General features: G+C 35.8%; 3 protein-coding genes and 3 pseudogenes across 3 annotated transcripts; 1 reads left to right on the top strand and 5 right to left on the bottom strand.

Annotated features, from left to right (window-relative positions):
• Window positions 1–12,612: 12,612 nt before the first annotated feature.
• Window positions 12,613–14,933, top strand: LOC110801808 (uncharacterized protein At4g22758). Its single transcript, XM_022007222.2, has 2 exons — window positions 12,613–13,343; window positions 14,559–14,933. The coding sequence occupies exons 1-2, from the start codon at window positions 13,007–13,009 to the stop codon at window positions 14,726–14,728; spliced, it is 507 nt and encodes a 168-aa protein (XP_021862914.1). The 5' UTR covers window positions 12,613–13,006; the 3' UTR covers window positions 14,729–14,933.
• A 15,834-nt stretch (window positions 14,934–30,767) lies between these two features.
• Window positions 30,768–37,165, bottom strand: LOC110780945 (uncharacterized; annotated as a pseudogene).
• A 1,161-nt stretch (window positions 37,166–38,326) lies between these two features.
• LOC110780760 (uncharacterized) lies at window positions 38,327–41,007 on the bottom strand. The gene is made up of 9 exons (XM_056832279.1): window positions 40,864–41,007; window positions 40,510–40,777; window positions 40,297–40,393; window positions 39,634–39,766; window positions 39,357–39,517; window positions 39,138–39,258; window positions 38,811–38,990; window positions 38,639–38,701; window positions 38,327–38,512 (listed from the first exon to the last, which is right to left on the bottom strand). Exons 1-9 carry the CDS (start codon window positions 41,005–41,007, stop codon window positions 38,327–38,329), a joined length of 1,353 nt encoding a protein of 450 aa, XP_056688257.1.
• A 652-nt stretch (window positions 41,008–41,659) lies between these two features.
• Window positions 41,660–46,089, bottom strand: LOC110801811 (G-type lectin S-receptor-like serine/threonine-protein kinase At1g11300). The gene is made up of 7 exons (XM_022007224.2): window positions 44,561–46,089; window positions 44,330–44,440; window positions 44,065–44,240; window positions 43,758–43,968; window positions 43,421–43,658; window positions 42,886–43,033; window positions 41,660–42,268 (listed from the first exon to the last, which is right to left on the bottom strand). Exons 1-7 carry the CDS (start codon window positions 45,849–45,851, stop codon window positions 41,963–41,965), a joined length of 2,481 nt encoding a protein of 826 aa, XP_021862916.1. The 5' UTR covers window positions 45,852–46,089; the 3' UTR covers window positions 41,660–41,962.
• Window positions 46,090–48,118: 2,029 nt separating this feature from the next.
• LOC110801813 (G-type lectin S-receptor-like serine/threonine-protein kinase SD1-13) lies at window positions 48,119–51,496 on the bottom strand (annotated as a pseudogene).
• Window positions 51,497–52,844: 1,348 nt separating this feature from the next.
• Window positions 52,845–55,408, bottom strand: LOC110801812 (pentatricopeptide repeat-containing protein At5g12100, mitochondrial-like; annotated as a pseudogene).
• Window positions 55,409–72,089: the final 16,681 nt, after the last annotated feature.

The following is a 72,089-nucleotide window of genomic DNA, read 5'->3' as shown; positions in this document are numbered from 1 at the left end:
CGGATCCGGACGTGCTGTGGACTATCTACGGAGGGACGACACTTGAAGTCCTAAAGACTTGTTCTTGTTCGGTTCGGGCGCAGCTAGGGAGGGCACGCAACAAAGAGTATGCATCTAAATTATGCTATATGATTATGTGTAAATAATATGTTGTCCTGGGTTAATGGTTGTTTCCGCATGATCTATGTAATGTCATATGTATCATAACCTAACACTTTTTACTATTGAACTTCCCAAATCTTCTTAACTATATATAAATATACACTCAAGACTTGACCAAATACATAACATCTATACTAATATATTAAAAGGCATTGCGAAAAAAGTTTATGTACCACGTAGAACTCTCATGTTACGCCACGTCATCCACTCACCAAGGCTCTATGATATTATTGACAACCAAAAATCAATGCAACAAGGTTTGAACACAAGACCTAAAGTTTGGAGAATAACTCTCATTACCATCTTAGCCAACCACTAATTGTTATTTATCCATGCACATTAATTTATAAATACATGTTAACATGAAGTCTAAAACATTTAAATCTTTATGTTACCTTTTATTTTTTATAGACTATATTGGAATAAAAATAACAATTATAGCTTTTTATGAAAACCGTGAATTAAACATGATATCATAAGTCTAATAAAAATTCCCTTCATGTATCATATTAATTTTAAGCACTTAGTTCCATTAGAAAATTAATTGGCATGATAAATGACACAATGTACATGTTTAGTTGGTAAAGTTAATGAATCTTTTCACTTTTATAGACTACACGTAGTTAGTCAAATATTAAGCTACATTGAGAAGAATCTCCAAATTTAATTATTCAAAGTAGCAACCGGGGCATCCGCCCGGGCCACACACTAGTTCTTCATGAAATGCAAACACATTCATTTTCCCTCTTATATATCTTTTTATTTTTGGACAAGTAATAATTTTCCCTCCAATCGAGTCTTTTGAGTGCACACGTGAGATTTCCATTAGGAATTCTCTCAAGATACATTTGTCATTTTTAATAACTTATCAACCCCACCATCTTATTAAATAATCTATCTACTGTTAGGTTATGATACATATGACAATTCATAAATCATGCGGAAAAACCATAAACCCAGGAAAACATATTATTTACACATAATCATTTAGCATAGATTAGATGCATACTCTTTGTTGCGTGCCTTCCCTAGCTGCGCCCAAACCGAACAAGAACAAGTCTTTAGGACTCCAAGTGTCGTCCCTCCGTAGATAGTCCACAGCACGTCCGGATCCGCCTTAAGATTGACCAACTAGAATCGCCCTTAAGGTACTATTATTTTCGGCACTTTATAGGCAAATGTGTGACTGAATTTTTCTCTCAAAAACTCACTTTGAATACTTTGAAACTTGTGTTATAAATTGTGAGCCCTAGCCTCATATTTATAGCGGTATGGAAAGGGAATCGAAATCCTATTCAGATACAAATTAATTAAACCTAGAATCCTACAAGAACTCTAATTTAATTAATTTATCAAATAGAATTAGGAATTTAATCATTAACCGAACTCTGCATGTTTTAGGAAACGTGCACGAACACAAACACTTGCACACACACGCACGGCAGCCACGATGGGCCCCATGCGTGCGCGCGAGCAGCAGCCCACTCAGCGCCCGCGCGCGCTGCGCGCTGCGCGTGCTGTGCGCGCTGTGCGCGCTGCGCGCAGCCTGCTGGGCCTGGCCTTGCGCTGGGCCTGGCGTGGCTGTTTGTGCGGCGCGCTTGGCTTGCTGGGCGATGGCCTGGCTTCGTGCTGGGCCTCGTCCGGCAGGCCTCGTCCGATGCTTATTCGTACGATGCGCTTCCGATTAAATTTTCCGATTCCGGAATTCATTTCCGATACGAACAATATTTAATATTTCCGATTCCGGAATTAATTTCCGTTTCGAACAAATATTTAATATTTCCGTTTCCGGAATTATTTTCCGATTCCGGTAATATTTCCGATTCTGACAATATTTCCGTTTCCGGCAATATTTCCGATTCTGGCAATATTTCCATTTCCGATAATATTTTCCGACACGTACCATGTTTCCGTTTCTGGCAACATCTACGACTTGGATAATATTTATATTTCCGATACGATCCATATTTCCGTTTCCGGCAATATCATCGTTTCCGGAGTATTCATTCCTTGCCTGTGACGATCTTAGCTCCCACTGAAACCAAGATCCGTCGGTTCCGAATATTCATAGATGGAGTATTTAATGCTATTAAATACTTGATCCGTTTACGTACTATTTGTGTGACCCTACGGGTTCAGTCAAGAGTAAGCTGTGGATTAATATCATTAATTCCACTTGAACTGAAGCGGCCTCTAGCTAGGCATTCAGCTCACTTGATCTCACTGAATTATTAACTTGTTAATTAATACTGAACCGCATTTATTAGACTTAACATAGAATGCATACTTGGACCAAGGGCATTATTTCCTTCAGTCTCCCACTTGTCCTTAGGGACAAGTGTGCATTTCCTAATTCCTTTGTCGCTCGATGCTTGCTCTTGAACATAAGGTAAGAGTTGTCATCCTTATTATGTCTAGAGGTGTTCCTCGGTTTCAGAGTTCAACCGATCAAATAAACAGATAATCATAGCCTATGATTCATCCGAGCACGGCCATGCATTTCACAGTTTCTAGCTCTCCGAGTGGCCTTGTACAACTTTTAAGCATCTCATCCCGATTTATGGGAGGACAATCCCAATCTTGCGATCTTGAGATTAGACTTCGTTTGATAGGTGATTACCTGAGCGTTGCCTTTATAGCCTCCTTTTACGGTGCGACGGTTGGTCAACGTCAAAGCAACCAGTTCTCAAACAAGTAATCTCAAATCACTCAGGTATTGAGGATTTAGTGTCTAATAATTTAATGAAATTTACTTATGACAGATTTTCATCTCTTACAGTAAAGTTTCATAGGTCTTGTCCGATACTAGTCTTCCCAAAGTAAGTATCTATGCAAATGATTATGACATTGCCATGTCCACATAGTTCAAGAAACAGAACTACTAGTCATCTTGCATTCTAGTCGTCTAACGTTTTCTATGCGTCCAATTTTATAGAAAACTCCGACTAGGGACCATTTTCAACCTTTGACATTCAAGTTCACTTGATAGACATTTCTTAGTCACAGGACTGGTCCTGACAGTCTATCTTGAATATTTCGTCAAATTTGAAGGGACTCATCATTTAATACTAAACCAAGATTAAATGGAATATGAAAATACATTTCATATATGATAAATGTTCAACCCCAATGTTTTACAACCATGGGCCTCAAACCCATTTTCTAAAACAATTCATGGAATTCAAAGCTATGCTTGATTTCCAGTGCGACAATGTGAGTGTTGCTTCTCACTTGTTGCATAGGTTTAGTTATCATGCTTTGCCAATCTTAACATCCTTTTCATCGAATGTTCTTTGAGATATGATGATAAGATCTTTTCGAGTTTGTTTATTATGTGATCTAGTCTTTCTTACTACATTAGTGGTTCTACGCATTTTGCAATGAAGAACCATTAAGTTAGCAGACGTTTTTCTTGCTTCAAGAGTGGTTCCACGCATTTTTCAATGAAGAACCATCAAGCCAGCAGATAGGTGATCTACCCAAGTTCAGTGAAGAACTTTAAACAACCCTGTTTTATTGCTTCTTAGGCAATAATTACTTTTACTTCAACTGTTTAGGTTGCTAGTGATGCTTTGTTTGGATTTATTATCCAAGCAGTTCACAGACACGTGGAAGACTTTCCAGCTGTATCTTAGAACATAGAAATTAATATTTTAATTTCCCACGCAACAACTCATGGTCTCCAATCCATGTTGCCATTTCGAAACACGATGCTCTATAGCTCGTCCTTATTAATGATTAACTCCAAAGGGTCTTGCTTGATCCTTTGCCAGTGTTTATCCGTGTAGCATCAATATTTAGCATATCTTTATTTCCTTGAATCAAGAACTATTCCTATGTACCTTTTCAAGTACCATAAGTATTCTTGATCTCAATCTAGTTGATCTTCACTTAGATCAATAGAGATTGGTATATGTTCGTCATGCCTAAAGTCATACGATACATTTTTGGCGATCCTCATATTATATCATACATGATAAATTCTTTTGCAGAATAATTCCCAATTGAATTCTATTCATGTAACTTTAGCTTATCTAGTTTCAGTAGATACTAAATTCAGCTAAATTCTTTGACATATAATATAGGTTAAGAATCTTATTTAGATCCTTTGATGTTTAACTTAGTAAATGCTTATACATAGTTCAAACATCCTTTACTTAGATTTATTCACATGGGTCGAATATCTCCAATGGAGACTTTCGTGTTTGATTTAGTAAATGCCATTACTTAATCCAAAACAATATCATAAGATCTTTGTAAATAGATCTTAATACCCAGTATGTACTAAGTTTCGCCATGGTCCATCATTGATGAATAATTTCAAATCTAAGTCATTAGCATTTGAATGTTATTTTACAATAGAGAGATATGTGTGTGATACACATAGGACCAATTAAGTTTTATGTACTCCCACTAAACTTCTTATATATCTATAAGAATCATGTACATTTTTATGAAACTAAAATACTTATTAGCTTCATTAAAATACATTTCTAATTCCCAATTGCTTGCTTAAATCTGTACTTAGATTTCATAAGCTAGCTTTCCTTTTCAAGCATTTATTTGGATCCACAAATCCTATGACATATCATGTACATAGTTTATTCCTAACATTTTATTGAGGAATTGTTTTGTCATCCAATTGCTATATGTACCGATATGCAATCATTGCTTGAATTATAGACTTGAAGCATTACGATTTTGCATGAGGTTTCAACAGAATCCACATCGTGAATTTGCTTGTAACTTTTAGCAACTAATCTAGCTTTGTGTGTGAACACAATTCATGTTTGATGGTTTTTATCCTTAAAACAAACTTGCAACCAATAGGTGTGAAACTATTCTTGCAAATCAACAAAATTTCAATTTTGTCATCAAAACATTGAGTATGTTTTATGGCCTTTAACCATTTAAAACATTTGAGTCTATATATGGCCTCTAACCATTTTAGGGAATCTGGGTTTCGTCATAGCTTTCTTACAAGTCACAAACTCATTAATCTACATGATAATAGTTTGACTGCAAGTTGTAGGTTTCTTCACTATTTAATAGAAGAATCTCATAGTTTCATTGACCTGATCTCTATGTTTCTTCACTATCTAATAGAAGAATCTCATAGTTTCAGTGACTTGAATTCTATGCCTACTTGGGTATAGAACATCAAACAATAGAATATCAATAGCCACTTGAAAGTCCTTTGAATATTCTGTTCTCCTTGAAGCACTTGTAAAGTCTTCTAAGAGATGTCTATTCTTTAAAGCCACTTCTAAAGTCCTTAAAGAATAAGTTCGGATTTTCTGAAGCACTTCGAAAAGCCTCCGGAATGTCCGTTTATGTTTGTTGTTCGCCTCGAAGACTTTCGAGGTCTATTTTCTCCCACTTGTCATTTTGGAAACGAATCTCCAAAAGGACATTATTCCGAGCAAACAAACATTATGTTCTCAAAAATTCGTGGTAGAAATAATACCCTTGTGTCTCATTTGAATAAATCATAATGAAACATATATCTATACTTGAGCCTTAGTTTGTCGAATGACAAACATTAAGCTCCCACTGAGTTTTGCAACTCTCTAGATATATTTTATGAAAAGTTATTCTGAAATTACTTTTCAATAGCTTTGACGAATTTGGTTTAGTTTGGTGGTAGTTGAGCATTTTGTTTTAGAAATTATAGGAAAAGTCTTTATGATCCATCATTGATCGAATCAAGTACTAATCGACTTCGATCATTCCAACTTAGATATGCCATATCTTATGGAGCTAGATTGTGAATTTTACTACACAATCATTGATGATCATTCTTGATTTAAGTAATCATCAACATGATCTAACCTAGACCTTTATGATTTCTTACCAAGTGGATTTTATACTTCTGAATCTTTGAACTAGCCAAACAGATTCAACTTATATCACATTTGAGTAAATAAACCTATATTCACTCAAATCCATGTGAAATAATAAAGTCATAAAATCTTTCTTTAGCTTTGAACTCTATTGTCTAGGCGTTCTAACAATAGTTCATATCTTTTGTTACTTTCAACAAGTAAGACAAGCTTGTCTTGAATTGATCTAGAAATCAATCAACTTTCAAAAGTCCATCAAAATAGAGCTTTTGAATGTTAACTTATTGATATGGTCTAAGCAACAATGCCAAAGATTAGTGGAACTCAAATTAAGGGGTTGATTTGAACCTAGTAAAGTTCTTTAAAGAGTTGTTTGTTTTAATCAAGCATATTGACTCAACCTGTAATTGACCATTTCATTCAAATAAACAAACAAACATTGTTTTTGTTTTTCTTGAATGTGAGTCTTTCTGTGTTTGAAACAGAAATTTAGGTATGCTGATTATGGAACAAAATAGCCATTAAGTTCCAGCCTTTGAAAGGACTTAAAACAAACTTAGATGACCCTACAATTAATGTAGCATTGCCATGCTTCATTTCCCACTTGTAGGTCATTAGTGTATCCTAGCTTCCATTGTTTGAGTTATTACCAAAGTAAGAACCTCAAGCGGTATATGATACCAAGGAAGTTTGATTGCTAGGTCACTTCTCTTTAAACATAAACTTATAGGTAGAAACGGAATCGTAAATTCCTTTCATTGTTCCTCGTTTTCCTATTTCTTGTACCCTTTCTTATAGTCTTATTGAATTCTTTAGTGTTGACTTTTATACTTTGTTAGACATGTCCAATGTCACCAACAAGGTTCTTTACCATTTTAATTTATGTTGAATATTCTGTTTCAACTAGATGATCTTACAAGAAGCTTCTAAAGTTCTCTAAGCATCGATATATTCGAATGTCTAGGGACTAGACTCATTCGAGAATTAAATGGACAAAGATATTAGGTTGTTAACCATTGGTAAAGCTGAGCGTTTAAGCTCAATGCTTTATGATCTCAAAACTACAGTGTATTTTGAATTCACAAGCACCAATTGGTTTGCTATTCAATTTTGATATTCGAAAACAACCATAAAAGTCGATATAAGAAACGTACATTTTAAATTGCTCACTTTCTCTCTTTTCCGTGAATCTTTCTTGGATTCACTACCAATCGAGGAAATTTACTGTTACCTTTCTAAAAGGATTTATTGCAGTGCAAGATATTTAATTATAAACAATAATTAAAACATACATTGAAGCATGCAAAGTCTAAACATTTATCATGAATAATAACTTGAAAATTAAAGCAATCATGCAATTTCAACAAGTTATTAGCATTTTATTCGATTTTATTGTTCCGGCAGGTGTGAATAAAATGATTCCAAGATCCTAAAGTCATTGAAGAACTAAGCACAGTTTGTCGACTTAATCCTAAAACATTTTAGGTAAGCAAAAGCCTTTTGCTAATAGTCTAGAAACTACTCTTGGTTGATAGGTACGTCTAAGAACTTATTAGGTAAACCTATCGATTTTGCCACGACATAAAAGGACTCCTTACTTATATCGTTGAGTTTCACCAAAACTAACATGTACTCACAATTATTTGTGTACCTTGCCCCTTTAGGACCAATAAGTAACACCTCGCTGAGCGAAAACTATTACTAGATTGATGTAAAGGATATCCAAGCAAGTGTATATTTTGGCATGGCACCTTATAACTCAATTTTTAAGTTTGGAACTTAAGGCTCTTACTATGTTGGTTAGATTTTAAGTGAACTAAAATCCTTAATCATGCAACATAATCAAGCTTTTGATCTCATGCATTTTAAGACATATTTAAAAGCAATAAATAACTTAAAACATGCATAAGATAAATGTGATCTAGTATGGCCCGACTTCATCTTGAAGCTTTAACTTCAAAGTCCGTCTTGAAAATCTCCGTGGGAGGCACCATTTTCTTCAAATAGGATAAGCTATAACTAATTACAACTATTTGATGGTACGCAGACCATATTTGAATTGAAAAATAACTTTGGTACTTTAGACCAATTACATTCAAATTAATGGTACGCAGACCATATTTTCTATCCTATTTGGGCCATACTAGTCACTTCATAACCTGCAAAACAGTACATATACAATATATACCATTCACCCATTCATTATCATGAATGGCCCACATAGCTGGTTAGTAAAACACATTATGCATCACGTAAATATTTGCAGCAATTAATCAAGGGCACCAATAATCTACCAATTATTCAGTCCTTATTAATTCTAATCAAGTTGTTTTAACCTTAAGGATTTGTAGACCTAATCAAGAGTTTATGACTAAAAAGCGCTCCCACTTAAACCAATAAATTTATATGCTTTACTAATTTTAAACATAAAAATGTATTTCTAGTCCAACCGGAAACATACAAATTTAATTAAAATTTAAAGCTCATATAAATTTATAATTGAATCCAAAAAGTTTAATTTAATTTCAGTCGTATTTAAATTAATTCATGATTTTAATTTTAGTAAAATAATTAGAATAAATAAAATTTATTATAATTACAATATTCAAAATTAAAATCCAAGAAAATAATTTAAATTATTAATTTTAAAATTAATTAAAATTACGTGAACTGAAATTTTCAAATTAAACATTCAAAACGATCTTTAATCGTAACGCAAACACCCTACGCGTTGCACGCCCAAGGGCCGCACGCACACAGCCATTGCTGGCCATGTGCGCGCAGCCCATGCGCTCGTCGCATAGCTGCTGCATCCCCATCGCAAGCCTCCGCACGCATTGGTGCTCGCTGCGCGCGCCAGCGCTCATCGCACGCGAGCTATCGCTCGCAGTGCGCGCGCGACATCGCTCGCTGGGCGCGCGACATCGCTCGCTGGGCGGGCGACATCGCTCGCTGTGCGCGCGAGCAATGCTAGGCGCAGCGCTCGTGGCACGCGAGCTTGCGCTCGCTGCGCGCGAGGCTGCGCGCTCTTGTGCGAGGCAGCGCGCGTTGTGGCGCAGCTCGCTTGCTGCCCACACGCGACTGCCTTGGCTCGCCCTACGCCCATGCCCATTCGTCCATTGGTCGTGGCACACGACACAAGGCAGGGCTGCTGCCTTGTGCTCGTGCACTACGCCCTTGCTCATTGCATTCGTGCCGCACGGGCGGCGAGCTCCCTTGCTCGTCGTCGCATGCCCGCATTATACAACACCCCTTAAGGGTAACACGAAGCGTCCATTGCTTCGTGCGTGCAAGTTATATGAACGAATCGCATAAAAATTTAAAATTTATATTTAAAATTAATGACAAATTAATAAATAATATTAATTTCATAATTTTAGGGCGAAAAAATCGAAAATTTATTATCCAATTGATTTCCGATTGTTATGGATTCAAGTCTAGGTCATAAAAATTTAAAATTTATCGTAAATTTACATTTTTTATGGTGGTTTTTAATCATAGGTTTCTAATTAAATTACAATTAATTATGAAAATCAAATTAATTCTAAATTATTCTAATTTTCAACAAATTAATCATAATTACAAATTAGATTGCATAATTAACAAGACTAGGCATTCAAACTTGTTAAACATATGCAGTAGGTCAATCAAAAATTCAAGATTTATCAACAAGAATCGCAAATATTTAATTTAACATCTTAAATTTACGAAATTTTGCATTCGAAAAACTAAAACCTTCGAAAAGTCATAGTTAGGCTTCGAATTTGAGAATTCTGGGTTCGGCAGAAAAATATCATTTTTGTCAAAATTTTAGAATGCTTTTTACATGCGGAATTGACACAAAAATCACTCAATTCGGATGAGTAACGAAGAAACTGCCGAAAAACTGCGTACGTATAATTAAATAAACGCAATTTGCAATTAATTAACAATTACGAAAATTAATCACCCCTTTTAATTCTTGCAAATTTGTAATATTTAACCATGTTCATGCAATTTAGATTATGAAAATAATAAGGGGCTCGTGATACCACTGTTAGGTTATGATACATATGACAATTCATAAATCATGCGGAAAAACCATAAACCCAGGAAAACATATTATTTACACATAATCATTTAGCATAGATTAGATGCATACTCTTTGTTGCGTGCCTTCCCTAGCTGCGTCCGAACCGAACAAGAACAAGTCTTTAGGACTCCAAGTGTCGTCCCTCCGTAGATAGTCCACAGCACGTCCGGATCCGCCTTAAGATTGACCAACTAGAATCGCCCTTAAGGTACTATTATTTTCGGCACTTTATAGGCAAATGTGTGACTGAATTTTTCTCTCAAAAACTCACTTTGAATACTTTGAAACTTGTGTTATAAATTGTGAGCCCTAGCCTCATATTTATAGCGGTATGGAAAGGGAATCGAAATCCTATTCAGATACAAATTAATTAAACCTAGAATCCTACAAGAACTCTAATTTAATTAATTTATCAAATAGAATTAGGAATTTAATCATTAACCGAACTCTGCATGTTTTAGGAAACGTGCACGAACACAAACACTTGCACACACACGCACGACAGCCACGATGGGCCCCATGCGTGCGCGCGAGCAGCAGCCCACTCAGCGCCCGCGCGCACTGCGCGCTGCGCGTGCTGTGCGCGCTGCGCGTGCTGTGCGCGCTGTGCGCGCTGCGCGCTGCGCGCAGCCTGCTGGGCCTGGCCTTGCGCTGGGCCTGGCGTGGCTGTTTGTGCGGCGCGCTTGGCTTGCTGGGCGATGGCCTGGCTTCGTGCTGGGCCTCGTCCGGCAGGTCTCGTCCGATGCTTATTCGTACGATGCGCTTCCGATTAAATTTTCCGATTCCGGAATTCATTTCCGATACGAACAATATTTAATATTTCCGATTCCGGAATTAATTTCCGTTTCGAACAAATATTTAATATTTCCGTTTCCGGAATTATTTTCCGATTCCGGTAATATTTCCGATTCTGACAATATTTCCGTTTCCGGCAATATTTCCGATTCTGGCAATATTTCCATTTCCGATAATATTTTCCGACACGTACCATGTTTCCGTTTCCGGCAACATCTACGACTTGGATAATATTTATATTTCCGATACGATCCATATTTCCGTTTCCGGCAATATCATCGTTTCCGGAGTATTCATTCCTTGCCTGTGACGATCTTAGCTCCCACTGAAACCAAGATCCGTCGGTTCCGAATATTCATAGATGGAGTATTTAATGCTATTAAATACTTGATCCGTTTACGTACTATTTGTGTGACCCTACGGGTTCAGTCAAGAGTAAGCTGTGGATTAATATCATTAATTCCACTTGAACTGAAGCGGCCTCTAGCTAGGCATTCAGCTCACTTGATCTCACTGAATTATTAACTTGTTAATTAATACTGAACCGCATTTATTAGACTTAACATTGAATGCATACTTGGACCAAGGGCATTATTTCCTTCATCTACACCCCACCCTCATCCCCCATCCCCCATCCCCTAAAATGACATGGTCCCCAATTTTTTTACTTATTAAAATATCTACTCAACCCCACTTGTTTTATTATTTTTATTTCATTCAATTCTTCTTCTTAATACCCGTGCCCGGCCAAGTGTATCACTTCAATGAATACGGAGGGAGTGGTATTTGTGTTGACGTGCAATTAATCGTCGGTCTTCCACACGAGTTCTCACCAATTTAATTAAGTTGCGTTTAATTCCAAGCATTTTAAGTGTACACCCAAGTACACAATAGACGAGCGCAATCTCCCAAAATAAATAAAACAGCGCGTCTCCTGTGAGACCAGTCACACCATCAACTTGATGGTGTGACGAGCGCGAAACCAATAGCGTACCTCCCCTAAAACTATATAAAAAAAAATAACATATCTAAACTATAGAAGTAACATACCTAAACTAAAAAAGTACCTCCTCTAAAATTATATATAAAAAAAAGTAACATGTCTAAACTGTAGAAGTAACATACCTAAACTAAAAATGTACCTCCCCTAAAACTATTCCGTATAAAAAAAGTAACATGTCTAAACTATAGAAGTAAAATACCTAAACTAAAAAAGTACCTCATCTAAAATTATATAAAAAAAAGTAACATGTCTAAACTATAGAAGTAACATACCTAAACTAAAAAAAATACCTCCCCTAAAATTATTAAAAAAAAAAGTAATATGTCTAAACGATAGAAGTAACATACCCAAACTAATAAGGTATCTCCCCTAGAACTACTCCGTATAAAAAAGTAACATGTATAAACTATAGAAGTAACACACCTAAACTAAAAAAAAGTACTTCCTCTAAAATTATAAAAAAAAAAAAAAATAACATGTCTAAACTATAGAAGTAACATACCTAAACTAAGAAGGTATGTCTAAATTATAGAAGTAACATACCTAAATTCGCAAGTGTGAACTGGTCTCACCATCAGTAAAGGGTGAAGACAGTCTCATATAAGATTTGGGTAAATAAAATAATCCTTAGCGCGTCACACCGTCACTATGTCCACACCAAGCTATCTGCCACAATCTAATCAGCAATATTAAATTTAGAGAAGAAATTGTTTGTTTAAAAGCATATACCCTTAATTGTACAGTTACACCAGCCCCAGAAACACCTGTGTTGTTTGTCGACATACATACGACTTAATTAGCTCGATCGTACGGAGTTCCTTTTATTTATATCCTTCCATGAATTGTCCCATTTTTCACACCACTTCCTTCAAAATTTCCATGTTCAGAAACAATATCGAAACATTTATCGTCACCCTAATCTGAAACACAGGTTGAATGGTACACACATTTAGGAGCAACTCCGCTTCTTCTTTCATGCCGTCTCCATATTATTTAAAATCAGCTCCTTCCATTGAACCTCTTATCTCACAGGCGGTCAGGACGACTTCTTTCATCTCCTGTAAACAAGCTTGGTACTACCGCTGCCACGGCCTTGACCCTTAAACTTACCTACACTCTTCTGTTACAAAAATGAGGAGGAACTTTTCAGATAATAAGATGATCATGAGCTCCTACTCGCACTCTTACTCGGGGGAGATGAAGAAGAGCGGTTCTAGTAACAAGAAGGGAAACTGTTTTGAGTGTCGAAAGGGAGGTTTCGACAACAGTAGTAGCAACAAACGGTTGTTGGTAATTGTGAATGTGTTAGGAAGTGCAGGGCCTTTGAGGTTTCTAGTAAATGAGGAAGATGTTGTTTGTGGAGTTATTGACAGTGCTTTGAAGTTGTATGCTAAGGAAGGTCGTCTTCCTGTTATGGGTTCTGATTCTAACAAGTTTCTTCTTTACTGTTCCCATGCTGCTTCTGATGGTAAATTTCCCACACACTCTTCTCTCTGTCTTTTCCTAATTTCCACCCACTTTTACTTTATTTTCTTCATTCATATTTGTTAAATTATGGAGAATATATTTGATTTGTTATATTATTTGTGGCATACGCCTCTATTTATATTACAAACTAGATGTCCTACATTTTGTAGGGTTCCTAAGTCCTATAAACTTCTATTTCATGTCATATCACATAACTCTATCTCATATGATATTCTATCCTCTAAGATAACTACGTTATCCTTAACACCCTCCCGCAATCGTAACGGCAGTTTCACGAACGTTGCGATTAGAAACGTAATATTTTCTACGTTAGTACCAGATCAATCGGATGAACTGAAACTTCTTCGGGTTTTTTTTATCCTTAACAATATTGCTCCTCGTTATAGAATTCTCGCAACACTTTAACTTTTGCACTATTCATACATTAAATTTGAATTACATAACATGAATTATTACAAAATGATATGGGATATAGTTACTTAGGTGATGATAAAAGTTGCAAGTTACGACAATATTTAGTTGTCGCAATTTTATGTGTAGGAGTTTAATTAGTACAAATAGGCGTCACGTATGCTATGAGTCATCAGGATATTTTATTATCTATGCAATATTTTTTACTATAAAAATAAGTAAGTAAGGTAGTCGATATAAAGAAGGAAACAAATTAGAAAATTAAGATTGTCCTACCTTTTTTGGAAACATGTATAATAAGTTATACTTTCTCTGTTCCGGAAAATATCGCACCATTTGTTTTTTTGACGTTGGCCATTTTTTGTGATTCGTGCGTAATTAAATTTTAGTAATGTAGGGTCATGTTAGATTCGCATCGATATATATTTCTACATATTAATTTTTTATAATTTTACTGGCAACGATTTGGGATATTAAGAGTCAAAGTAATGATTGAAAGAGTAAAAGTCAACCATGGTGCGATATTTCCAGAACTGAGGAAATATAAGTTAATATTTTAGTTTCCAATTCAAATCATAACAGATAAGCATGTTATGTCATCATTGTGACACGATTTAAAGGTCGCATGTTGCGACCTTTATCAATTATCATTTTCGTACTTGTTTATTACACCTGCAACTAGTTCAAAATTAACAATTTCTTTTGCATGACATTTTGTTAATTTTATTTTAATGCACATACATACGTCTTCGTAATTTAATGAAGATAATGATTAAATATACAGCGTTGAGCCCATGGGACGAGATAGGATCATGTGGAGGGAGGAACTTTGTGTTGTGCAAGAAGCCGGAGCAGGAATCAAACATGACTGAAGCAAGATCACACATGATTTCACAAAAACGGGGTGGGAGTTGGAGAACCTGGCTCAACAAATCCTTAAGTTTAAAAATATAAATTTAATTGTATTCGGTTATTGTAATAGTGTGAAAAGTGGCATGAATATCAATTAGAGATTGAATATGTACCCTTATATTTGTCGTCATTGTAAAAAGTCTATGAGTATGATGTATTATATGTGTATTTTAGTATTTGAAATACTATATTATATGATTGAGAATAAATAAAATAACTTGCTACCTGAGTGTGATTGATTCAAATATTGATAATGTGTTTAATAATGTTACGGAGTAGTTCAGTAGATCAAGTTACGCGTCTACTAATATATTATTACTGAGTATTTATCATAGTACGGAACAATCCAGATTTAAATGGACAATTCCTCTTGAATATGTCGACCATTGTTGTACAAATGTAGTTCAAGAACTACAAGTCTACAACAACATATTGTACTAAAAATCAGAAAAATAAAAATAAAATAAAAAGAGTCTACATTAAACATAGAACTTAACACATACTTGCCAATGAAGTCACCGTCTAATAATAAGATGTTGAGCCTTATTATATTTAGTTTGCTAACCTAATTATCCATTGGGCCTAGTAAGTCTAAGGCATTATATTAGTTTGTATATAAACTGCAATTACATAAATACAAACCAAGGAAACACAATTCCTAACATGGTATCAGAGCTCTCAAACACTAAACCCTGAAATACCTTTTTTTTTTCACCGGGTGTTAGTATGTACTCATGGAAGACGGGAAACTTGTTTCTTCTCCGTTCTACGTACCTAAGCTCAGGCGATAGATTAGCCCGGAAACTTGATTACTCACGTGGTCCTCAAGGGCAAGGAAAATTATTTAGTGTGGTCTAGGGCGATCACTTTGTCCTTGAAATCGTTCGGAAAATTTGGTTTCATTGATGGAACCATTACTAAGCCGAAGAAGAATCCAAGATGCTTGACTGGGAGACAAATAACTCCACTCTTGTCACATGGACTCTTCGTACTATGGCTATGAAAGTTCCAATTTCAATCCCGTACATGGTGGAAGCAAAGCCGCTCCAGGAAGAGGAATCGCGCAGCATAGCTGCTGGGAAGGCTGTGAAGATTCAACTGAGGCACATGCCTTTATTATCTTTGTTTATAGATGGAAGCGCACCACCGAACGTTGGAAAGACAAGTCTAGATTTTCTTGCTCGCATTGTCACAAACGGGGAAGGATAACTCTACTTGTTTCAAGCTGCACGGGTATCCAGAATGACGGCTAGATCAACACTGTAATAGCAAAGGGGGTGGCTCGAGGTCGCGGGCATCTTCTACCACCACGACTTCTGATAAGGCCAAACAACCTGCCAACATCACGACACGAGCCAATGCCGTAGGCAGTAGCTACATTCTGAGCAGCAGTAGCACTCCACAATGCCATAGCAGCGGTCTGCAGGGTCTGGGAAACCGCAGCAGTGCATAGGGTCCTCCCAAAGCAGGGGCGTCGCTTGACTATCTCAAACCTGAACATATTACTCTTAAACATGGTAAACCAAAAGCAACAGGATAAAATGATTGGTGAGTATTTCTCTTTGTCCTGGATTATTGATACCGGTGTGTCTCGACATGTCATCGCATATGAGGCTTGCTTGATTGATATCACACCAATTACACCGTGTCATGTTGGACTTCCTAAGGGCAGACAAACCACTACTATGACGGCAGAGCGTGTTATATTGACTGATGAATTATCTCTTGAAAATGTGTTATTTGTGCCTGATTTACGTTGCAATTTAATATCGGTGTCTCAAATGATTGATAATCCACATTCTTGTGTTTGCTTCACTAATGAATTGTGTGCTATACAAGACCATTCGGGGAGCCTGATTAGAGCGAGTGAACGTTCTGATGGACTCTACTACTTCCGGTTAATTCCTACAGTATGTGCGGTAACAACTCCAACAATCTCTGAATTTGAACTATGGCGTAGGAGAATGGGGCATCCGTCGGATAGGGTCTTCAAGTTAGTTCCTACTAGCAATTCTAGCTCTAGTAGTAAATCATTGAATAAAGTGTGTGAAGTGGTACTCGATCAAAACAACAAGGGCTAGTTTTCCGAGTAGTGACAGTAGAGCTAGTCGGATTTTTGAATTAATACATTGTGATTTGTGCGGAGAATATCAAACTCCTTCTACTTGTGGTGCACATTATTTTTTGACTTTGTTTGATGATATTTCAAGAGGTGTTTGGGTTTATTTATTGAATTCCAAAACAGAAGTTTATTCCGCATTCTGCTCATTCTTTGCTATGATTCAATGTCAATTTGAGGTTTCTGTAAAATTGGTGATCGAGAAGCGATAATGGGACTGGATTTAAATGCATGCTACCTTACTTTGCTGAAAATTGCATCATTTTCCAAACTTCTTGTGTTAGAACACCGCAATAAAATGGTCGTGTTGAACGTAAGCATCAACATATATTAAATGTGGGGTGTGCATTGATGTTTCAAGGTAATTTTCTACTTGGTTTTTGGGGTATTTAGTGTTCTTTGTGTGGTCTATTTGATTAATCGCACTCCATCTCGCTTGTTGCAAAACAAGACACCAAATGAAATTCTCTTTTGTACGACCCAATAGTTGATGAATTGAAAGTTTTTGGCTCTTTGTGCTTTGCTCATAATCAAAAGGCTAAGGGGGATAAGTTTGCACCTCGTAGTCGAAAATGTGTGTTCGTGGGATATCCACATGGCAAGAATGGTTGGAAGCTATATGATAAATCTTTGTGTCACGTGAATAATGTGGCCTCCGAGGACAATGTAGGGGTCAATGTAGCGCCTAATGATAATGTGGGAGTTGATTTGGATTTTTTGGATGATTTAGAGCATGTGTTTGGAGCTGGATTATGATAATGACAATGTGGTCGTCGATCATGCATCTAGCAATTCTGATACGCCTAGCACCGCACTGCTCACGCCCTTGCCTACGCCTTCATGCCATCGCTGCAAACTGAGCCCCTGGCCAACACTCCAGCTTGCGCGCAGTAGCAGGTTTGTCATGCAGGGCTTGACTTTGTTGCAAGCCAACACTACAACGTTGGACCAACAGCCAAGTATCGACCTGCAGCTCTCGGCCATAGACAATCCTGCTTCGAGCCCTATTGCACCCACCCCTACGCCTCTGGGTTTACGATGTGGTTTATGGGACAGTCATCCGTCGGGTTGGATGAAAGACTTCGTTGCAATACTATACATGATCCGAGTCAATCGCAATGTTCATCGTCGCCTCCTAGCTCCTCAAGTACTCCCTATCCAATAGAACACTTTGTGAATTGTGGCAAATTTTGTAGGCCATGAAGGATCCCGGATGGAGAGAGACGAAGCAGGAAGAAATTGGTGCGTTGGAAGACAATGAAACATGGGTAATGGAAGAGTTTGTTAGGTTATGATTCATATGACAAAACATAAATCATGCGGAAAAACCATAAAGCCAGGAAAGCATATTATTTACACATAATCATTTAGCATAGTTTAGATGCATACACTTTGTTGCGTGCCCTCCCTAGCTACGCCCGAACCGAACAATAACAAGTCTTTAGGACTCCAAGTGTCGTCCCTCCGTAGATAGTCCACAGTACGTCCGGATCCGCCTCAAGATTGACCAACTAGAATCGCACTTAAGGTGCTAGGATTTTCGGCTAGGTTAGTGCAAGTGTATGGCTGAATTTTTCTTTCAAAAACTTACCCTTTGAATACTTCAATTGTGTCTATAAATTATGACCCTAGGCTCCTATTTATGGAGGTATGGAAAAGGAATTATAATCCTACTAGGATTTTGATTTATTAATTAGAATCCAACTTGAACTCTAAATAATAAATATAATCTTATTAGGATTAGGATTTAATCAATATGTAGAATCCCGATAGCTTTAGGATTCGTACAGGAACACAAACACTTACGCACGCACGAGCCGCACGCCCATGCGCAAGCCTCGCGGCCCACGCACGGCGCACAGCCCCTTTGCCCGCAGCCCATTATGCGCGCGCGCCAAGGCTTGGCTGGGCCTGGCCTTGCGCTGGGCCTGGTCGAGCTTGGCGTGTGTTCGTCGCGTGTGGTTTGCTGGGCGACGGCCTGGCTTCGTGCTGGGCCTTCGTCTAGCAAGCCTCGTCCGATGCTAATTCGTACGATACGCTCTCGATTAAATTCCCGATTCCGGAATTCATTTCCGATACGAACAATATTTAATATTTCCGATTCCGGAATTAATTTCCGTTTCGAACAAATATTTAACATTTCCGTTTCCGGAATTATTTTCCGATTTCGATAATATTTCCGATTCTAACAATATTTCCGTTTCCGGCAATATTTCCGATTCCGGTAATATTTCCATTTCCAATAATATTTTCCGATACGTACCATGTTTCCGTTTCCGGCAACATCTACGACTTGGATAATATTTATATTTCCGATACGATCCATATTTCCGTTTCCGGCAATATCATCGTTTCCGGAGTATTCATTTCTTGCTTGTGACGATCTCAGCTCCCACTGAAACCAAGATCCTCCGATTCCGAATATCCATAGATGGAGTATTTAATGCCATTAAATACTTGATCCGTTTACGTACTATTTGTGTGACCCTACGGGTTCAGTCAAGAGTAAGCTGTGGATTAATATCATTAATTCCACTTGAACTGAAGCCGCCTCTAGCTAGGCATTCAGCTCACTTGATCTCACTGAATTATTAACTTGTTAATTAATACTGAACCGCATTTATTAGACTTAACATTGAATGCATACTTGGACCAGGGGCACTATTTCCTTCAGTCTCCCACTTGTCCTTAGGGACAAGTGTGCATTTACCTAATTCCTTTGTCTCTCGATGCTTGCTCTTGAACATAAGGTAAGAGTTGTCATCCTTATTATGTCCAGAGGTGTTTCTCGGTTTCAGAGTTCAACTGATCAAATAAACAGATAATCATAGCCTATGATTCATCCGAGCACGGCCATGCATTTTACAGTTTCTAGCTCTCCGAGTGGCCTTGTACAACTTTTAAGCATCTCATCCCGATTTATGGGAGGACAATCCCAATCTTGCGATCTTGAGATTAGACTTCGTTTGATAGGTGATTACCTGAGCGTTGCCTTTATAGCCTCCTTTTACGGTGCGACGGTTGGTCAACGTCAAAGTAACCAGTTCTCAAACAAGTAATCTCAAATCACTCAGGTATTGAGGATTTAGTGTCTAATAATTTTAATGAAATTTACTTATGACAGATTTTCATCTCTTACAGTAAAGTTTCATAGGCCTGTCCGATACTAGTCTTCCCAAAGTAAGTATCTATGCAAATGATTATGACATTGCCATGTCCACATAGTTCAAGAAACAAAACTACTAGTCATCTTGCATTCTAGTCGTCTAACGTTTTCTATGCGTCCATCTTTATAGAAAACTCCGACCAGGGACCATTTTCATCTTTTGACATTCAAGTTCACTTGATAGACATTTCTTAGTGACAGGACTGGTCCTGACAGTCTATCTTGAATATATCGTCAAATTTGAAGGGACTCATCATTTAATGCTAAACCAAGATTAAATGGAATATGAAAATACATTTCATATATGATAAATGTTCAACCCCAACGTTTTACAACCATGGGCCTCAAACCCATCTTTAAAACAGTTCATGGAATTCAAAGCTATGCTTGATTTCCAGTGGTACAACGTGAGTGTTTCTTCTCACTTGTTGCATAGGTTTAGTTATCATGCTTTGCCAATCTTAATATCCTTTTCATCGAATGTTCTTCGAGATATGATGATAAGATCTTTTGAGTTTGTTTATTATGTGATCTAGTCTTTCTTACTTCGATAGTGGTTCTACGCATTTTGCAATGAAGAACCGTCAAGTCAGCAGACAGGTGATCTACACAAGTTCAGTGAAGAACTCTTTAAAACAACCCCGTTTTATTGCTTCTTAGGCAATAATTACTTTTACTTCAACTGTATAGGTTGCTAGTGATGCTTTGTTTGGATTTACCTATCCAAGCAGTTCATAGATATGTGGAAGACTCTCCAACTATATCTTAGAACATAGAAATTAGTATTTTTAATTTCCCACGCAACAACTAATGGTCTCCAATCCATGTTGCCATTTCAAAACACGATGCTTTTTAGCTCGTCCTTGTCAATGGTTAACTCCAAAGGGATCTTTCTTGATCCTTTGCCAGTGTTTATGCGTGTAGCATCAATATTTAGCATATCTTTATTTCCTTGAATCAAGAACTATTCCTATGTACCTTTTTAAGTACCATAAGTATTCTTGATCTCAATCTAGTTGATCTTCACTTAGATCAATAGAGATTGGTATATGTTCGTCATGCCTAAAGTCATACGATACGTTTTTGGCGATCCTCATATTATATCATACATGATAAATTCTTTTGCAGAATAATTCCCAATTGAATTCTATTCATGTAACTTTAGCTCATTCAATTTCAGTAGATACTGAATTCAGCTAAATTCTTTGACATGTAATATAGGTTAAGAATCTTACTTAGATTCTTTGATGTTTAACTTAGTAAATGCTTATACATAGTTCAAATATCCTTTACTCGGATTTATTCATATGGGTCGAATATCTCCAATGGAGTCTTTCGTGTTTGATTTAGTAAATGCCATTACTTAATCCAAAACAATATTATAAGATCTTTGTAAATAGATCTTAATACCCAGTATGTACTAAGTTTCGCCATGGTCCATCATTGATGAATAATTTCAAATCTAAGTCATTAGCATTTGAATGTTATTTCACAATAGAGAGATATATGTGTGATACACATAGGACCAATTAAGTTTTATGTACTCCCACTAAACTTCTTATATATCTATAAGAGTCATGTACATTTTATGAAACTAAAATACTTATTAGCTTCACTAAAATACAATTCCAATTCCCAATTGCTTGCTTAAATCTGTACTTAGATTTTATAAGCTAGCTTTCCTTTTCAAGCATTTATTTGGATCCACAAATCCTATGACATACCATGTACATAGTTTATTCCAACATTTGATTGAGGAATTGTTTTGTCATCCAATTGCCATATGTACCAATATGCAATCAGTGCTTGAATTATTGACTTAAGCATTACGATTTTGCATGAGGTTTCAACACAATCCACACCGTGAATTTGCTTGTAACCTTTAGCAACAAATCTAGCTTTGTGTGTGAACATAATTCCATGTTTGATGGTTTTTATCCTTAAAACAAACTTTCAACCAACAGGTGTTAACCTGTTCTTGCAAATCAACAAAAGTTCAATTTTGTCATCAAAACATTGGTTATGTTTTATGGCCTCTAACCATTAAAAACATTTGAGTCTATATATGGCCTCTAACCATTTTAGGGAATCTGGGTTTCGTCATAGCTTTCTTACAAGTCACAAACTCATTAATCTACATGATAATAGTTTGACTGCAAGTTGTAGGTTTCTTCACTATCTAATAGAAGAATCGCATAGCTTCAGTGACCTGAACTCCATGATTCTTTACTATCTAATAGAAGAATCTCATAGTTTCAGTGACTTGAACTCTATGCCTACTTGGGTATAGAACATCAAACAATAGAATATCAATAGCCACTTGAAAGTCCTTTGAATATTCTGTTCTCCTTGAAGCACTTGTAAAGTCTTCTAAGAGATGCCTATTCTTTAAAGCCACTTCTAAAGTCCTTAAAGAATACATGTTCGGATTTTCTAAAGAACTTCGAAAAGCCTCCTGAATGTCCGTTTATGTTTGTTGTTCGCCTCGAAGACTTTCGAGGTCTATTTTCTCCCACTTGTCATTTTGGAAACGAATCTCCAAAAGGACATTATTTCGAGCAAACAAACATTATGTTCTCAAACATTCGTGGTAGAAACAGTACCTTTGTGTCTCATTTGAATAAATCATAATGAAACATATATCTATACTTGGGACTTAGTTTGTTGAATAACAAACACTAAGCTCCCACTGGGTTTAGGAACTTCTTTAGATATATTATGAAAAGATATTCTGAAATTACTTTTCAATAGCTTTGACGAATTTGGTTTAGTTTGGTGGTAGTTGAGCATTTTGTTTTAGAAATTATAGGAAAAGTCTTTATGATTCATCATTAATCGAATCAAGTACTAATTGACTTTGATTATTCCAACTAAGATATGCCATATCTTATGGACCTAGATTGTGAAATTACAACACACAATCATTGATGATCATATTTGGTCTCAAGTAATCATCAACATAATCTAACCTAGATCTTTATGATTTCTTCCCAAGTGGATTTTATACTTCTGAATCTTTGAACTAGCCAAACAGATTCAACTTATATCACATTTGAGTAAATAAACCTATATTCACTCAAATCCATGTGAAATAATAAAGTCATAAAATCTTTCTTTAGCTTTGAACTCTATTGTCTAGGCGTTCTAACAATAGTTCATATCTTTTGTTACTTTCAACAAGTAAGATTAGTTGTCTTAAATTGATCTAGAAATCAATCAACTTTCAAAAGTCCATCAAAATAGAGCTTTTGAATGTTAACTTGTTGATATGGTCTAAGCAACAATGCTAAAGGTTAGTGGAACTCAAATCAAGAGATTGATTTGAACCTAGTAAAGTTTTATTGTTAAAGAGTTGTTTGTTTTTAATCAAGCATATTGACTCAACCCGTAATTGACCATTTCATTCAAATAAACAAACAAACATTGTTTTTGTTTTTCTTGAATGTGAGTCTTTCTGTGTTTGAAGGAGAAATTTAGGTATGTTGATTATGGAACAAAATAGCCATTAAGTTCCAGCCTTTGAAAGGACTTAAAACAAACTAGATGACCCTACAACTAATGTAGCATTGCCATGCTTCATTTCCCACTTGTAGGTCATTAGTGTATCCTAGCTTCCATTGTTTGAGTTATTACCGAAGTAAGAACCTCAAGCGGTATATGATACCAAGGAAGTTTGATTTCTAGGTCACTTCTCTTTAAACATAAACTTATAGGTAGAAACGAAATCGTAAAATTTCTTTCATTTGTTCCTTATTTTCCTATTTCTTGTACCCTTTCTTATAGTCTTAAGAATTGAATTCTTTAGTGTTGACTTTTATACTTTGTTTAGACATGTCCAATGTTACTCCAACAAAGTTCTTACCATTTATGTTGAATATTCTGTTTCAACTAGATGATCTTACCAGAAACTTCTAAAGTTCTCTAAGCATCGATTTATTTAAATGTCTAGGGACTAGACTCATTCGAGAATTAAATGGAAAAAGATTTTAGGTTGTTAACCATTGGTAAAGCTGAGCGTTTAAACTCAATGCTTTATGATCTCAAAACTACATTGTATTTTAATTTCACAAGCACCAATTGGTTCGCCATTCGACTTTGATATTCGAAAACAACCATAAAAGTCCCTAACAGAAACGTACATTTTAAACTGCTCATTTTCTCTCATTTCCGTGAATCGTTCTTGGATAGATTCATTACCAATCGAGGAAATTTACTGTTACCTTTCTAAAAGGATTTACTGCAGTGCAAGATATTTAATTATAAACAATAATTAAAACATACATTGAAGCATGCAAAGTCTAAACATTTATCATGAGTAATAACTTGAAAATTTAAAGCAATCATGCAATTTAAACAAGTTATTAGCATTTTATTCGAATTTATTGTTCCGGCAGGTGTGAATAAAGTGATTTCAAGACCCTAAAACCATTGAAGAATTAAGCACATTATGTATTTTGACTCAATTCTAAAATATTTTAGGTAAGCAAAAGCCTTTTGCTAATAGTCTAGAAACTACTCTTGGTTGATAGGTACGTCTAAGAGCTTATTAGGTAAACCTATCGATTTTGCCACGACATAAAAGGACTCCTTATATCGTTGAGTTTCACCAAAACTAACATGTACTCACAATTATTTGTGTACCTTACCCCTTTAGTATCGATAAGTAACACCTCACTATGGCGGAAAACTATTACTAAGATCGATGAAGAAAGGATATCCAAGTAAGTGTTATTTTGGCATGGCACCTTTTAACTCAATTTTTAAGTTTGGAACTTAAAGCTCTTACTATGTTGGTTAGATTTTAAGTGAACTAAAATCCTTAATCATGCAACATAATCAAGCTTTGATCTCATGCATATTTAAGACATATTTAAAAGAAATAAATAACTTAAAACATGCATAAGATAAATGTGATCTAGTATGGCCCGACTTCATCTTGAAGCTTCAACTTCAAAGTCCGTCTTGAAAATCTCCGTGGGAGGCGCCATTTTCTTCAAATAGGATAAGCTATAATTAAACTAATTACTACTATTTGATGGTACGCAGACCATATTTGAATTGAAAAACAATTTTGGTACTTTAGACCAATTACATTCAAATTAATGATACGCAGACCATATTTTCTATCCTATTTGGGCCATACTAGTCACTTCATAACCTGCAAAACAGTACATATACAATATATACCATTCACCCATTCATTATCATGAATGGCCCACATAGCTGGTTAGTAAAACACGTTATGCATCACATAAATATTTGCAGCAATTAATCAAGGGCACCAATACTCTACCAATTATTCAGTCCTTATTAATTCTAATCAAGTTGTTTAACCTTAAAGGATTTGTAGACCTAATCAAGAGTTTATGACTAAAATTGCTCCCACTTAAACCAATAAACTCATATGCTTTACTAATTTTAAACATAAAAATGTATTTCTAGTCTAACTGGAAACATACAAATTTAATCAAAATTTAAAGCTCATATAAATTTATAATTGAATCCATTTTATTTAATTTATTTTTCAGTTGAATTTAAATTAATTCAAGGTTTTTAATTTTAGTAAAATAATTAGAATAAATTAGAATTTATAATAATTATAATATTCAAAATTAAAATCCAAGAAAATAATTAAAATTAATTAAAATCGTTTCCGAACTGAAAATTAAAATTTAAATTTAAAACTCGACAATCGTAACATGACGAGCACTTGGGCTTGCGCCCAAGCCCCATCGATTGCACGACCATCGCTAGCCCATGGCACGTCATCGCAGCAGCCACGCGCAAACGCAGCAAGCCAGCTACGCTTGCGCGCAGCCTGCCCGCCCATAGCATCGCAGCAGCAACGATGTGTAAAGGAAGAGTTTGTTAGGTTATGATTTCGATAATATTTCCGATTCTGACAATATTTCCGTTTCCGGCAATATTTCCGATTCCGGTAATATTTCCATTTCCAATAATATTTTCCGATACGTACCATGTTTCCGTTTCCGGCAACATCTATGACTTGGATAATATTTATATTTCCGATACGATCCATATTTCCGTTTTCGGCAATATCATCGTTTCCGGAGTATTCATTTCTTGCTTGTGACGATCTCAGCTCCCACTGAAACCAAGATCCGTCGATTCCGAATATCCATAGATGGAGTATTTAATGCCATTAAATACTTGATCCGTTTACGTACTATTTGTGTGACCCTACGAGTTCAGTCAAGAGTAAGCTGTGGATTAATATCATTAATTCCACTTGAACTGAAGCGGCCTCTAGCTAGGCATTCAGCTCACTTGATCTCACTGAATTATTAACTTGTTAATTAATACTGAACCGCATTTATTAGACTTAACATTGAATGCATACTTGGACCAAGGGCACTATTTCCTTCAGAGTTACCTTCCGGAAAGAAGGCATTAGGTTGCAAGTGGGCCTATAAGATTAAATTTCATGCGAATGGCAAGATAGAACGACTTGAGACTCGTCTTGTTATCTTCGGCAATCATCCGGTAGAAGGAATTGAATATAATCAGATATTTGCTCCAGTTGCAAAAATGGTCACAGTTTGGGCTTTCTTGGCTATTTTGGCTGCGAAGAATTGGGAACTCTGTCAGATGGACGTTCACAATGCCTTTCTTCATGGTGACCGCGACGAGGAAGTTTATATGAAGCCGCCCCCAAGTTTTCATATGGGCAAACCGCGTATGCTCTGTAAATTGAAAAAATCACTATATGGTCTCCTTCAAGCTCCTCGGTGTTGATTAGCTAAGTTAGGCGCTTCCTCGAAGAAGTATGGATTTTCTCAGTCCTACTCTAATTACTCTCTTTTTACGTTGACGCAGGGACACATTCAGCTCAATGTCCTGGTCTACGTCGATGATTTGATTATCTCTAGAATTGATTCGTCTGCAATTGTTGATTTTATGAAATATCTGGGTGAATGCTTTCATATGAACAATATGGGGGTTTTGAAGTACTTTCTTGGCATTGAAGTGGCTCACAGTCCCGAGGATATTTTTTTGTGTCAAAGTAAGTACACACTTGATATTATTGCTGAAGTCGGTCTTCTAGGGTCACGCCCGGCAGCCTTCCCTATTGAACAAAACCATACTTTGGCATTGGCTAAAGGTCCTCTCATCGACGATCCGATAATGTACCGACGCCTTGTGGGTTGTCTCATATATATGTCCTTCACTCGTCCTGATTTGGCATATACGATAAATATTTTGACACATTTCACGCAAAGTCCTCGGCTCCTCGCTAAGAACATTGGGATGCGGCGCTTCGAACAATTCGTTACTTGAAGGGGTGTCCCTGACAAGGTATTCAATTCTCCTTCGCGACGATTGTGATCTACGGTTGACTGGTTGTTGTGATTCTGATTGGGTCAGTTGCCCTCTTGGCGTTCGGTTACCGGTTGGTTGATCTTTCTTGGTCATTCTCCTATCTCTTGGAAGACAAAGAAACAACACGTAGTCTCTCTCTCTCTCTTCTGCAAAGGTCGAATACAGTTCCATGAAGGCCACAACTGCAGAGTTAAAATGGCTTAAGGCGCTCTTGGGTAGTCTTGGAGTGGCGCATCCTCAGGCAATGAACTTCTTTTATAACAGTCAATTTGCTTTACATATAGCACAGAATCCCGTATCTCACGAACGTACGAAGCATATTGAGGTAAATTGTCATTATGTACGAGATGCGATCTAGGAAGGTATTATTCGTACTAGTCATGTACGAATAGATGAACAATTGGCGGACATCTTCACCAAGGCTTTGGATAGACGTCAGTTTTTATACTTACTCGACAAGTTGGCCATTTGTGACTTGCATGCTCCAACTTGAGGGGTGTGTGTGTGTGTTGAGCCTTATTGTATTTAAGTTAGCTAATGTATTTAGCCATTGGGCCTAGTAGTCTAAGGGCTTATATTAGTTTGTATATAAACTACAATTTACAGAAATAAAAACCAAGGAAACACAATTCCTACAATAAGATCTAAATCATGTGTATGACACTCTATTCGTAATTCAGTTGTGGCTCATTCAGACCAAAATATTATACCATAATACTAACCTTTAATTTATGTTTAGACAAAAGTTCCCCGTAATAATTCACATTATTTATTAAAGTCTAAATATTAACACATCATCAATGATCTTAGCCAAATTTCTGTTTTCCTTGTATCCTATATTTTCCTCTAATTTCGTGGAACCATCACACGGAGTACTTCCTACTTCGTACATTGTAATATCATAGTCAACGATGCAGGAATTGATTGCCTAAATCCTCATTTTCAAAGATTGACAATAGCTGATTAATATTGCAAGTCAAAGTAATAAAATGGTGAGTCATGTTTTATAATTGGATTGTGTTCTTTTCATTTAGGCACGTTATAGTCTTCAATCATCATCCATATATTGTACACTAGTTTAGGGCCCGTGCAACGCACGGCTATTACTAAAAATATTTATTATTTTAACAGTAACTAAAAGACTTGTGATATTAGGAAAACATGAAAGTAAGAAGGATATATGAATAAGTATAAATTTAAAGTTGTGTAAAAAAAATATTCAAATGAACTAAATTTGCATATTACTATACAAAGTTAAAAATTATAGTCGTTTACTTGTATGTAGAATGATCTAACAACGTTAACCAAACACGAATGACTCAAGACTAATTTTCGAAAAGACCCGAGCATAACCGAGTTAGTCAAATACAACATATTTTGAATTGAGTAAAATTTTGATAAATAAACTTATATGTTAGTCTACTTAACATATATTATTATTTTAATTAACATTCTTACTTACCAGTTATTATTAATAGTAGACTAACATTAGAAGTTCATTTATCAATATTTTTTATAATTCTTATCAGATTAAAAAGTTATAATAATACATAAATAAAATTATATCATAAAGGAAAAAATAATATTGATTTAGCTTTCCTACAATAATATATTATGCAATACACATCTATGGTAATTAAAATATATTTTTATCTTAGTTTCCTAAAAAAACGTAATATAATTTATTTATTTTAAAGTAAAAATTAAAACAAAATATTTTGGCGGGAAAAAATCACATCAGGAAATGACACGTGTCATTCCTGGTGTCTCTTTTAGTATATAGTAACTAGTATAGTACCCGTGCGATGCACGGTTTACAAATCTGAATAATAATTTTTATATAAATCTGACACATTATGTATTTGGTGATCGTTTGGGGATTCATTTATTAGTTCTAATACACTAATCATCAACATTATTGTATCATTTTCGTACGACTGATTGACACATACTTCATCGAAGTACAATAACCGTGCATAATTTATAATATATATAATGTTCACATATCCTACAATCATCATATAGCTATATAGTCAGGCTAAATAATATAAATAACCATCTCCAAAATTTGTAATTCTATAATATTCATCTAAATGTTTATTTTGTACTATAGTTGCTTAATGATAATAACATATTATAAATTGATAATCTACCACAAACTAAAAAGAAAAAGAAATAGAAAAGGAAAAAAAAAAAAAAGAAGAAAAGTCAAAGATAGTTAGAAAAGGAAAAAGAAAAAGAAATGAAAAAGAAAAAGAAATACTCTAACTTTGCAAGTAGTAGAAATGACGTGTGATCCCACTACAAAGAAATAATCTAATCAATTTTGATTAAGCTTCCCCTGTAAGCTTCACTTCATCGGGTTTTTCTTTTTTTTTTTGGGCGATTGAACTTCATCGTTTTTCACGAACTATATTGTGGTTCATCTTCTTTGATAAAATCCTGAACATGCATCTGCAACAATCTTTGGCTCTTTGTTAATTAGGTATACATCTTAATCTCTTATCCATTATATTATGAGCTTGTAATATTTATGAGTTTATCTTCTTATTCCTTATTAGATCTAGTATAGTACCCGACTTAAAGTCATCTTGATTGTTCAAAACCTGTGATTGAACTCTTGATTGTTTGTTTTATTTCAATCCTATTCTATTTTCTGGATCTAAGATTTTTTTGGTTTTCATTATTAGTGAAAAATGCACTTAACTTTTTTTTTTTTTTCCTGTTTTAAGGGGGTGTTTATTTTGAATGTGTGATTAAGTCAGCCCAGTCATAAGATGTAAAATTTGGGTTTGAAAATTTTTGGATAAATTAATGCTAAAATGGAGTATATGATTTTCCATTAAATTATCTTGATTGCAGAATTAGTCACCGGATTAGTGATTGAGGAGTTGAGAAGAGCCAAGGGCCTTACTGCAATTGCGTCAGATCCGATAATAGCAATATAATCTGATCAGACCTCTTCTGACCACGAAAGAGGTACACGGAGCAGAGGTTATAAGTCCAGAATCTACAAATAAATAGCTAAGTTGGAAATATTCCAGGTATATTAGTACAACAGACTCTCTTTCTATTGCAATTAATTGAATGTTTAGCGAATGTTTTATAGTGTATATGGTTCAGGCCATCTTGTTTTTGGTGACATAAATAATAGACTAAAAAAATGTAAATAGTTGTTGGTAAAAGAAAAATAACATTGTATTTTGGGGTAGAAGACTAAAAAGCATGTAAATAGTCAAGTTCGTCCTACTTATTTTGCACCAAACGCATCACAATAGACAAACGATTTGATACTTAGCGGTAACTGGACCGGTTCTTGCTGATAAGTGAAACTTTGGAGCCTGCATAAAAGAAAGTGAGACATAAAAATAAAGTCAAAAACACTTGGATTTTTTTTTTTAATAAAATAACAAAGAGGTTAACAACATAACTGAATAGGCTAAAAGAATACCTCCTCATATTGACAAGTTCTGAAAGACTTCTTTGTATACTACATTGCTCGTAGTATTATTAAGCTTATCTTCCTTGTCACAGATTAAAATTCTCAGTCCTTTCTTGGTCGTTACTCGGGATAATGCAACATAAAGTTGACCATGACTAAATACTGGTCTAGGAAGATATAAACCAACATGCGAGAGTGATTGTCCTTGGCTTTTGTTTATCGTCATAGCAAAACAAACCACCAATGGAAACTGCCTTCGTTGAAGCTTGATTGGAAGAATAGTAGTATCTGATGGGCTTAAGGTCATTCGAGGAATGAACACCTTATGCCCTATATTGCTACCTGAAATGATTTTAGCTTCAACAACATGGTTTCCAAGCTGAGTTATAATTAATCCTGTACCATTGCATAAGCTTGACGACTGATCTATATTTCTGAGAAGCATCACAGGGGCCCCAACCTTCAACTTAAGTACGTGATTTGGTACGCCTGAGAACGTAAGGGTGTTTAGGAACTCAAGTGGATAAAAATCTTCAATTACCATGTTCCCATCTTCCTTAGATATGCTGTCTGAACTTAAATAAATTCTCTCTTCACCTGGTATTAAGGATAGCAAGTAGTCGTTGATAATATGTACGTCATTATGAGTTGGGGCTAGAATTTCTCTTTCTTGAAAGTAGGTTGGATCCCACAAATTCTGTAAAATGGAAGGATAAGTACTTTCTATGATAGCTTCAACCGGATTTCTCTCTTCCTTTATAAGGTTTTCATCAGGGATTACTATAGCTTCTGTACCATCATTCGATTCTTTTACCTTACCATCACCGATCTTTAGTATCCACTCTGAGAATTCCCTGATTTCATGACTAATCGAATCTGGACAACCTACTGTAAGCCTCATGTTTCTTGTCAGGGTAAGGACTTCACAATAATTCCACAAGTAAGATGAGTTAATCGTGGCAAAAACAATGTCCTGCCTACTTCCCCTTGGGATCACAGGTAGAATTTGTCGAAAGTCTCCTCCAAAGACAACTACTTTGCCCCCAAATGGTTGCTCTGTTGGCCTTAGAATATCCCTTAAGCTTTTGTCCAATGCTTCAAAGCAGAATTTATTCATCATGGGTGCTTCATCCCAGATAATAAGCTTTGTTTTTATTAAAAGGTTGGCCAAATCACTTCCTGGTTTAATGTTACAAGTCGAGTTTTCATTTACATTCAGAGGAATTTTAAACCTTGAATGCGCAGTTCTTCCCTTAGGAAGTAAAAGTGATGCTATTCCACTTGAAGCAACGGGAAGCACGATATCTCCTTTTGACCGTATAGCTGCACATAGAGTTCTCTAAATGAAAGTTTTCCCTGTCCCACCATATCCATAAATGAAGAAAACACCGCCTTCACCTCTTGAAACAGCATCCATAACTTTATTGTAAATCTTTCTTTGTTCATCAGTAAGACTCGAAAATAGTCTATCATGCTCTACAAGTAAGGATGGTCTATCATACTGCAATTCATCTTGGATTAACTTGTTCCTCCCTTCTGATATGAGCATCTCATCTGGATAAGGTATCATGGGAAATTTTCGAAGTGTACTGCCATTACTTTGCAAGAGTTTTTCAATGTAAGACAAAGTGAGATTTTGAATTTGGTCTTCGGATAATTCTAAGTCTGTAAAAACCCAGAAAAGTAACAATCATTAGATGTCTTATATAGTAAATATTTGTTAAACATTAAAATGAAATACATAAAACGTCCTTGTAATGTTTAATATAATTTGATAAAAAAAAAATAGACGATTACCATCTTTCCCAAGTTCACGTCTCTGTTCTTCAAGAATACCCTCTGCTAATATATGCCACGTCGCATTCCATACAAATTCTGGTCTTGAGAGGCTTTCGAACAACAATAATATTGCAAAAAGGTTTCTTAAGTAGCGCGGAGTTCCCCATAAACTTGCTTCTGTGATTCCATCAATGTATTCTTTATCATCATCTAACAATCCTCTTGCATAGCAAGCTTCTTTAAAAGAAGCGTACAAAACACCATTGAATGTTCTAATATCTTCATAACATGTTGGACCGTTAACATAATTAAGTAGGATTCTTAAGTAGTACTTTTCACCATTACCTGGGGGGACGTGGTAGATCCTTCCAATAGAAAACCGATCCAATACTCTTTCTTGCCATATACCTTTCTCTGGCTTCCATGAAAACTGTGTTGGAAACTCCACATAAGTGAGTTTTCTAGCCTTTTCAGATGTCTTGTTACACTCCATCCAGGCTAAGAACTGAGATTTTTCAATAGAAGGCCTATTAATGACTGAATCTAGTGGATCATTGTCTTTGAATACAACACTCTTCTCATTAGGTAGATGAAAACTTAGCCTTTCTACAGCAGGAGTTCTATAATGCATGTCAAATCCAAAAATCCTCCATACTGCTTCGCATGGTGAAATTAAATATACCTACATACAATATATTTAAATTTAGACATTCTCAACCTGATGAAAAGTTAGCTCAATTTATTGTCCTCCAAACTTTTAGATAAGTACATGATTAAATATACCTGCAGTCATAGTATGCTTTAATTTCATCAACATTATCACAACTATCTTCAGTTCCTTGAGAAATGGCAGCAGTGATTCGATCATTTCCCTTATTTATATATTTAAATAAGTATTTGATCGACTTATGTTGATTACACCATTCAACATTAATATGAGCACCATACTTAAGGAGAAGTGTTTTGTTATATGGAACAACAAACCTGTTGTCTAGTTTCACTCCGTTTTTTTCAACAAATCTACCATTATCTCGTCTTCTATAATGTGGAAATCCATCTTCATCCACACTTGTCTCTTTCTGGAAATCCTTAGGGAAATGTTTTGAGCACTTTCCTTGTTTCATGCATGGAGAACTTGTATTCATTGCACCGCAAGGACCATGCATCATGCTATCTCCCACCAATTTATACAATTCGGGATCTGTATCCGGATCTGGAATCTCAGCACATATAACTTTATCAATGTCTTGAGCATTAGTAATCTTGTCTTCTGGGTGCAAAAATAGAAGGATATGGGCATGAGGCAATCCACGCTTTTGAAACTCCACTGTATAGACCACTGAAATCAATAGTGTTAGACAATGTAATGAGTATATTAACATACGTTTGACATTTATAACACTGGCTATTTTTTTTATCTATCTATATATTATTTTTCAAGTGTATTAGAAATTAATAATATTAGTCTACTTAAATCCACGCACTTGTTCAAATATCTTTTTTTCATTTGTATAAGCTAGCATGTCTCAATCAAATGGTCATAGTAGTCTGACTTAAATTCCAACTTGGTCATAAATGGATTGCTATAAGGAAATATACAGAGTACTAATTCATAGTCACTGTTTTGCTGTTATAAATAAATTAAAAAAATAACAGACTCAGGGTCTAAATGTTGGACATACCAACTTTCAATCAGAACTTGCTGTAGTAGACTTAGTCCGTGCTTGCTTTGGAATATAGTAGACTTAACGCAATATAGAAAATTCTATATTAATTCTATATATTAGGAAAACTATATTATATAGTAGACTAAACTTGTACAAAAAATTCTATATCAATTGAGAATTGTATGTTCACCAATAATACCCGTGCTTTCAATAAAAGTAATAAGGTAATCTACACATATAGATTAATGTAGGTATATATTAAAGAAGTCAATAAGAATGTAAGTTATTCTTATTCCGTATTTTGAACTATAATATCTTATTATTATATAGAACAGTATATTGTATTTTGACTATGCGCCCTGTGTTTTAGTTATAGATTTGTTAAGAAACTTACAAGCTTTAACTTTGAAGGGGAAAATTTGTCCAGTCTTGAGATCCTTGATTAGCCTATCAAGTTTCATTTTAAAAACCCTACAAAGAATGTCCGGTCTATCCTCTGATCTGAGCCCTCTTTTTTGAACAAATCGGGTTATTTCGGGCCACTTTGGATTGCAAGTGTATGTGATAAATAAATCTGGATATCCATACCACTTACAAAGAGCCATGGCATCTTGATAATTTTGCATCATATATCTCGCACCACCTGTAAATGATGAAGGTAAAATTATCCGTTTTCCGGTCGATGCAGGATCAGTGTCTCCTCTTAACACAACATCTGTAAGATTCTTATACAATTCCGCTCTTAGTTGCTTCTGATGTGTTCGTACAAAATTTAGTCTTTCAGCCTCAATCATTGTATAAGCATCTACCAGAAATTGTTGAAATAATTTTCTTGACAACAACAATGTTGCAGCTTCATTGACTCTATCTTGAATCCTGTATGCAAAAAACTCTCTCATACTCAATTTTTTTCTCTTCCTCGTCCCGTCAGTGCCTCTAAATGGAATATCAACCCTATAACCATCCTCACCGTATGGAAATAGTAACGGGTATTGCATTGCCAGGTAAGAAGGATGAAGCTCGTTAATACGTTGTAGTAAACCTGGTTGCTTTTCAACAATAATATCCCTATCTGATGTGCTTCCAATATCACCTACAATAAGTGCTGCTACTTCAGATGCACTTGGGAGGTTATATGTCCTCCCATCAGTTTCCTTTCTTCCAATGAGTTTAAGTTTGACATTTTGAGAATCATTATGACTAAAACGATCCCTTGCCATTCTAAAACCTTTAGCAATAGGGTTGTGTTGGTCGAGCATTGCAGTGAGATCATTAATAATTGCATCATCAATGCCGTCAGAATTTCTTGATTGGCCATGCAAAGAGAACACACAGATTGTTAGAAATTATTATTATATATATATATATATATATATATATATATATATATATATATATATATATATATATATATATATATATATATATATATACACTATGATAGTGCATAAAATAAATTAGCTACAAACCTCCAAGCACGTTTTCTGTTTGAAACCTCATTTTCTGTATCGTATATGTACAGTTGAGCGAATTTTGGAGATGATCCAGAAGTTGGCAACAAACTTCCTATTTGGTGGTAGTTTTGGCCTGCTAACTTAAAGACATAAGGCCCTCGCCCATGGTTGACTGTTGAGTCAATCTTTCCCCCCATTGAGGTAAATGAAAGCATACCATTTAAACACCTTATATTTTCTTGAACAATTATACTCTGTGCATCATCATTTTTCAAAAATTCATTGAGTGGTGATGGTGGTTCTTTTAACAAAGGAAGTTCGACTTTTCCTTGCATGCAACACAATGAGAATTTAGGATTTTTTGAATTTCTCTTTTTCTCTAATCTTTCCTCATACCATATATTGCACCACAGAATTTACAAATGTATATTGGATCTCCAACGTCCCAATACCCTACGTAAACATAATATCAGGATGGTTAGAGCTGCATCATAGACTTTTTGATAAGCAACAATAATTATAATTTGTGAGTACCTTGAAATGAAGTCGATGAATAATTGTACTCACCTATACACATAGCTAGAACCATTCAGATATCATCTCCAATAAATCATATAAGGCATGATACAAAATAAAACGATAATGTAATATACCGTGCGGTTCATGACCTTCATTATCCATATGAGTATCTTGTGACAATGTTGAAGCAGAAGCATCTATGCCTATACATACAAATGAAGAATCAGATGCTTGTTGATGAGATAAGTAGCATTTGTGTAGTAGCCTACTGATATCATTGTGAGTGTAACTATACTAAGCTTCATATGTGTAATAATTTACATACCAGATGCTGTATAAATTTCCATGTTTGGGATGTTGCTTGTAGAAGAATTGACAATACTATCTTTTTCAATCAAACCATGTTTCTTGGGAGGGTGGTTTGCTTCATGAGATTCCAAAATTTAAACATGGTTAGCTTATAGTAGTCAAATTATCATGATCTATGCGTATTCAATTTGTATAAGTTAATTAGTGAAATAAGTAAAATATAAAGTTAAATAGGATAGACCTGAACCATTCGAAATGTCGGACATAGGGATCCTCTGACCACGTACCAGACTTTCAACATCTCTTCTTTTTCCAGTACCTTTTGTTTGCTTTACACCACCTGCATAATTTTTAATATGTTTGATCAAATCTAGCAATGATATATTTCTCTATTAAAGAAAAGTAGTTTCTTCCACAATACATCACGAGTATGATATTCAGTTTAGATATTACTATGATTTTCGTTGTTATCTGATCTTCGGCGTTTATTTGCGAGAATTGCTTTCCTATTGAGCCTCGCCGAGGTACAATTTGACTCCATTGATGTATCTATTATCAACATGTTATACTAATTAATAATAACGCAGATAATAAGCCATTGTAATATCATAATTTGCAACAAAGAGTAAAAGATTAAGGTAGCATACAATTAATTACTCACAAATTTCGTTAGATGTAGCCATTGTAATAGCATAATTTGCAACAAAGATGATTAGATTAAGGTATCATATTCCTTTGGGTTAGCATATCGAGATTCTTGCCATAATTATTCAATTTGACTACATATATAATAATGCATAGTTGTCTTATATAATGATCAACAATTTGGGATTTTTCCTTACGGAGTACCACTTATTCTTTTAATTATGGCATTTTAAGATTCTTGCCGTAATTAAAAGATCATGAGTTACCTATATTTTATAGTAGACTTAGTCCCTGCTTTCTTTGGAATATAGTAGACTTAATGTAATATAGAAAATTTTATATTAATTCTATATGTATTAGGAAATCTATATTATATAGTAGATTAAACTTTGAACAAAAAATTCTATATCAATAAGGAATTGAATATTCACCAATAATATCCGTGCCTGCAATAAAAGTAATAAATCTACACATATAGATTAACGTAGGTATATGTGAAAGAAGTCAATAAGAATATAAGTTATTCTTATTCTGTATTTTGAACTATAAGTTACCATAAAAAATATTTGTAATAGATTGCTAATATATTTTTAGATTTCGAATAATGTAAATTTATTACAAATATAACTTTTTATTTCATAAAAGTAATACATATCATCAATCGTAATATACTATATCTCAAATTAACACAATTATTATAATAATAATTGTTTTTATATTTTAATTGAATTCCTCAAGTTAGCACGATTTGTCAATAATAAATTTATCAAGTTAGCATAATAAATTGTCTTTGTGTCATTAAAATAATAGGTATCTATGTAATAAAAGTCATAGTATATTCCACGTTTAGCATTAGCCCACGCGGCAATATATCTTAAGATTCAACTGTATTTTGAATATATTATTCTTCTACTTATGTAGTTGTATACTATAGAATAAGAATATTCTGTGTCTCATATGACTAAGATATAGTCGAATTTAAACCGAAACAAAACTATTCTTATTATAGAAAGACTTTGAGATTGATGATCGAAATGAAAATATTCTTTTCGTCACTTAAAGATAGTAAATATAGAGTCGAATTTAAATATTCTAAATTATTTTTAAACTCTAACCACTAATAGTAATCATAATCTTTCAAAACAACTAAAAACATCCTTAAGTATCTTCACACCTACATAAAAAAAAAAGATAGATATTTAATCTTTGTTCGCCTTGTCATCCTTTTCAATCTTTATAAAAGTTTTCCTCTTGTTGGATGAGTGCTGAGCCGAATCTGATTTTTTTGCGATCCCAGTAGTTGATACGTCCTCAAGAGGTCTTTTCATTGGAGTAACAAATCCCTCATTTGTGTCTTCATTATCACAGATAATAGAAGTAGATTCCTGTTGATAAAGTTTTGGTTAGTAAAAAGAATATTATTAGTATTTATGTTTAAGGGTAAATAACATTTAGGTAATATCAAAAGAATAAAGAAAGAAACATGTCAATGTATTTGTATTTTATACTACCTTTTCTTTCTCATGCAAAGGAATTGACGAATTCACAGTGGATTGTACCTCTATATCACGTTCCTGTCAAGAAATATATGCCATACAAAATATGACCGTGATATAAAGAATTGATAAATGTGTGTATAATCATATGACAAAAAAAGAAAAGAAAAAAAAGATAGGTATTCACCTCCACATCATTATTAACCTCCAAGAAAGACTTTATCAATTCTTCATCATCACTTATTCGGAGGACGGTAAACTGATCCCAATTTTTGTCAATATTGTAGTTTGATATATGAAACCTAAACAAAAAATTTCTATCTAAGAGTACATCAAGTTCGTCCGGAAATGAAATATTTTTACCATCCTGCAAAACATGAAAGACCAAAACTTTGTCACTTTTTGAAAGCACCTAGATTATAGGTAGGTTATCATACCAAGATGATAGTGTACCTATGGATTTAATTATGTTCCCAACCGTTTATGCCAATGATATTAGTAGTGTATGATTTACCTTAGCTATCTTTTCTCTCAAATTTTCGGCTGATATTTGTAGTACTTGAACGACTTCTCTATCAAACATCACAAAGGTAGAATTTCCGCTATCATCTTCAACAGTTATCGTCAGTTTGTATCTGATTCAACAATAAAATTAATATTGTGTGAGAAACCAAATTTTCTATATAATAATATGAAATGATTTTGATATTATCAAAATATAATACTTCTATACCTTGGTGGTGCAAATTTAACATGTTTATCGCATTTGATACACCAATACTTTCCACCTCCTTCATAATCAACCTTTTTGTTACATTGTTTGCATGAGTTATAATACCATTTTGTATCAGTTTCAAACCCAACAATGGTAGCAAATACTACACAATAACATTCCTGCAAATATATATAAATAGATTCTTATCAAATATTCACTTATAATAGATTGTATTAGACGTATTTATTTACTGCTTAGTATTACGTTTGGTATAATAACTATACTTATAACCTACCCTTTTAGTGTCACTTAGTTCATCCAGTTGTTTCCGCTCAGACTTTAATAAGAACTCGTCGGATAAAGAGTGTGTAGAAGTGTTTGACAAATGAGTCAATCTTTGCGAATGAGAATCATCTTCATCAACAATGCTACCGGAAAAATAAATGCATTAACAACAATTTTTATATATTTTCATGAAAAATACGCTTATAAATGAAAATATAATACAACTAACCTGTGTTTTTGAACTGTTTAATTTCAGGTATTTGGTCACCGATTAAGATCTTTGTTGCAAAAAGTGAGTTTGATAGAGAAACTTCATCTACATCCATAAGAGATTATGATGTGTGCATTAAAAATAATAATTTTTATTAATTATTTACCAAAACACGCAACATTAAATTCACAATAGTTATAAGAGTACTAATTGACTACCTCGTCAAAGTTTGACCTGTGCAAACTGCAAAATAATGACAATGGGTCCTTCAATGTTTTCTTGTGTAATTTGCATCATCTTCTCAGCGTACTTTCCCCACAAAGTACAATTCAACATGTTGTTTCTATAATGCAAATTAAAATAATGTAAGAAATTATGTTATTTATGGGTAAATAACATTTAGATACTATCAAAATAATATAGAATATATATACTCGTAAAAAATAACTAAAGAATGCTTACTCCAAGTCTTGTAATACGAGGGGTAATTTGTAGTTTGGTGTAGTGTCTTTGGACATATCAACAGGATTTCCCTTTTTTATCACTTCCGCAATCACATCTGTTATGATTTTATTTATAAAATTAAGTAATGATATTAAACGCATTATCCAAAAACTAAAAATCAATAGAAGAAGGTTAATAGGACAAAACAATAGATAGTGACTATTGTCATACCAACTAAATCAATCTCACTAATTTCTCTTTTCAATATTTTATCAAATGAGACCAAATTCAACCCGTGTAGGGAGAGTCCCACATCATCGCATTCCTTCACTTGAGTCTTGAAATAAAAGCTAAGCTTATAGGTATGGTTAGTTGCTCTATGTTTACCACCATTCGGCACTACTCCAAAATTTGATATTATCCGACAAGAACCATCTTTCACCAGACGGCCAAAACGTTCAATGAGAGATTTTTTAATACTGGCCTGTATTTTGGATCCCTGGCGTACAATCCGAAATGTTGTAAGAAATAATTAGTAAAACATTATAAATTGTATAATACAGTATGTAATCAATTAGACATTACCTTCTCATCAATTAGAACCATCTCAATTGAATTAGTTACTTTTGGGTTGTTCCATTCAGGAGCAAGCCAAAGTCCAACAATTCGAACCTTAATTCGCCAATTTTCTTTGACAGGTGTGATGTCACATATCATAGTATATGCCATTTGCTTGAGTGGTTTTTGAATATGTTCTGATGCTAATAGAATGTCTTATATATTTATGGGTGATACCGTGATACGCTGCAAACCCTAGTAAACGTAACATCTTTTCCAACTAGTATTCTAGTAACCGTAATACAAAGCAAATGTAAATATGGCAAAATATATTCCTAGTACACGGTTTATTCTTAACTATATTCTATAGTAGATTGCCATCTAAGATATTTTCCTATCTAATATATTATAATATATGAAATAGGCTAAAATCCTTTCACAGCACACGATTTTATTGCTTATTCTATAGTAGATTCTGGTGCTAACAATATTATATGGTAAATTGCAATCCAAAATCTTGTCCAAGTTCACAGTTCATAATAGTAAGAATTGAAAAGTATTTTGAAGCAGTTGATATTCTTACGCATTTTTTAGAAATTTAGTAGTATCATATCTTCTATTAATCAACGGTGCTCGCTACGTTAGTATTTTAGAAATTTCATATCTTCTATTAATCAATGGTGCTCACTACTTCCAATAAATTATTCTTGGAAGTATATTTTGAACCACCAGAATTAATATTTTATAGTAGTTTATATTTTTTTTGTATCTAATAATGTAAATAATAGTAAGAATAGTACATATTTTTCGGTATCTAATAATGTAAACAACAATAAGAATTTATTTTTGAAAAATAAAATAAAAAGTATTAACACAGGGACACTTGTCAGCTCCAGACTGAGCGCCCTGTACTCAATGGTATGCGAAAAGAACATAAATACGTACACATAGCAAAGGCTAGGGAACAAAAACATACTCGTGATTATATTCACATTTCGCACAATAAGCTTTTGATCTCATGTATGAAAACAAAATATGTTAATTTTTTTTGTACAACTATATTCGAATTCCTCGAGATAACCGTAATCAAAGTCATAATTACATGAAACTACACGAAAAATTATTGTCATCGACCACTGATTTGTGAAGAGAATGATTCATTGTAGACAGAGCAAACTTCTCGGCCGTAATATTGGGGAGACGGAGACCTCCTAGGATGAACAATTTTACTCTGCATTGGTTGCGGAAGATCAGCAATTTCACTATCAAGCATCGAAATAATGGTTGAAATCGACGGTCTTTCTTCAGGAAACTCTTGAACACACAATAATCCCACTTCAATGCACTTCAAAATCTCCCCTTGGAAGCATGGATCGTTGATGGTTGGATCGATCAGTGAAAGAATATCATCCTCATTTCGCAATTTCCAAGCCTAATAACATTAACCATACATTGTTAATTGTTTGATACGACGTATTACAACCGTTTCATAATTATCTTTACGTTTACTATTTGTAGAAATATTAAGATAAAAAGAAAGGTGAAAAAAGTGGGTGAATATAATGAAATGATAAAGTAAGAGAAATTAAATATGTAATGGGTGAATGTATAAAAAAAATGGAATAAAGTAACTGAAAATTTGTAAATGTGTAAGGTAGGAGTTAATGTAGTAAATTTTCATGTCCAAAAATAGTTTAAAGCAGAATGTAAATAACATTATGAAACAGACTAAAACTGAAGTGCAAAGATCATTTTAAAAACAGATATAGTAGTACACTAATTACTAAAACCGTGGGGTTAGGCCATATCCCGTATGGGGTTCAACTCTGGATTCAGGTATGGGGTTAGATATTAAACCCATCCGTTTATAATGAGGTATATCTACACATCCACATCTTAAGCCAGAGGTTTGGTTCATCAAATAAAATTGGACCAAACATCAAATATGGGTTTGGTATACCTAATTCCAAAAATGGCTGAACCAAACGCCCTCTAAGATTATTCAAAACATAGAAATTTAAAGGCATTTTGTAGGAGTAGCAAGCTTACATATCCTATGAGGTTCAATGAATCGTCATCATTAAAACTAGTATTCCTCCTGCCACTAATAATCTCCAAGAGCAGGACCCCGAAGCTATACACGTCTGATTTTTCTGAAAACCGTCCTTCCATTGCATACTCCGGAGACATATAACCGCTACATAAATTTCAAGTAATCCACACGACGTTAGTATCATGTTATAATTCACTAAAAGGTACTACCTCCGTTTCAAAATAAATCTTTACACTTTCCGTTTTAGTCCGTTTCATAATATTCTTTACACTTTTCTTTATTCTATTTTTGGACATGAAAATTTACTACATTATCCTTCTTACCCCATAGTAATGACATTTTCCCACTCACCTTGTCTTACTTTATTCATTTATTTTCTACACCTACTCACCTTTTTACAAATTTCTCTTACTTTATCCATAATCAACTTTTCTACTTTTGTGTTAATATTTGTACAAATAGTAATCGTAAACGTCTTTATGAAACGGAGGTAGTAGATAGATTTCACTTATATACATGGGATATACTTACTAGGTGCCAACAACTCTTTTGGTGTTGCCTTGATCTTCTTTGCCCCCAAATATCCTTGCCATGCCAAAGTCTGATATCTTCGCATTGAGGTCTTCATCCAACAAAATGTTACTTGGTTTGAGGTCTCTATGAATAATCTTCAATCTAGAATCTCTATGCAGGTAAAGAAGGCCGCGACATATCCCTTCAATAATATTCAAGCGCTTCTTCCAGTCTAGAAGTTCCCGATCTTGTGGATCTGATATGATGAAACAGCACATGAATTAGTAAACAGATTATGATAAGATTTGTATATGTATTGCCAAAATTGCATTGACTTAACACAAATAGAACGTACCAAAAAGAAATGCATCCAAACTCTTATTAGGCATATATTCATAAACCAACATTTTTTCTTCTGCATCAACACAACAGCCAAGAAGTTTCACAAGGTTTCTGTGTTGGAGTTTGGAGATGACATCCACTTCGTTCATAAACTCTTGTAAGCCTTGTCCTGATGCTCTTGAAAGTCTTTTCACAGCGATTTCTTGTCCGTCTTCTAATTCTCCCTGGAAAGAAACATTCGCATGGACTCAATAATCAATATATGTACTTATAAGTTTCGTAATGATGAGATTTCAAACATATATAGAACTGTACATTACCTTATATACTGGACCAAAACCACCTTGCCCGAGCTTATTATTCTCGGCAAAGTTATCTGTCGCGACTACCAATTCTTCAAATTTGTACACTGGTAAATCTTGCAAATTCACATCATCAAAATTGTACTCTAACTTGATACTTTGCAGTTGTGTTTCCTTGTTGATAGCACTTCTTTCTACAGCAAGAAAAATATAATTTAGAAAAAACAGAAAGTTCTAAATTGAAAAGCATACAAAAATCATGGATTAGTGGGGGGAAATTCACCATTTCGTCTTCTCATTCGTCTCCATAGATAGAACACAACTAGGGCAGCTATAGCTGCTCCTGAGACAAGTGTGATTGGCAGAATAAGTCTCCATCTACTACCAGTTTCATCTGCAAAATGAGCCGTAAAATCTACATTATTGACGATAAACAAGATAACAAAAGATATGCAGAAAGTTGAGAGCATAAATGAACAGGGAAAAGACAGCAGACTAGCAGAGGGCTTCATACCTAACTCACTTTGAGCCAAACGAATGTAAAGATCGACACCAACGGATGGGAATTCCTGTATATCAATCATACTTTCCCTCCAAATCATACACCCAATACCTAAATAATAAGAATAAGCCAAGCATGAACAATTTCCTAAGCACTGACTCCTGCAATCCTCTTCATCTACTGACAGCAACGTCTCAGCGTTGTCAGGCACTTTCATATTCCTTAACCTCAAAAACCCATTTTCACCAGACCCAATAACTCCGCACTGCAAAGGTGTTCTACGAACACACCCACTACTCCAATTCCCTTCCCTCCATTCTTGGCTATTCCTCGGTTCAAACCCCCTCAAACAGTCACAAATCGGCGAATTATTCGAGTTACAACTCCCATATTCTCCACACCTTCCATAAACATCACACTCAGATTCTAGAGATTGCCATATAACTGTCCAATTCCTTGTATCCTCATCCCAATCTCTCTGTGCTACTATTCCATCATATGTCAAAACATAGTGTTCAGTAACTCTTTGAGCTGCCGAAGAAAATGATAGGCCAAACATGCCTTCATGGTCATCATCAAGACGAAACCCATCAATCAGTGCGAAATAGTACATAGTTGGTACTCCAATGAAAACATGACCATTCCAAGGTCCGGATCTCCAATAAGGACGATCTCCATTATCCCAGATGAAAATCTCTGAAAGAAAGCGGGAATTAATCCCAGCTCTAAACCTCCCAGTGGATGGATCTGAAGCAGTCATCCAAGATGTAAGTTGTCGCGATGTGTTTGTATTCTCATCAAGAATTACTCGCATAAGCGGCAACAACGAGTCTGTAGGATGATCAAAACTCTGCCAGATGATATTCCCACTCGCATTTGAAAGTAAAACAAGGTTTCCTGTATCAAGAAGCTGAGCAACCGCAACTGTACTATTTGCTTCATGATCAGCTGCTATGGTTGATGATGACCAAAGAGTGTTGTTTTGTCCATCCAAGAGTTGAAGATCTCCATGCTCAGATATGCTGATCACCCCAGATGAGTCGTTAAGTGGGTTATCTCTGTTAGCTATCCATATGACTTCTAGTATATCAGAATTGTTCTGACTGTACCATATCCCTGCGTAGCGATTGGTCGAATTAACAGGACTGAAAAACCCAAATTTGAAAGTGGAATTCCTAGAGACTAATTCATCTGGGTCTCTAAGGTGTTGTGTAGTTGTAATATTGGCAGTAATGGCTAAAACTGAACCAAGAAATAAAGAAAAACAAGAGAGAAATAGAAGAAATATGCATGAATTCTTCATAAGTTATGTCTGCATATTTTCAAGGCTATGCGCCTTTTCCTATTCCTTTTATTTGGCTTTTGCTATTATGTGTGAACCAATGAGTCTGACTACCAGCATGCTAGAAGACCTGTCGAGTTTGAATCTCCGGTCTCTGTCTCTTACCTTGTCTAGAAGTATTTAAATTGCGAAAATCCAGTTACTAGACTTGGTCTATCAATACAAGCTTCGGCTCTATTGACATTTGACAGGTTTGTTGGTCTTCCATTCATCATCAGCGTATACTAATACTTATAGGGCCTATCCGAACGCGTGACTTGGTTACACTTAAGAGTAATCTAAGCTCAAAAGTACTAATGATGTTTCGGCCTAGTTGTTAAGACTGAGAGACTGTATACAATAGCTCAGAAACTCATTCGCAGCCAAAAGAATAAAAAATTAGCTAAGCCCAAAAATGACTCAACCCGAAATCTACCTAACCAACCCATTTATGATAAGTCTATTCAACACTGTTTGAATAATCTTATTACAAAAATGCATCAACAAAAAAAAGTATTAGAACCCTTTAAATGGGAAGTCAAGGTAGTAAAACAATAATAAAAGTAATGTTCACATATGTAATCGTTAGAATAGCAATTCCATGAATTTTGACTTTTGTGATCTAATTATTCTTGATTTCGTTTAATCTTCAACTTATATGCATATATAATAAGATTTTAACGGTATCAAATTAAATAAATACTATTCAAAACAGAGTAGTTCTAGAGCAAGAAATAACGCCTTGTCTTACATACAATAGAGTTTTCTAAGGAAACCTTAACAGTTTCTTGTTATTTCCCCTTCATTTACTAAAGTTTCTTCATAAGAACCGTGGAACGAAAGACCGTGAATTTCGGAAAGCTCTAAACTAAAAAATGAATTGATATGAACTAAGAAACACATGCGCTATTGCATTAATATATTCTATGAACCTCTCTAAACCAAAGGCCTTTACGACGGATTATAAATATTAAAGCCTATAAAGTAATGAGTATTAAGCAAGCAGCCAATATGCCTAGCATTATCTCCATCTGGGTTGCCAATTGTCAATTCAATTACGACTGTATAAGATTTGAGAGGGAGGGAGTAGAATTCTTTCTAACTTAAATAAACAGGGGATCTAATATGTATATTCTGCATATTGCACAAGAATACAAGATGTTTGCAGTTTTAGCATGATCATGTTTTACTATAAGCAAATGTACCTACCAATAATTGTCCCCATCACCAAGCAATGTCTTGTCTTAGTGGAAAGGATTTCACCTTCAAACCAAAAGGTTAGGGGTTCAATCCTCACTAGGGGCACTTTGAGGAAGGGTTCTCCTTACCATTACCCCCACTCTCAGAGTGTCTAACTTGCTAACCCGAGCGGGTTGACCTGTACGGGTTCTGACCCGACAGGGCACTTCATCTTATCTTAAAAAAAAAAAAAAAAAGATGTTGTCCCCATCAGTGTTCAAGTACGAACAGGTGATCATATATCATAGTATAAGCCATCTAGCAAAAACAACAGCTTAGACATCAGCCTCTGACAATTACGACATATCCGCTATATCTTAGGCACAAGACCAGCAAAATGAACTATGAGAATGATCAAATTATGCCTAATCAAATTGAAAATCATGCATGAAAAAAGTTGTGAGCATGACAAACTTTCTAGCTCTTACAGACGTAATAAACAGCATGAAAAAGAAACAAATTTGCAAGAAACGTACATGGTAATTGACAACGCAGATACAAGATGACCGATTTGGTAACATCAGAAGCCTATCTTTGCTCAAATAAAGAGGTTTCCAACTTTATGATACTCGAGGCTCTTGTGTCAGCACTAAGCTTCCCAACTTTAGACATAACCCCATAGCATGTAACATGAATACATGATCAGAGATTGATAATGTAGCTTCACAAATAATCCCTCAATAAGAGATAACCCCATAGCATGTAACATGAACACAGAATACACGATCAGAGATTGATAATGTAGCTTTACAAACGATCCCTGAATAAGCTAGCCTCAACGTAATAACAGCAATCATGAATGTCTTTAGTAGGACAAGTTTAATGTTGTCTATGGAGAAGGACAGGCTAGATCAGAATTCAGGGTTAAAAGATTGCTGAGAAGGGTAATTTGAATAGTTATCAGTTGGGCATTTCGTCGAACAGTTGGTGTGCATAGCCTAATTACAACTTAGAAACTGAAGATTCAAATAATATGGTGGGTTCTTCGCAGAGGAGAGTATGACTTGAAATACACAGAGAACCAATAAAATTCACTTCAACTCCATTAAAATTCTGCTAACTTTTAGGGTTCCCTTTGGGCTTTGGCTGCTACTATTTCAAGTAAACCTTCTGTATCTGCTACTATTATGCCGCTTAACGGTTTAATATTTACAGAGAACTGAAGCAGGGAATATCTGCAATCTGTCAAAAAAAATGGTACTTCTCTTTCACTATGGACACATTAATAACAAAACAGTAAACAGCAACCAGAACATACACAACTCGCTGCCCCAAACTGCAGTCAACGACCACTTAAGACGGTGATAGAAACACGATCAACAGAACAATATTCTTGATTTGGTTGGGCTTCATTATCAGAAACAATCCTTCTTTGTGTAAAGCCGGGTTGAGATGGGCGTGGAAGATCTGTAACTTTACTCTCAATCATCGAAAGCACCATGGAAACGCTTGGTCTATCTTCCGGAATTTCTTGTACGCATAATAGTCCTAGTTGTATGCATTTCAGAACCTCTGCATGGAAGGTCGATTCTGAGATTGTTGGATCAATCAATGACAAAATATTGTCCTCATTCCACAGTTTCCATGCCTGAAACCATAAAAGCAATAAGGTTAGATGGTACTCCACAACACATATGAGAAACCAAACAGTACTAATTAAATTAATACACCAATTAGCACAACTGCACAAGTATAGCTAGGGATATGTTATAAGATATCTTACATGACCTAAGAGGCTCAAGGATTCCTCATCCTTGAAACTACTGTTCCTTCTTCCACTAACAACTTCTAGTAGCAGCACCCCAAAACTGAACACATCTGATTTTTTCTGAAAATCGGCCCTCCATTGCATACTCTGGGGACATATAACCACTGCATTTCAAGCAAAATGATTGCATGATTGCATGATTAGTCCTATTCGCAGTTAAAAGGTTAATTTTTGTTCACATAAAGTTTTTGTAACAACGGGAACTCACTAGGTGCCAACAATCCTTTTGGTGTCACCTTGGTCTTGGTTGCCTCCGAAAATCCTTGCCATTCCAAAGTCTGATATCTTGGGATTGAGATTTCCATCCAACAATATGTTGCTTGCTTTAAGATCCCTGTGAATAATTCTTAATCTAGAATCTCGATGAAGGTATAGAAGTCCTCGGCATATGCCTAAAATAATGTTGAATCGGTTTTTCCAGTCCAGAATTTTCTGATATGTTTGATCTGGTCGAGTTTGAAAGAATGTGGCATTAGGATGATAAATTACGATGTAGGGTAATAATCTTAAAAATATAAGCATAATTTACCAAAGAGAAGTGCATCCAGGCTCTTATTTGGCATATATTCGTACACAAGCATTTTTTCTTCTCCTTCTATACAGCATCCTAGCAGCTTGACAAGATTTTTGTGCTGAAGTTTTGAGATAACCAACACTTCATTCATGAACTCCTCGACTCCTTGTCCAGATGCTTTTGAAAGTCTTTTAACCGCTATCTCCTGTCCATCTTCTAATTTTCTGCAATCAAACATATTATCTTCAAATTGTCTGTTCCTGGTAATCGCTCACACACAAACTGAACAACTTTTAAAGTAAAAACAAAAAAAAGTGTGTTACTTCACTTCTTTGCTGTTACCTTATATACTGTGCCAAAACCACCTCGCCCAAGCTTGTTAATTTCCTGGAAATTGTCTGTCGCTATTGCCAACTTTTCCAATCTAAACACTGGTAAATCTCCAACTTCAACTTTACTAGTTCCATCTTTAGGTTTTGAGTTTTGCAATAACGTATCCTTGCTCTTAACTTTCATCACTACTACAACAAAAATGTCCTTTCAGCAAATATAGCCAGAAATCAAGTTTCAAACTAGTGCAGTACAAATGAGTTAAGGGGGGGGGGATTACCATTTCTTCGACACTTCCACCTCCATATACAGTACATGAGTACAGCAGCTGTAGCTATTCCAATAATGACAATCACTATAAGAATTATTTTCATTTTCCTACGTTTACCTTGCTGTTGCTGATTAATTTTACCTGATAACAGAACGTACAATTTTCAAACTGATCAATATTTCACTAATATTAATCTCGTGTACAATAATGTAACAAAAGAATAACAGAGGGCAAGAAGCTAGGGAAAAGGAGATGCACCTATTTCTGAATAAGCCAAACGAAGGGAAAGATCAAGGCCCTTATTATATAACCCATTTGTATCAATTAAGCTGCCATTCCAGATCATACACCCAATACTTGAATAATAAGAATAAGCATCACAAGAACATTTCCCTAAGCACTGACTCCTACAATCATCTTCTCCATTTGCAGAAAACCACATAGCATTATCTGGTACTTTCACATTTCTAAACTTCAAACACTCATCTGCTCTGCCTACTTTGGTCTCGCACAACAGTGAGGTTCTCCGAACACATCCATCCGTCCAATTACCTTTGTTCCATTCTTCATTGTTTTTGGCACAAATCCCTTCAAGCAACCACAAATTGGTGAATTTGTTGAGTCACAAATCCCAAATGGTCCACACTTGCCATAAACATCGCAGTCAAATTCTCAAGCCCTCCATGTAATTTCCCACTTCCTACTGCCAACATTCCATTGTTTTTGGACAAGACTTCCATCATAATTCACCACAAAGTGTTGCAGACTTGCTTGGTTCCCCGAAGGAAATCCAAAGTATGTTATTCCATCATTGTCACTTAAAATACTAAGAACCGAATCACTTCCAAGGAAGATATTTCCATTCCATGGGCTATTTCGCCAAAAAGGGCGATCATCATTCCATAGGAAAACTTGAGGAAGGATAAGAGTATTAATACCAACTGTGAAGTGACCACGCGACGGATCTGAAGGGCTCTTCCAAGACCGAAATAAGTCTTGCTTGTTCCCTGGGCTCTCATGAATGGTAAATTTCATTAGCGGCAAAAGTGAATCCGTGGGATGCTCAAAACTCTGCCAGATAATTGTATCACTAGCATTTGATCGCAAAACAAGGTTTCCTGTATTTAGAAGCTGAAGGACTGAACTATTTCCCTGTTCAAATACGTTTGATGACCAAAACACCTTATTTTTCCCATCTAAGAGTTGAAGACTTCCATCTTCTGATATTTTAAACACACCTGAGGAATCACCAAGTGGGTTTTCCCTGTTGGCTACCCATACCACTTCCAGCTTATCAGACTCCTGATTACTATACCATATCCCAACATAACGATTCGTCGAATTCATTGGGCTGAAAAAGCCAAATTTGAAAATGTTATCTCTAGACTCTACTGTTTCAGGGTCTCTAAGGAGTTGGGTGACTGTAATATTTTCTCGAGCTAAACCAAACTCGAAGATCAAAAACCAAGAGACAAAGAGAAAGAGAGCGTTCACATGAACCATAATATCTACGGGGTTTTTTTTTCCACATATGTTAAACTCTTATAAGAAAGAAAATACAAATGCTTTGCTTATGAGTTCTATGTTTCCAACATCAACCCATACAACCAAAACTCTGTTTGTTCTCTTAGTACTCATCTACACTAGTCAGTGGCTCAGCTTATGCCTTGTAGCATGCATTAGAGCCACTTATCAGCTTTGACTTTTGACATTCTTTCAGAACCCAAGTTTGAATTTAATTTTTTGTACCTTTCCTACTTTTCTTCAGGCAACATTGACCAACTATGCAGAGGATTGCTTTGTCACTCGTTACACTTGTTCCAGTGAGGCTAAGTTGGTGCAGGCTGAAGCGACACTGGCTAGTACGGTTTCATCAGGCCTAAATCCTTGTTGCATCCCTTAGAACAATTTCAAGGTCTCAGGAAAATGGTTGTTCTGAGCATACCCAAATATAATTGCATTCGAAGACCCTACATCTTTCGTTTGAATGATGTCAAACAATGACTGAGCTTTTATCTACAAACCCGCACTCCATGGTTCCAGATGTTATAGAATATAGAGTCCCAGGATATGGGGTCCAACTTGTGGCTGCATTGAAATAATTTCCTCGCAGCCATAAATATCGAGCATATAGGTGAATACAGATGTTCTGTAAGTTAACATAACATTCAACCCCGATTTTATAGCTACCTCAATAATCATTCTTCCTACCTGAACAGCATACAACTGGGAACCTACAGAAATACAACATAAAAGATCGTCCAAGAGAATTCCATCAGACACCATCATTATCATTCATTAGCATTACCCCATTGCCTCAAAGAGGCTCCCGCAAGAAGCAGGGTAAGGGGGGGTCGGGTCCATCTCCTCAAAAAAAGATAAAACCTTTTTATAAAACTCATTTTGCTCATACCATGAGATCAAACCACTCCATGAAACTTTATTCCTCTCTCTCATTTCATCAAATTACTGGCGTGCCTCAGCTATATTATATATTCTGAAGCACGCTAGTCAGAGAGGCAAATTAGCAAAAAGTCTGTATGTATGAAGGAGCAGCAAAATGAATTGTTGGAGAGTAACATATACTCCCTTCATCCGAAATGCATATTCACGTAGATGTATAATTTATATTAGCAATGTTGTTACTTTAAGTTTTTAATGGAAAGTAGATGTGCAAGGAGACATTAGGTCAGAAAGTGCAGTAAGAAATCGATCCAAAAGCAAACGAAGTACAAGCTTAGATAAGAAATTGAATTTAGGAGAAAAGAAAACTTAAAAATAAATCAAGGATTAAAAGTGCTTCAGATATGAAACAATCACCTCGATTGAATGATTTTTGTATTACACAGGAATTTACAGATCCCTGACAAGATCCATTGCTTTCTTCTGGTCTCCCAGCTTTAAATGCCCCAAAATCAAACTATACGTAGTATTTTCAAGCTCAATTCCATTCCTTGTCATCTCATCATACAAAGAGATCACCTTATCAATGTCACCATGCTCCACATAGGCGAAAATAAGGGCCTTATATGCCACTCTATTAGGAGTCAGATTGAAACCCAGCATTTCTTGATAAATTTGATCTACTAGCCACAAGCCTTCTTTGCTACATACACTAATCAGTGAAGTATAGGTGATTAAGGTCGGGTTTGATACCCTTTTCCTTCATAGATTCATACAACTCCATGGATTTTGAGATATTACCATCACGAGAGTACCCAAGAATCAGAGAATTATAAGTGATTGCATCAGGAGCCAAGCATCTATCAATAATTTTTGGAAGAAGATCTTCAGCTTCCTGTATTTTCCCATGCTTGCATAACCCATTAATAAGAGAATTATAAGTAACCAATGTTGGAAGTACACTGTTTCTCAACATCTCATCAAATAACCCCAAGGCAGCCGGCAGATTCCCTGCATTGCACTGACCAGCAATAATCATGTTGTATACATGTGCATTTGGTAGAACCCCTCTTCCCACCATATCCCTCAAAGAAACCTCAGCTTCAAGAAGCTTACCCTCCTTGCAGAGGCTATTTATAAGAGCGCCGTAAGTAACTACATTCGGTTTCAAACCATATTTCTCCATACTTTCCAGAATCTCAAAACTCCTATCAACCTTATGATTCTTGCCATAACAATCAATAAGAATGTTACACGTTTCAACAGTAGGAGTAACTCCCTTTTCTCTCATCCTTTCCAAACATTTCTCTGCCTCCTCCATTTTACCTGATTCACCAAACTTTGTTATCAAATTATTAAAAGTAACAATAGGCTGCGGACCAGAAGACTCCATCTTATCCACTATACCCGACATTGTATGTGCATCAGCGCACTTTGAACACCCATCAAACAAAATGGTGCAAGTAAACTTGTCCGGAACGATACCAAGAGATTTCATCTCCTCCAATATCCCACCCACTTCCTCCATTCTCTGCGCCTTACACAACCCATTAAGCAATGAATTGAAGGTAACCTGATTAGGAGCTACATTATCCAGTTTCATCCTTTCCTTTAAATTCAAAGCCTCTTCCAAACACCCATCCTTACAATACCCATCAATCAATGTATTATAGGTAACCTGAGTAGGAACCAAATTTCTGTGAGACATTTCATCAAACAGTTGGTGTGCATCCTTAATCCTCTTCTCCTTACAAAATCCACTAATCAAAACATTATACACAAACACATTCACACCACATTTATTTGCCATCATCAGATTCAACAATTCTACACCTCTCCCCAGTTCACCAAGCTTCACAGCCGACTGTATCGCCTTCCCATAAGCGAATTTTTCAATCCGAACACCAGAATTCAATGCATCATAAAACAAATTAAGTGCCTTGTCAAATTGTTGAGTAGAAACCAAGCAATCAATCAGCTTATTAAAAGCTTCCGCAGCAGGGAAACCTCCATTTTCCCTTGTAATCTGAAGCAACCCCATTGCTTCATTTGGAAGCTTAGAATCAGTACATGAAAACAAAACCAAGCTGTTGAAACTCTGTGTTAATGAAGGATTGGAGAGAGAAAATGCGGCGCAGAGCTCCGAGGGAGAAGAAAAGAGGGTTTTGGATGTGACAAGGGGTTTGATAAGTTCCTTAGCTGAGTCGAACCGGGATTGCTGGACAAGAAATTGGAGTTTCCCTAACAATTCTTGCCTTTCAATTTGGGAGGCAGGTGTGGGTTATTCGTTGGTGGCTGAGGGTGAAACTGAAGAAAGGGTGGAGAGAGAAAATGAATTCGGTGGTTTTGAGGGGGTTTTGGTGAAAACAGGTGAAGGTTTTCGGAGGGGGAGACGGAGACGGAGTTGTTTCACCATTGTTGGTTTTTTCTTGGTGGTGGGAAAATGGTGGAAGGGTTTTGCGGTGGTTTTGAGGGTTTAAGACAACTTTCAAAAGTGAAATATTTAATCACTGAAATTTTAAAACATTGAGATACTAGAATCTGTCAAAAGAGAAAGGGAAGACAAAACGGCCACCACCACCAACGGCGGCGGCGATGGCGGACCGAGTAACAACACCAACAGTCACTTTTTCAGAGTTTCGTAGCAGCCGTAAATCAAAGAGAACTATGTTCCAAACACAGAGTAGAAATGAAGAAAGCGGAAGAAGATACCTGGAGGTGGTGGTCGGGAGGTCGGCGGCGGCTTTCCGGGCAAGCAAAGGAGCGGCGAGAGATGGACAGAGAAACAACGACTAATGAGAGCGAGAAGTTGAGTTTGGTAATTTTCGATTGAAATAACGACAGCGAAAAATTTCACTTTGGGCAGGAATGCAGGATGTTTACATTTTTCAAAACATTGTTAGCGTCCACCGGACCTATTATATTAAAACAGATATTGGGAATGACCAAAATATTGTTTATGTGAACTAGGGGCGGATCTAGGGGTACCTCCATTCTCAAAAGGGAAAAAACTGCAAAGTTGAGACCTGCTATCCCAAAAAACCGATCTCTTAATGTTCTTTTATTTTATTTTATTTTTTAAGCGGAAAAGTTAGGCAGAGATATTATTGTAAATCAAGGTCCATCAAAGCAGTAATACTTTGGGGAAAAGAGTTCATACAAATTAATTCGGAACTATTACGATTGTCCCATCTTGCTACTGGATGTGCCACCGTGTTCCCTCCCCTAACATCGGCGATGGGCCTTCATCACCTACCTCAATGGTCCGAGTAAATCTCTTAATGTTCCCTAATACTCCCTCCGTCCCGGAATACTCGACCCGATTTGACCGGCACAGAGTTTAAGGGATTTGAATTGACTTATTTAATTTAATAGGTAGTAGTTGATAGTGGGGTATTATTTTAATGTAGTTAGTGGGAGGTGGGTTAAGAGGTGTGGTTGGGGAGAGTAGGGGTTGAATTTTTAATTATTTTTTGTATGGAGTAGGGGTAAGTGGGTTAATAGGGGTGGAGTGAGAAATAATATAATATTGTTAGAATATTTCCATTTTTAGAAACAGGTCAAGTATTAAGGGACGGGCCGATAAGGAAAACAGGTCAAGTATTCCGGGACGGAGGGAGTAATACTAAGAGATCATTTTTTATCGACGGGAATACTAAGAGATCATTAATATGTAATAACTGGTCTCTTAAATTCATGAATAAGCTTTAATATTCTATTCAAACAATAAGAGAACTGTCATTTCAAACGTATGTTCTCTTAACATGAGTAGTTGAAATAAATACTAATTATTTATTTAAAAAAATCCGTACCCATGTATATTAAATTAATATAATTTATCATTTGAACTAGTTAAATTGATAAGTGTATGCATGTTTTGGGATATACTTCTTATATATAGTCGTAACTTAAATAAAAAATTACGGATTAGTTAATAAGTTTATAAAAGCGTCACCGTTAATTAAATTATTAATAATCTTATTTTTATTAATTAATTAATTTTGTACATCGTTATTAGGGTGTCTTCTATTCACCTGATGTTCACTTATTTTTCCTGAATTTATCTGAATTTCACTGAACTTATCTGAACTTATTAGAAATTATCAAAACTTATTTTAGTTATAAATTATACTTGGTCAACCGTTATTTTTTTCTGAACTTATCTTATCTGGACTTATTTTTCCTGAAATAAGTGGAAAAAAGGTGAACAGAACATAGCCTTAGAGAATGAGTAACACTATGTAGTATAAAATTAATATTAAGATAGTGGAATGAATTAATAACTCAAGTTTTAGTTGGCAAAAAGAAAAAAATTGCACCATAGTGTAGAGTTTTTTTTTTAGTCTAATTTCGTACCCCCATTCCCAAATTCCTAGATCCGCCATTGTGTGAACATATAGTTCAAACACAGATAACATATAGTCAATGAACATATAGTTCAAATCCAAAGAATATATAGCCAATGAACATATAGTTCAAATCCAAAGAACATATAGGTTAAATATTTCACTAAATTGAAATCATTCTTCATGTTCATTAGATTCTCAATGAATGTTCATTAGGGTGCACAATGAGCATTGTGCCCGGGTACATAATCCAAATTGCGAGGAACAACACATGTCACTTCTTGGTGTAAAAATTTCCCGTCAAAAACCCATTTTCTAAAAGAATATATCTACTTTTTTTTATTTTCATTCTCTCTCATTTTGTATAAACCGTTTATCTATGAAAAAAGAAAATATAGGATTATATAATATGACAGTATTAGACGATTTTGGTAATATTTTAGTCAAATCGTCATATTAATAATAGAAAATATATTTACTCAATATTTTGGTCAAATTAACACATTAGTTAGTTCTGTCGATGATTTTGGTCAAATTAACATATTAAAACATACTACATATAAAACATATAATACGTAGTAAGGAGGAAATTGCATATTCTATGATTAAATTAGTACGTTCAAGATTTATTAATTACACATTAGCTTTAACGGATTAATATTACAGTTAAATAATTTATAAAAAAATATGGTCAAATAATAATTTTTTAATATCCGTGCGTGCACGGGACCTGGTCTAGTATACAAATAAGTCCCTGTTTGGTTCACTTTGATAATAACTTCTAATAACTTGGGAACTTTCATTTGATACGGAGTTAATTCCTTATTACTTTCCTAGGAAATAGGTTGATTATGTTTGGTTGAACTTGAGAATTTATAATTGATAGGAGTTGACATGGAAAATATAACTTACCAAGGAGAGGATAGGTGAGCCACTTCTCATGTTCATAAGAATTTCAACTTTCCAAGGAAGTTCTTATTCCCCCATTACTCCCTTTTCATGCCAACCAAACAAGTAGCTATGTTTACACTTCCTATGAACTCACACTTTGATATGTGTGTTTTATATAGAGTTTTTACCCCCGTCCCTTAGTACTTTTTGATCTCCAATGAGCTCTTCGGAGCGATTTTTAGTACTAATGTGCTCCTTGTAGTGTGTTTATAGTTTCAGGTTCATCATTGTAGGAATTAGCATATTTTTGTGCATTTCCTACTCATTTGAATCAATACAAGAGATTATGTACTTTCGAGAGCACAAACATTAAGTTTGAAGAGTTTTGAAGCAAAGCGAATAACGAAGGAAGTACAAAAATGACTATAGTCCACTATTTTAAACATAACTCAAGTTATATAACTCCAAATGATGTAATTACAATTGGCTTGGATTCTAGACTTCAATATCTTTCCAACAAGTGGTCACTCGCCTAATTCCAACGAATAACGAAGGAGATATGACGTTTTGAAGATAGAGGATCGTGCAGTTTCAACACGCGCCCGATCGGGCGGGCTTCGCCCGATCCGGATCGGGCGGTCATTCTGGGCGCTGTTCTGGGCATTTTGCAACCGCCGGATCGGGCGGATAGTGAAATTTGTTACATTTTTGTTGTCGCTAATGTTCTAAGAGATTTTAAATTCTCCAAAAACTAGGTTTCATCAATTCAAAACCCCTAAAATGTTTTGGTTTTTTCTTTTTCTCAAATGCAAGTTATGGCAATGGTTAACGACTTAACGTAGTCAATATTCGAAAAATCCTTATACTCTCAATTAGCACGTGGTTTTAGAGTAGTCATGAAATTAACAAGATAAGCTTAATCTTAATAGATACTTCGTATGTTGTTCTCTTGTAGGAAATTGACGACTCTGCAATGAATGGCAAACGACTAAGCGATAGCAACACCGACACTACGGAGGCACGAACCATTAGCATTGTCTATCAGAGAACCAAGGTTTGAATTATCATATACATCGTATAGACGTTCATCTGCTCCTTACCATGTATATAATCCGTTGATAACTTTCCGGAGTTATTTTTCTCTTGTACTGTTTCATCAGGTTCATTTCTTCTCTTGTGTTCTAGCTTGAATAGTCACTACGGTTAATGCAGGCACTACATTCCATATACTATGTCGTTTGTCCCTAAACTAACAAGGGGAGAAAAGGATGCCATTGTTCTTAGTGTGATTAGCATATGATTTAATTAGTCTAATTAGAGGGTATAATTCTATATGGATAAGCATCTTCAAGTTTTGTTCAACCTTCCATCAATCCACTACTTCTTTAGTCTGCAAGACTCTTAACTGATTCTTTACCGTGTTCCATTTTTTTTATATTATATTTTTTTATGTACAAAGTAGTTCCACTATTTGATACTCCATACTTCTTTGCAGATTGACACTAGATTTGTGGAAGTGATGACATTCAGGTAAATAGTCCCACCGGCCTCTTCACATGATCCTTTTCTAGAGTTATGGTTTCTTCTGCTAGTATAAAGCTTGCATATTGTTGGGTTACTGATTTCCTAACATGTAGAAAGACTAATTTAGTAGTTAATGGAGGATAAATTTTGAGATATTGTTCATTCTTCTTGTATTGTAAGAACTTGTAATCAGCTTTCCTCGTGTCTAGACATTTTATACACTGTAACTTTGGCTTACATTCAACTTCCTTTACATACACAGAGAACACCACATGTCATTTTTTTCAGAAGTCAGATCTATTCTTCGTCTGAATGCTACAACCTCTGTGCTTTAAAATTCAAGTTTAGGGAACAGAACCTGCAACAACTCAGGTAAGGTCATTCACATTCAATTGTTGTTGATATTACTTGTAACACCCCGACCTCTAATTGAATTTTTAAAGCATAATTAGCAGCGGAATTAACCTAATTCGGTCGGGACATTACTGCCGTAACTCCCTCTTGGGATTTACAAGGCAACCATCAATCATAAGCTATTAAACTCCAAGATTAACATAATATTCATTTTTAATTCCTTAATAAAAGTACGTAACTTTAATCCAGAGTCTTCACTTTACAACTTAACATTTACTTAGGTGAACATGGTAATGGTGAAATCCTCGCCACTACTCGTTTCCGTGGTCCCCAGCAGTACTTAAAACGGAAAATAAAACGGTGAGCCGAAGACTCAGTAACGAGTTACCCTAGCATCGTAACATCATTTCAATTCATTTTATTTAATAAACAGGGAGAATAGAATATAGTAAAACATTTAATAAATCAATATTTCAGAAGCATCATTTCAAAAACATCATTTCAGGAACATTAATTTCAGGAACGTCATTTCATTAATCTTTTTCCTTTTAACAGTATTATTCTGGTCGTCATGACTTTACAGGAAAACATGGTAGGACGTCTCCTACGAACAGGGGAAGCCAGTGCTTCATAACAGGGGGAGTCAATGCTCCATAACAGGGGAAGCCAGTGCTTCATTTCAGGGGGAACCTTGGTTCCATATCAGGGGAAGCCAGTGCTTCTTATCAGGGGGAACCTTGGTTCCATATCAGGGGAAGCCAGTGCTTCTTATCAGGGGGAACCTTGGTTCCATATCAGGGGAAGCCAGTGCTTCTTATCAGGGGGAGCCTGGGCTCCATATCAGGGGAACTTGACCAGTTCTTAAACTTTCATTTATCATGTTTACATTTCTTTAGTTGAACATTAATCAGGAAAATCTCAATCATTCAGGGTGGTTCAATAAACCATTAAATCTCGTTATTTCATAAAATCGTTTCTTTCAGGAATAATAATCCATTAAATCAATACATTGCATAAAGCTGCATTATCGTAAAACAATTCAATCAAATCATACTTGTAATCCCGCAATTCATAAAACATCATTATAAAACATAATCATTCATAACATCATTCATAAATACATTTCGAAGGGAATGCGGGTACTAGCAATAACCGTTACCTCAATTCCATGATTGCTAGGCCTTTTTCCTTGGTTAGTTCGTCCTGAGCCTCGAGTCCAATTTCTTTCAAAATATCGAATTATTGAATTAACTAAAGCGATAAATAATTTAAAATCAATATTTTATAAATACAGAATTTATAGATAGTGAATTTTAAAATAATAAATTTAATAAAAATATATTGAAATTTTTATAAAATCTTCAAAATATTATTAAACGACATTTTAATCAAAATACATATATTTCATATATAGATTTACATGAAATATTATTTAAATTTCAAAATTTAACGAAAATATTATTTAAATTCAGTCAAAGTATATATTTCAAATCATCATTTAAAATCTATATTATCACAATATTAAGTTTTGTAATAATTTATGTTCATAAAACATTAATACTTAATTAAAGAAATAATACTCACTTTGAAGTATTGGGTAAAGGAAAGGATATTGGGCTTGGCTTGGAGGATGGGTTTAGAATCAGTAAAACCACTTGGGTTTCTTTTTTTTTTTTTTTTTTTTTTTTTTTTTTTTTTGTTTCGTTCCCTGGGGTTTTCGAACAGAAACAGGGGAAGCAGAGGAACAGGGGAGGCGGAAGCACGAAGGGGAGGGAAGAGAGATGGGAGGCGGTGACCGGGGTCTGGGCGTCACGGAGGCGCGAATTCGTGCTGGTGATGGTGGTTGGTTCTGCGGCAGCGGAACCGTAAGGAAAAAGGGAGAGGGTGGTCGCGAAGAAACAGGGGAGTTGTGCGTGACGTGGGTGGTTCTGGGGGGGTGTGGTGGTTGCGGCTTGCGCAAAGTGGAGATGGAGGGTGGTGTGCGGCCTAATGGCGGTGCCGGTGGCTGGGCGTGAAGAAGAGAAAAGTCAGGGGAGGTGAGTTGAACCGAAAAGCAGGGGAGGGGCAGGGGAGGTCACGACGAAGGAGGGGAAGAAATAAGGGAGGTGTTTGGGTCGGGTGTTGCGCCGGAGACGGTGGTGAGGGTGGCTGCAGCACGGTGGTGCTGTGAAAGGAAGGAGGGAAGCTTGGTGGTGGTTGTTCGAACAAAGCAGGGAAGCAAATGGGAAGGGTGGTTTTCATTTTTGGTTAACTGATTTTTGATTTAGAAAAATGGAAAGAAAATGGTTGTTTATAATAAAAAGTAGAGTGAAGAAGAAGAGTGAAGACCTTGGAGGCCAAGGCATGAACATGGACTGATTTAAGGGAAGAGAGGGAGGAAGGAGTTACGTGAAGGACAAAGGAAGAGGAAGCAAGATGCCAATTTTGCTCTTAGGGGTATTTTGGTAATTTCCTTTAGTTAGGCAAATTTCTGAAAATTTGGTGCTATTTTAGGAAATTAATTAGAATAGAAATGTTTAATTAAAATCAAGTTTCCAAATAATCTTTTGTTACGAAAAATAAAATTTAGTTTTAAAATAAAAACGTTTCGAAATTATTAAAAATCCGAAATAATTAAGATTTAAAAAGAGTCGTTGAGTTCGTAAATTTGAAATTAAAATCGTGTAATGATATTAACATTTTGCGGGAAATAAAACTTCGTTAATTAAAATAAAGTTAAAAATTAGGATTTAAAACGATTTAAGCTAAATAAAAATAATTAAGCATAATTAATCGAGTTTTAAAAACTCGGGGTATTACATTCTTACCCCCTTAGAAAAAGTTTCGTCCTCGAAACTTAAAAATTAGATTTATAAAAATGATTGATGAAATTGAAAACACTCGAATGAAGGTATGATGTTTTATTTTAAAACCAAGATCTCACAATTTCAATTCTGACAATGTCTAGCCTTCATTCCGCCATCATCTTTTAGGACTTCAATTCGCTTCAACTCGAGACCTAGAATCGAAGAGTAAGGAGTACAAAAGGGGCAAAATTATATATATTGATCCTTAATCGTCATTAAGGTCAATTACATTCCGCCATCGTCTTTCGTATCTCCACTTTACTTCATAAAATAGGATCGAAGAGCAAAGAACATAAAAGGGGCAAACTTGTTAGCATAGACTAGGCTCCTATTTTACTTTGCGAGATCCTGTTTGAAAATATTTTCCACCAAAGATAGTAGTTTTTAATGCAAAGTTATAATTCTGAAAATATATGTATATATATATAATGAAAATAAATATTTATCTATCAATTGCAAGACTCAAAATAGTTGTAAAAGTTATTTATTATAATAATAATCTCGTACTCTGAGCTCAGGAGAACTTCCATCGGAGACGGCATCCATGTATAACAATTAGATCACCAGTACAATCATGTCAGCATAACATAATCATATCATAAAGACATAATTCATAAACTGAAAATTTTCATATTCAACATAAGCACAACATTCATAATCATTTGATCTAACACACGAGCATGGTTGACCATAACATACTTATTTATAGAAAACATAGGCATTCATACATCGTATCGTTCGTGGGAGAATAATTAGAGATATTTCGCTTTCATTTTCTATTGGCTTCTTTGTTGCAGGAATCTTGTCGTTGAATTTCATTATTCGATTCATTTTGATTTCGATCTCCGATCTTTTCTTATGCGTCAAACAACTTCGTTGACCACGTTCGTTGCGGGGGTTTGAGTCCAATCACTTGACAGGAACTACATCATTAGACATACGACTTCGTTATTTATCCTTAGTATTTTAAGTCGACACCTTGGGTTTTGACGGATAATTCTAAGCCATCACACGTGCCCTTATCAGAAACAATCTAGGTTCCAGAAACTTAGCTCAGACTACCTGGTTTTACAGACATGTCATTTCGTCGATTTCTTTCCTTAACTCCATTGCATTCCTCAATCATTCATAATTCTTTTCGAACTTCATAACATTCATTGATATCATCAACCTCATAGACAGACAAATTTTCGATAACTTATTTTGGTAAGTTCCTCAAAGCTCTATATGCAAACTCAATTCCATATTTTCACCATAAATCATGTTTTCCACATAACATTTCGCAAAACTTTAAATTCTTTCGCTTAGCTTTCTTTATGGAGATTATCAAGCATCCTTTCAGATAAATACATAAAAACAATCCTTATAAGTTATACGGAAAGGTAATCTAAGAATCGATTTCAATCATAACTTCAATACTTTAAACCTCAATTTAATTGTTGATTCGCCACTTAGGAAATACAAACTCATGCTCTTTTGATACTCTATTATTCAATCTTTTGATAACTAATTCTTGATAACTTCTTTTGGTAAAATCCTCAAGATCTTATTCATGCTTCAACTCAAACGGGGTTTTTACCATAACTCATGGGGTTCATAACATTCATGTATAACTTCTTAGCTTCCTTAATAAAGACATATCATGAAGGAAATAATGCCCTTGGTCCAAGTATGCATTCTATGTTAAGTCTAATAAATGCGGTTCAGTATTAATTAACAAGTTAATAATTCAGTGAGATCAAGTGAGCTGAATGCCTAGCTAGAGGCCGCTTCAGTTCAAGTGGAATAAATGATATTAATCCACAGCTTACTCTTGACTGAACCCGTAGGGTCACACAAATAGTACGTAAACGGGTCAAGTATTTAATGGCATTAAATACTCCATCTATGAATATTCGGAATCGACGGATCATGGTTTCAGTGGGAGCTAAGATCGTCACAGGCAAGAAATGAATACTCCGGAAACGATGATATTGCCGGAAACGGAAATATGGATCGTATCGGAAATATAAATATTATCCAAGTCGTAGATGTTGCCGGAAACGGAAACATGGTACGTATCGGAAAATATTATCGGAAATGGAAATATTGCCAGAATCGGAAATATTGCCGGAAACGGAAATATTGTCAGAATCGGAAATATTACCGGAATCGGAAAATAATTCCGGAAACGGAAATATTAAATATTTGTTCGAAACGGAAATTAATTCCGGAATCGGAAATATTAAATATTGTTCGTATCGGAAATGAATTCCGGAATCGGAAAATTTAATCGGAAGCGCATCGTACGAATAAGCATCGGACGAGGCCTGCCGGACAAGGCCCAGCACGAAGCCAGGCCATCGCCCAGCAAGCCAAGCGCGCCGCACAAACAGCCACGCCAGGCCCAGCGCAAGGCCAGGCCCAGCAGGCTGCGCAGCGCGCAGCGCGCGCGGGCGCTGCGTGGGCTGCTGCTCGCGCGCACGCATGGGGCCCATCGTGGCTGCCGTGCGTGTGTGTGCAAGTGTTTGTGTTCGTGCACGTTTCCTAAAACATGCAGAGTTCGGTTAATGATTAAATTCCTAATTCTATTTGATAAATTAATTAAATTAGAGTTCTTGTAGGATTCTAGGTTTAATTAATTTGTATCTGAATAGGATTTCGATTCCCTTTCCATACCCCTATAAATATGAGGCTAGGGCTCACAATTTATAAGAAGTTTAAAAGTATTCAAAAGTGAGTTTTTTGAGAGAAAACTAAAACACACATCTTGCTCATAAAAGTGCCGAAATTTTCTAGTACCTTAAGGGCGATTCTAGTTGGTCAATCTTAAGGCGGATCCGGACATGCTGTGGACTATCTACGGAGGGACGACACTTGGAGTCCTAAAGACTTGTTCTTGTTCGGTTCGGGCGCAGCTAGGGAGGGCACGCAACAAAGAGTATGCATCTAAATTATGCTATATGATTATGTGTAAATAATATGTTGTCCTGGGTTAATGGTTGTTTCCGCATGATCTATGTAATGTCATATGTATCATAACCTAACAGTGGTATCAGAGCCCCTTATTATTTTCATAATCTAAATTGCATGAACATGGTTAAATATTACAAATTTGCAAGAATTAAAAGGGGTGATTAATTTTCGTAATTGTTAATTAATTGCAAATTGCGTTTATTTAATTATACGTACGCAGTTTTTCGGCAGTTTCTTCGTTACTCATCCGAATTGAGTGATTTTTGTGTCAATTCCGCATGTAAAAGACATTTTAAAATTTTGACAAAAAGAATATTTTTCTGCCGAACCCAGAATTCTCAAATTCGAAGCCTAACTATGACTTTTCGAAGGTTTTAGTTTTTCGAATGCAAAATTTCGTAAATTTAAGATGTTAAATTAAATATTTGCGATTCTTGTTGATAAATCTTGAATTTTTGATTGACCTACTGCATATGTTTAACAAGTTTGAATGCCTAGTCTTGTTAATTATGCAATCTAATTTGTAATTATGATTAATTTGTTGAAAATTAGAATAATTTAGAATTAATTTGATTTTCATAATTAATTGTAATTTAATTAGAAACCTATGATTAAAAACCACCATAAAAATTGTAAATTTATGATAAATTTTAAATTTTTATGACCTAGACTTGAATCCATAACAATCGGAAATCAATTGGATAATAAATTTTCGATTTTTTCGCCCTAAAATTATGAAATTAATATTATTTATTAATTTGTCATGAATTTTAAATATAAATTTTAAATTTTTATGCGATTCGTTCATAAAACTTGCACGCACGAAGCATTGGACGCTTCGTGTTACCCTTAAGGGGTGTTGTATAATGCGGGCATGCGACGACGAGCAAGGGAGCTCGTCGCCCGTGCGGCACGAATGCAATGAGCAAGGGCGTAGTGCACGAGCACAAGGCAACAGCCCTGCCTTGTGTCGTGTGCCACGAGCAATGGACGAATGGGCATGGGCGAAGGGCGAGCCAAGGCAGTCGCGTGTGGGCAGCAAGCGAGCTGCGCCACAACGCGCGCTGCCTCGCACAAGAGCGCGCAGCCTCGCGCGCAGCGAGCGCAAGCTCGCGTGCCACGAGCGCTGCGCCCAGCATTGCTCGCGCGCACAACGAGCGAGGACTCGCGCGCACAGCCAGCATTGCTCGCGCGCACACCGAGCGATGTCGCCCGCCCAGCGAGCGATGTCGCGCGCCCAGCGAGCGATGGCTTGCGCGCCCAGCGAGCGATGTCGCGCGCCCAGCGAGCGATGTCGCGCGCGCACTGCGAGCGATAGCTCGCGTGCGATGAGCGCTGGCGCGTGCAGCGAGCACCAATGCGTGCGGAGGCTTGCGATGGGGATGCAGCAGCTATGCGACGAGCGCATGGGCTGCGCGCACATGGCCAGCAATGGCTGTGTGCGTGCGGCCCATGGGCGTGCAACGCGTAGGGTGTTTGCGTTACGATTAAAGATCGTTTTTGAATGTTTAATTTGAGAATTTCAGTTCACGTAATTTTAATTAATTTTAAAATTAATAATTTAAATTATTTTCTTGGATTTTAATTTTGAATATTGTAATTATAATAAATTTTATTTATTCTAATTATTTTACTAAAATTAAAATCATGAATTAATTTAAATACGACTGAAATTAAATTAAACTTTTGGATTCAGTTATAAATTGATATGAGCTTTAAATTTTAATTAAATTTGTATGTTTCCGGTTGGACTAGAAATACATTTTTATGTTTAAAATTAGTAAAGCATATAAATTTATTGGTTTAAGTGGGAGCGCTTTTAGTCATAAACTCTTGATTAGGTCTACAAATCCTTAAGGTTAAAACAACTTGATTAGAATTAATAAGGACTGAATAATTGGTAGATTATTGGTGCCCTTGATTAATTGCTGCAAATGTTTACGTGATGCATAATGTGTTTTACTAACCAGCTATGTGGGCCATTCATGATAATGAATGGGTGAATGGTATATATTGTATATGTACTGTTTTGCATGTTATGAAGTGACTAGTATGGCCCAAATAGGATAGAAAATATGGTCTGCGTACCATTAATTTGAATGTAATTGGTCTAAAGTACCAAAGTTATTTTTCAATTCAAATATGGTCTGCGTACCATCAAATAGTTGTAATTAGTTATAGCTTATCCTATTTGAAGAAAATGGTGCCTCCCACGGAGATTTTCAAGACGGACTTTGAAGTCAAAGCTTCAAGATGAAGTCGGGCCATACTAGATCACATTTATCTTATGCATGTTTTAAGTTATTTATTGTTTTAAATATGTCTTAAAATGCATGAGATCAAAAGCTTGATTATGTTGCATGATTAAGGATTTTAGTTCACTTAAAATCTAACCAACATAGTAAGAGCCTTAAGTTCCAAACTTAAAAATTGAGTTAAAAGGTGCCATGCCAAAATATACACTTGCTTGGATATCCTTTACATCAATCTAGTAATAGTTTTCGCTCAGCGAGGTGTTACTTATTGGTCCTAAAGGGGCAAGGTACACAAATAATTGTGAGTACATGTTAGTTTTGGTGAAACTCAACGATATAAGTAAGGAGTCCTTTTATGTCGTGGCAAATTCGATAGGTTTACCTAATAAGTTCTTAGACGTACCTATCAACCAAGAATAGTTTCTAGACTATTAGCAAAAGGCTTTTGCTTACCTAAGATGTTCTAGGATTAAGTCGACAAACTGTGCTTAGTTCTTCAATGATTTTAGGATCTTGGAATCATTTTATTCACACCTGCCGGAACACATAATTTGAATAAAATGCTTAATAAACATTGAATTATGCATGTATGCTAGAATTTAAGTTTATTAAGAGAAACTGTGAATGGTTATTTATTTGTTTATTCTTTTCAATTGTAGTTTTTAATATGGCAAACAACAATTCATTCAACATTCGATCAATTCTCGAAAAGGAGAAGTTGAACGGGAAAAACTTCCTTGACTGGCAAAGGAACTTGCAAATAGTTCTTATGCAGGAAGAAAAGGAGTATGTCCTGGATGAGGCGATGCCCGAAGCTGCAGACGACGGGGTCACTCAGGCAGCCCTCAATCGTTGGATTGATGCCAACAAGGATGTGAAATGTCTAATGCTCGCCACCATGAGTGCGGATCTGCAGAAAACGTTCATCAACTCAGATGCTTTCACAATCATCAGTGAGTTGAAGAACATGTTCCAAGATCTGGCTCGAGTCGAAAGATTCGAGACTCATAGGCAAATTCTTGAGACCAAGCTTAAGAAAGGGGAGCCCGTAAGTCCACATGTTCTCAAAATGATTGGACTCATTGAGAATATGAGTCGGCTGGATCAGCAATTTTCTCAGGAAATGGCTATAGACACCATCCTCCATTCTCTTCATAGCGGGTATGATCAGTTCAAACTGAACTACAGTATGAATAGTCTGGACAAAACGCTCACTGAGCTTCACGGTATGCTGAAGACCGCTGAAAAGACGCTCAAAAGTGATAAGCAGGATGTGCTTATGGTGCGTGGGGGCAAGTTCAAGAAATCTGGAAAGAAGAGGAATGCTAAGAAAGGTGGCAACAAGGCCAGCCCAACTAAGCAAACTGGCGCCAAATCTGTAAAGAGGAAGGTCAGTCAACCCACTTCTGAATCCGAATGCTTCTACTGCAAGAAGAAGGGGCATTGGAAGAGAGATTGCTTGAAGCTAAAGGAAGATCAGAAGAACGGAACAGTCGTTCCATCTTCAGGTATTTTTGTTATAGACTGTATACTTGCTAATTCAACTTCTTGGGTATTAGATACAGGTTGTGGCTCACACTTATGTTCCAATCCACAGGGACTAAGAAGAAGTAGAAAGTTAAGCAAGGGTGAAGTCGACCTACGAGTGGGAAATGGAGCACGGATTGCTGCATTAGCCGTAGGAACTTACTATTTGTCGTTGCCCTCCGGGCTAGTTTTGGAACTGGAAGAATATTTCCATGTTCCAAGTCTTACTAAAAACATCATTTCAGTTTCTTGCTTAGATGCTAAGGGATTTTCCTTTTTAATAAAAGACAATAGTTGTTCGTTTTATTTTAAAGAGATGTTTTATGGATCTGCTAGATTAGTCAATGGACTTTATTTATTAGATCACGACAAACAAGTATATAACATAAATACCAAAAAGGCCAAAAAGGATGATTCAGATCTCACCTATCTGTGGCATTGTCGATTAGGCCATATAAACTTGAAACGCTTAGAAAGACTTCAAAATGAAGGAATTCTAGAACCATTTGACTTAGAGGATTATGGTAAATGCGAATCATGTTTACTTGGCAAAATGACAAAGCAACCTTTCTCTAAAGTTGGAGAAAGAGCAAATTAACTATTGGGTTTAATCCATACAGATGTATGTGGACCAATGAGTACAAATGCTAGAGGTGGTTTCAGCTACTTTATCACTTTCACTGATGACTTCAGTAGGTATGGTTATGTCTACCTAATGAAGCATAAGTCTGAATCCTTTGACAAATTCAAGGAATTTCAGAGTGAAGTAGAGAATCAATTAGGCAAGAAGATTAAGGCACTGCGGTCTGATAGAGGCGGTGAATATCTGAGCTATGAATTTGATGACCATCTGAAAGAATGTGGAATTCTATCAGAATTGACTCCTCCTGGAACACCACAATGGAACGGTGTGTCAGAACGGAGGAACAGAACCTTGCTAGACATGGTCAGGTCAATGATGGGTCAGGCCGAACTTCCATTAGAATTTTGGGGACATGCACTAAATACAGCTGCACTCACTATAAATAGAGCTCCGTCTAAAGCTGTCGAAAAGACTCCATACGAATTATGGTTTGGAAAGCCTCCAAATGTGTCTTTTCTTAAGATTTGGGGATGTGAAGTATACGTCAAACGATTAATTTCAGACAAACTTCATCCAAAATCTGACAAATGTATCCTTGTGGGCTATCCAAAGGAAACAAAGGGGTATTACTTCTACAATACATCTGAGAACAAAGTGTTTGTTGCTCGAGATGGTGTCTTTTTGGAGAAGGATCACATTTCCAAAATGACAAGTGGGAGAAAAGTAGACCTCGAAGAAATTCGAGTCGAACAACAAACTCTAGAGAATGCTCAAGATGACATCCAGGATGAAACTCAGAGATCTTTAGAAGAATCTGGTGAGAATCATGGTCAATCTAGAAATGTTACCCCGCGTAGATCGCAAAGATATAGATCTCAACCGGAAAGGTACTTAGGTATTTTGACGAACGAGAGCTATGACGTTCTATTACTTGAAAGTGATGAACCTGCGACTTACAAACAAGCTATGACGAGCCCTAGCTCCAAGCAATGGCAAGAAGCCATGCAATCTGAATTAGACTCCATGTCTGAAAACCAAGTATGGGATTTGGTCGATTTGCCAGATGGCTACCAAGCCATTGGAAGCAAATGGGTTTTCAAACTGAAAAAGGACAAGGATGGGAAACTTGAAGTTTTCAAAGCTAGATTGGTCGCAAAAGGTTACAGGCAAGTCCACGGTGTGGATTACGATGAAACCTTTTCACCAGTTGCAATGCTAAAGTCTATTCGAATAATGTTAGCAATCGCTGCATATTACGATTACGAAATATGGCAGATGGATGTCAAAACTGCTTTCTTAAACGGCGTTTTAACAGAAACTGTGTTTATGACACAGCCTGAAGGTTTTGAGGATCCAAAGAATGCTAAAAAGGTATGCAAGCTAAAGAAGTCAATCTACGGATTGAAGCAGGCATCCAGGAGCTGGAATATACGTTTTGATGAAGCAGTCAGTGACTTTGGTTTCATCAAGAACGCGGACGAATCTTGTGTATACAAGAAGGTCAGTGGGAGAAAAATTGCCTTCCTAGTATTATATGTCGACGACATATTGCTTATCGGAAATGACATTCCTATGTTGAACTCTGTCAAGATTTGGCTTGGGAAATGTTTTTCGATGAAGGATCTAGGAGAAGCACAGTACATATTGGGCATCAAGATTTACAGAGATAGATCTAAAAAGATGATTGGACTTAGTTAAAGCACTTATATCAATAAGGTGCTTGATAGGTTCAAGATGGCGGACTCCAAGCGAGGCTACCTACCCATGTCTCATGGAATGACTCTAAGCAAGACTCAGTGCCCAAAAACACTTGATGAGCGTAGACGAATGAATGGGATTCCATATGCATCATTGATTGGTTCAATAATGTATGCTATGATATGTACACGCCCGGATGTTGCGTACGCACTCAGTGCTACGAGCAGATACCAGTCAGACCCAGGAGAGGCGCATTGGACTGCTGCCAAGAATATTCTGAAGTACCTGAAAAGGCACAAAGATGACTTCCTGGTCTATGGTGGAGATGATGAATTAATTGTTAAAGGCTATACGGACGCAAGTTTCCAAACCGACAAAGATGATTTTAGATCACAGTCTGGGTTTGTCTTCTGCCTCAACGGAGGAGCAGTAAGCTGGAAAAGTGCTAAGCAAAGCACCATTGCGGATTCTACAACTGAAGCGGAGTACATTGCTGCACATGAAGCAGCAAAGGAAGCTATATGGCTAAGGAAGTTCATAGGAGAACTTGGTGTAGTCCCCTCCATTAAAGGACCAATAGCCCTGTATTGTGATAATAACGGAGCTATTGCACAGGCAAAAGAGCCTAGACACCACCAGAGAGTCAAGCATGTACTTCGTAGATTTCACCTTCTACGAGAGTTCGTTGAAAGAAAAGAAGTCGAGATAAGCAAAAT

Source organism: Spinacia oleracea, chromosome 6, assembly GCF_020520425.1.
Source record: "Spinacia oleracea cultivar Varoflay chromosome 6, BTI_SOV_V1, whole genome shotgun sequence".
Lineage (NCBI taxonomy): Eukaryota > Viridiplantae > Streptophyta > Magnoliopsida > Caryophyllales > Amaranthaceae > Spinacia > Spinacia oleracea.
This window is presented reverse-complemented; position numbering and strand designations above follow the sequence as displayed.

Bases quoted from the DNA above. Each gene is read 5' to 3' on its own strand.
- LOC110801808 (XM_022007222.2), top strand. From the start codon at position 13,007: ATGAGGAGGAACTTTTCAGATAATAAGATGATCATGAGCTCCTACTCG. The intron at 13,344-14,558 runs GTAAATTTCCCA...TTAAATATACAG, and splicing joins TTCCCATGCTGCTTCTGATG to CGTTGAGCCCATGGGACGAG.
- LOC110780760 (XM_056832279.1), bottom strand. From the start codon at position 41,007: ATGGCATATACTATGATATGTGACATCACACCTGTCAAAGAAAATTGG. The intron at 38,991-39,137 runs GTAAATCATACA...CATGTTTTGCAG, and splicing joins TGAGAGAAAAGATAGCTAAG to GATGGTAAAAATATTTCATT. The intron at 38,702-38,810 runs GTGAATACCTAT...ATTTCTTGACAG, and splicing joins AGGTTAATAATGATGTGGAG to GAACGTGATATAGAGGTACA.
- LOC110801811 (XM_022007224.2), bottom strand. From the start codon at position 45,851: ATGAAGAATTCATGCATATTTCTTCTATTTCTCTCTTGTTTTTCTTTA. The intron at 43,034-43,420 runs GTAAGTATATCC...AAATTTATGTAG, and splicing joins AAAAGAGTTGTTGGCACCTA to CGGTTATATGTCTCCGGAGT. The intron at 42,269-42,885 runs GTAAGCTTGCTA...TAATGTTATTAG, and splicing joins CATTGAACCTCATAGGATAT to GCTTGGAAATTGCGAAATGA.